Below are 72089 nucleotides of genomic sequence, written 5' to 3' on the forward strand. Positions count from 1 at the left end.
TCTCTCATAGCAAATCGCAAGAGATGATGAAAGTCGCTTACAGCTAATCAGTGGAAATAATTCATTATTGCAGTGGGTGGCCTGCACCTGAAGCCTAAACCCCAGTATGATCATTGCCTACTGGGATTATTCCCCACCGGAGCTTAGCACTAAACTTTATCGCCCACTCAACTTTAATTTTCATAACAGAGCTCTACTTTTATTTCACAAACTAGAAGTACACAAAGAACAAACCAGCTTGCTAAAGGCCATGAATTAGGAAAAAGAATCCAAGCTGGGACTAGAAAACTATGGAGAAAGGCAGGAAGAATTATCACAGAATGGAAGACGTTTTGTTTGAAGAGAAGCTAAAAAACTAGAACTCTGACTTGGAGAAAAAACGCTGCCATTTATAAAAAAAAAAACCTCAAGAGTAGTAAAAAGCAGATGAACAGGAAAAAGCCTGTTCATAAATTTCTCGGAATATAAGAACTAGGAGTCACCAAATGAAATAAGGTGTTGTGATTTGAAACAAACAAAAGGAAGTACTTTTTCACCCAGCACATAATTATATTGTAGAATTATTAGATGCAGGATGTTGCAGAGGCCAGAAATACAAATACATTTAGAATTAAAAAAAAATAAAGGACAGACTTTCTTCTATGAATTTGCCTAATCTATCAATGGCTACTAAATACAGTGATGCAGATGCCGTTTTCTTTTCGCAAGCCCTTGAGGCTGTGGTTAGTGAGCTCTGGAGCTGTATGCCAGAGGAACTGCACGTCCCCATTATGTTCCCTACACATCTGCCACTCAGCCCTGTCCGACAGGGGAGGGACAGCACGTGGTCCAACATCACAGCACGGGACAGCCACTCTTGTTGACGAGACTGGCCAGTCCCTTCGCTTGTGTTCAGACTGCTGGATCACTTATAGTAACAGAGATCGACTCGACTCAAAGACAGACCTTTAGGCAGTTTGATCAGACCCTCTGCTGATTTTAATCAGCAGAGATCTGACGTTAAGGACAGGTACTCAGATTACTGCAGGAGTGCCTGCTGCACACTGCAAGAACCCATACCATTTTTTTAAAGCCATCAGCTACAGCCAGTACACCAGTGCCGTCATCACCATCGCACCTGAACTGCTCAGGCCTTTCTATTCTAACCTCAAAGGATACTAGCATTTTTGTTTTGTTTGTAAGCGTGACCTTCTTGAAACAGTGTCAGTCATAATGAGCTTGACAGAGTTAAAAGGCACCAGTTTAGAGCTGTATCATGTCAGCTTGGCAATATTGTCTTTTATTAAACCAGAAGTTTAAATACCGGTGTCTGTCTTTTCGGCACCAGAATTCTATACCTAATTTAATTTTGTTGCTGTTGAAATGCATTTTGCACTAAAATCCAAGCTTTATTTTTCCTTTCAGAGAGAAAGGTGGTTTTGGTTTTTTTTTTTTTTTTTACTACATGTACTACCGTACTATAACAAAGTGAAAGTAAAAAAAATTACCAACATTTGCTTTATAAAAGGTGTCCAGTCTACATGACTGTGAGTAAAGCAGTTACTGTCATGCAACTTTTGAAGTCTCCTGTAATTGCTCTACATGAAAATCTGTACTTTACTTGAGGTCTTCTGAAGAGTGATGAGTATATACTGAGAAAGCAGCTCTTGATAGTTTGGGGCATTTCAAAAGTATGACTTACACCCAAGTTCATGTTAGACTAGAAATACTAGAAAACTTTCAAAAGACTCAGTGGCAGCTTATTTACAAATATACTATTTATAATGAATGCATTGATACAGAATGACTCTTATAAAAAAGCAAGGCAATCTTTTATATAGACATAACAATCAACATTACAATAATTCAGATTAAAAGTACATTTTTGTAGACTGTTTACACTCTTATTTAGCTTTTAACCACAAAATTAGTGTGGTCCGGTATTTTTCCACAGCAAAAGTCCTGTGCAGTCCTGGTTAAGACCTAAACATCAGAATAATAAACATAATTTTCTGATCTTTGCTAACGTAAAAACAAAAACCATTTGCAGATACTATCATTTGGTTGTAATTGTCCTTACTGTGCCTTGGAAGTTCGTGTTGTGCAAATTACTGCCAACTGCACATTTCTAATTTCTAATTAGAAGCTATTCTGGCATGCCGATTTCATACAACTGAGGTGTGATACTGACTACATGAAAATTGTTAGGTGCATCCAGATATGAAGACTTCCCTGATATGGGTTTGTATTGATTCAGAAATTTAATTTATTTTGAGGTTTAAGGAAAAAAAATAGGAAGAAAAACCAACTTCTCAAAGTTTTCTAGTTGTTAAATAAAAGATATTTAAAAGTATTTTTCAAACTCCCAGGATTAAAGATGATATTTGAATTCCAGGTGACACAATGGGTTAAGCACTAACCAGCTAGACAGTTTGAGTACTAATTTACTAAATCATGTACATGAGCAAACACGACCTTCAAAAAGTCTGAACATGCACTTTCTCACACATTAGCAAAAGATGGACAAAACTGCAGAGAAAATCTTAAATCCAAGAGAGGCACTGAAGCAAATATTCTACAACCCAAAACTCTTTTTAAAAAGGGTGTATGAATTTCAAAGTTTGCAATAGTATCTGGCAAATGGAAAAGTGCCAATTACACAACTGTATGAGCCAAATTTACATGCAGCATTTCCACTGCATTTATACTAGACAGATTTGGTGATGAACCTATGAGACAGTCAGGGACAGAACTTTAATGGGTTTATACTAAAAGAAAACATTTTGGCAAGGAATTACCAAACAGCTTTCTATTTAGTAAATTTAAATGCAATATGTGACCAACATGAGTCACAACAGCAATTATTCCTTCTTTTCATTATTTAACACATCCCTAATCTGCTTTACACTTTACCAGACTTCCATAATACCTTATAGTCTATAGTACAGTAATTTAGCTTGATGAATCAAGGCATCATTCAGGATAGACTATTTATGGGGCACGTGTGTATGTACATACTCTTACGTACATAGGCATAGACAAATGCAAAATTGATATTTTGCCTATGGGCAAGCAATCAAGGTCATGATTTTCACCCACAATAAAGATTGTCACACTTTTCAATAACCCTTCTAAATTATTTCCTCCAGTATGGCAAGAGGGATAAAGATTTAATGCAAGTTATCTGGGAATCACCCGTTTCTCCATCTTGTTTTCAAAGATTTCGCCACCTTGTCTATGCTTTCCTATATATATAGATACACATATACATACATATATATATGTATGTATACATACACTTGTCGGGATGAAGTTCTTTCCATTCATACTTTAACTGATTAGGCCAAACAAAATTCTTAAACATGCGTAAGCCAGCATGTGTGCCCAACTGAATGTCATAAGGCATTAAATACAATTTAAAAAAACCGCACCAGTTAACAATCCAGCATGCTGGGAAATGCGAAAGTCTCTTATGTCAGGATGTAAGACTGTTTTGAATGATCAAAACAGCTGGATTTATATGGATCCGTGCATAGATTTGAATTTAAATCCATGTGTGTACTTATATGGATTTTTATGTATCTATTCCCAATCCATGCCACAGATTTAATACTTAAACTTTCAGATAATTTTAAAGAACTTTTCAAATTCTTCTGAGTTGATTTTTCCTGTACCAGAACTTCTCTCACACTGTTTTTATTCAAATCTCTTGAGACACTGAGAAAATCAGCGTGCACCTCAGAATGTATAAAAACTCCTAAAACAAGGCTCAGGATTATCTGGCATTGCAACGACCATACTAGTACAAAGATAGTTTGAAAAATATCCTGGTTTTAATATAGTAATGAATTAAAACATAGCTTTATTTATTCCTATAAGTGTAATGAGAATACTTTGTTTTTAAGCGAGTGTAACGAGCACTACTTTGGTAGCCAACTTCTCCACAAGAATTTAGGTGAGAGGGGGTCAACTCCAATCATACAGTCATTAACCATGTACCTTAACAAGGTGAATAATCAACATATTTACAAACTAAAATTCAATCCCATCAACTCTTATAAAAATGGGACTGTGGAGCAGACAGGGAATTGAGACCAAGATGCTTGAAAAGACAAGGGGTCACCACTTTTGGTTTAAGGAACCATATTAATCAAACCAGTTTCCCCTAGTGACCTGAGGGCACAAATATGGATTTAGCAGTATATTCAGAAGTTAGATTATAGTCTTGATACTAAGCATTTCAGCATCTTCATATTTTAACACCTTAATGCTGAGAAAGATTAACTTCAGGCAGAACTGTAAGGAACTAACCTTTTATAAACTAAAGTCTAAACTGAAAAGCTACAGTAGATGTAAAAAAAAAAAAAAAAACAAGGGGGGGGGGAAACAGAGAGACAGAGTGTGTGAGAAAAGAACATTACTTAGTAAAATCCAGTGACATCTACAATAGTTTTACAGCATGTTTAAGCCCTCTAAGGTTTTATATCTCCACCTGCCTTCCATTTAAACTTACTCCTTGTTAATGAAAAGACGTACGACAAAACAGAATGCAAACAGATCAAGGCAATACATCTAAGTAAGCATGCCTGAAAGCCAGAAATAATATTCCCTAAACTTCTACATGTGAAACAGATTTCCCATGACATCGGTTGATTTGATTTTGTTCAAAAGGTACAGTCCTTTACGTCACACTACCCCAGCAGCAATTCCAATGAGTATAAACTAGACAGTTCTTGAGTAACCGTGGAATGCAACCGCCTCGAGTTCTACCCTCCTGAAAAAGGACAACTGGCCCTACAAATGCAGCAATAGTGTAAATCTCCCTGAAGCATCTTCTGCCTTTTAAACAACCAAGGAAGTCATGATAAAACTGAACGTCCACTATTTACAGTGTTTCTCTTGAGCTACCGACATCTATGCACAAATGAAAAAGGTGCCTCTTTTTTAATAGATCGGTTTAATACTGAAACAGATAGGATGAAGTTAAAAAAGAATAATCAAGATACTGAACTGAATATTTTGAAGCAAGTGCCCCAGCTGTGGGGAAAAGTGCATTTAGTTCAGCAGCAAAACAGCACAGTGTGAAGATATTGTGCTTGGACACAGAAGTTCCATAATGGAAGGAGGTACAAGGCAAGTCAAGATATAAAACCATAGTACATTGTTAACCAACCTTAAAACTTACATATATTGCAGTGTTTAAAAGTAAGACACATTCATTTATTGTACAAGGACTATAAGGAATCCTTAAAATTGCCTGTTGTAGTTTATGACTCAACATTGTAATAAAAATGTACATATATATATTATTTCCTTGCCACTTAACTGTACTGTTAGACCTCATGGAATTGTTACTTCACAAAATGAAAACCGCTCTTCACTGAGTTTACTCAACGTTGTTACCAATCTGAAAAGGTTTACTTGTGCTAGAAAAGACCAACCGCAAAAGGCTCAGTTCAGATATGTTATGCCTGCAACTGATAACTCAGGGAAGCAAGACTTAAAGGAATTCAAGCTCTTTTTCCTTTTCTTTTTCCTTTGTTTTGACTGCATCCTTTTCACCTGCCAGTTGTTCTGATGAGTATATGTTTTTAGTATACAAACCGGTTGATAAAAATTCATCAGCAGAGGCATATAAATTCTAGATATGATTGATTAAAACAGAGCAAATCAGAATAAAACAAAATCCAGTGATTTACTCTGACTGTAAACAATATAAAAACACCATTTGCTTCAAATCTCAAAATAAGTTAAAAGAAATTCCCAACCTCAGGAAACATGACCCTTTCACGTTTTGACAAAAAAAAAAAAGGGGGGCGGGGGGGGGGGGGTGGGTGGGAGAAAAACAGAAAAGTTCATTATATAAAGGTTATACATTTCTCTTAAGTGAAAGTAAATCTAAGCAAAACTGGTTTTGTCCCTTAAATTTAAACTTTGAGTTCATTGGCAATTGCTTTAAATGAACTGGCATTTCCAGATTATTCTGACAACTCCCATCAAATTCAGCAAAGAAAACTTAGACAAGCATTTTTACAGAATAAAAAAATCTAAATGGCTATGATTCCTCTATTAGCAGAAACACATAATGCAGTCTTAAATTTGCCTTTTTATATTATTTATATATTTATATATATATAATATAATATAAACCACATATATTATATTATATATACATATACAGACAATTACAACATTAATGCAGTTTGTATTTTGTACAGTGTATTGGACAATCCGATTAGCATCAGACCATGGCACGATATGGTCCCTGCATTTTTAGGAACTGAATGATGAAGGAGGGTCCTCCTGCAACAATCTGAGGTGGAAGGTGGCTGAGCGGGCAGTTCTCAATACTCATTATTGACAGTTTGCTGCAAAGAGCCAGCTCAAAGGGAAGGCTGTGCAGGTTGGGGTTGTCATTCAAATACAGTTCTTCCAGATTCTCCAGTGTACCTGGTTAAAATAAAATAACACAAAGTAGTATTGTTGTGGTTCATACAGTTCATAAATTTTAGACAGGAGCTCTAAGTCCACCTGAAGATTCTTTACTATGTAGAATCTAGAATCACCTAAACTCCCATTTTCAAGCACCAGAACCTAAGCAAGAACCAATTTGTTTTAGTTTCCCTTTAAAAATATCCATTATCACATCTCCTTTAGATAACAACTGAACTGAGAATATGCAGAATAAGAGAACTGGAAGGGATTTCACCAGAACTGTTAAGGCAAGTGCTTTGCAATTGCAGGCAACATTGAATAGCTATCTAGTTAGAAGGGTATAGAAAATATTTATCCTGTACAGTACGTATTACCTTTATAAAAATACCTATGCCATACCTTTTATTTAATTAGAACCCATACATTAAAGACCTGAAGCTGTAACTGTAATGCACCACAGGAAGAAAGCAGGAGAGAGATCTCTGCACAGCAGTGAACTTATTAAATGGAACTAACCCATGTGAAAAATTCCTCCTGAATTCAAATTTTACACCCTGCTTCCACTATCGATATTGCAATATAGATTAAGGAGAAGATGGAAAATGGACTAATTTCTTCTTTCTTAAGACTTGCATTCCTCCACAGCAATCAAATATCAAAGTTAATCCATAACTTTGAAATATACTCCAAACGTACACGTCCTCCTCAAAATATTCCCCATTTTCCAACCTTATATACCATAAACATCTCCTATAACCTAAAAAAACAGGACAGTCTTGCACAAGAGAAAGCAGTAGCGAGGGCTCAAGGCATGGAAAACCAACAAAAAGAAAAGGCTAAGAAATAATGGGAAATAGCTGATAATTTTAGATGACGCAGTCACATCTGAAAATAGTTAACTATTCTCTAATTTGTTAAGACAACCAGCTTTAATAACCAAATTCTACTCCTACAATAGTATTTTGAGTTTCCTTACATACTTTAATTCCATAGCTCATTTCTATAGCATCCAAACTCTCTCCACTAACTTATGAACTAAATTACAAAGCTCCAGATTTAGATTGTTTTAGGCCCTTCTCACACTGAGGCATACACAAGATAACACAAGCTGTAACGGCTCTTCACTAAAGATGCTGGGGGAAACAGACCGTGACCCAGCCTTCTCCATCTGCGCATCACTGTTTCTGACCATATTTTGCTTTGTGTAGCTTCTCCCATTATTTTTTCCTCCATAATGAGCTCTAACCTGAAGATTTTAACTTTAAGTGCTCAGAATCATGCTCTGGAGGTACTTGTCACCCACTATAAAAGAAACAGGGGCTCTCAGTTTCAGATGCTCCGAATCTCATTTACTCCAGATGTCTCAAGTAGACAAAAAGAATCTTATTCCTCCCTCTCCTTCTGAAGATTTCCTCTTCACTTCCTTTTCATATCTCATCAAGGTGAATAATAATATGGTGGCCTACAAACAGGAGTGCGTGTAGAGGGGCTATCAGCAGAAACGTTTGCTTCAGCTGTCTATGCCTTACACAAGGTGTTGTCTACACCATAGAATTACAGTAGGACCAGTGCATTTCCTTTCTGACACAGACCTCTCTCCAAGAATAGGTTTATGAAGTTGAGTGACAGATAATACTCAGCTTGTGGGAGAATTTGGAGAGAAAAGGAATCTCACTATTCCAGGTTAGTGTGTGTTTGGCAGCTTTCTGCAGAAGAACTGAAAAAAGCCAGACCATTTGTTTTGCTACAGTTCAGCAAGCTAAAGATCATACCCTGTATCGTTCCTGTGGCACATGCTTCACTTCAGGTTGTGTATATCTAGAAGTTTCACGTGAATTCTGTGGCCTCTACTTAAGAGTACAGTAGATGCTCATCTTCTGTGTCATCAACTGCTTTGGCTCAGGCACGTTGCATAAAACCAGAAAAAGGGATCTTACCAATTTCCTCAGGAAGGTGTGTGAGAAGATTCTCTCCAAGCCCAAGGTGCGTCAGGTTGGTAAGGTGACCGATACCTCTGGGAAGGGTGGTCAACTGATTATTAGTCAGAACCAATTTCTAAGGGAAAAGCACATTTTTAAAAATTAACTTAATGACTTTTGCTTTGAATGACAGCAAATAACAAGAAATATAGCTGATAAATTGATGGGTTCTACTGTCCAGCATTTGAACAAAAAAAAACGTCTACCCTTCAACAACATTTCAGACCTCTATTAAGCACTGCTAAACATAAAAATAAAATAGTGCATAGTAAAATAGGTGCCTAAATATAAAAGCTTTCATGAACACGACTGAAATCAGAGGCTAGTCCTGTGGCAGTACTGTACTCATGGCACAACAGTTACACTCTTCAAAATTTGTTTGTTCAATATTTACTGATAAATCTAGGGAAGAATTAGCGAGGACAGATTGTGGATTAAGTTGCGCAAGACTCTTAACATTTGGTTCTATGTCCAGTCCCAAACAGTTTCCCTCATCAAACTAGCTGCAATTAAATCAGCATGGTGTAAATAAAGGACATAAGATGTTTATCTCAGCCCATTATTGTTTCACCTGCAGATCCTTGAGGTAAGCTATTTCATTTGGCAAGGATTCCAGTTTGTTTTCCTCTAGATCTAGCTCTCGGAGTTTCCGTAGGTTTCCAATTCCATGGGGAAGTTTCTTTAGTAGATTGTTTGACAAGATAAGAACCTCAAAGAAAAAACACCAAACATACAGAATTTCAGCAACACAATCCATAAATAATGATTAACATAGGATCTTGCTATATTTTCAAGTAATGAAGTCCAAGATTAGCCTACAATCAAATTATGGAAGCAAACTGCAAAGATTAAAAAAAAAAATTAGTGATAAACATTTTTTTTTCAAAGTCTTTAATAATAACAAATATATAGATTTATGACAGAATTCTTTCAAATATTATTTCGTACACTAATAAAACACAGAGCAAAAACAAAGAACACCTTATTTCCTCAAATGACCAAAGAAAAAAAAATTCCTCCTGGGGTGCCCTATCATTTTGTTATCCTTCCTTATAGCTATCTCATAACCATGTTTTACATTATTTGCTGTGCTTGCCGAGTCCTCCTTAAAAAGCTGAATACCTCCTCTTCTCCCTGTGTCCCTTTGGTTAGGAGCAGCAGCAAGTAAACACACAGATCACAGCACCTAAGCAGAACACTGCAGAGATATCCACTGGCTTTTCAACACGGTCTCCTATCACACGCTGTCGTGTTACCCTCTTGTTTTCTCCTCCTTTCTAAGTTGAATTATAAATATCCTAGGTTCAAGAAACGTATCCTTATTTGCAACGTCATTTAGCGGAGTTATTCATTATACCACAAGCAAGTTAAGAGGGGTTACACTAGCATACCATTTTCCTCTGGAGAAGTCTAACAGTCCTTAGAAGTCATCGAGCCTCATAACAACACAGCAAGCAGTAAGGTAATTAATTATCGATTCAACAATGCTATTATGTAGTTATTTAACAAGGCACATTGAAACACAAGGATGGACCCTCATGCTAGCCACGCACAGGTCCCTGCTAAGCCAGCCAAGGTTGCAAATGCCTGACTTCTACCACCCCCAGCTCTCACTAGCTTCATGTAACGTGGAAACACCAAAGGCAGGAACAGAATAGAAAACACGGCTAAAAATCAAAGCGAGAATTAAAATGAATAAAAGCCAAAATCTTAGCATTAGCACAAGCAGTATTTTGGTGGCCTTCCTTTATACACATACACAGAATGATAAGAATAGTAACATTTTAATTGCGTATCAAGAAACAAAGGCAGGAACAGAAAATATTACCTACACGCAATGCAGCTGACTTAGCACTGCTGTGGGAACCTTCACTTTTGTGTAAACACTGCCCAAATAGTTCTTTGTATTTGACTCTTTAATTACAGAGGAAAACAGCGCTAACGGGTCTGCGGACTGTGCGGCCCTCCAGCTTCGGCAGCTGGCAGACCACCGGCAAATCCAGTCATTTGAGGTTACGAACTTCCCAATCACATCAATCACAGCCTTAACTTAAAGGGAACCGGGCTACTAAATAGCTATTACTCTCTGCCATATCACTTTTGACCCAAACTACAGGAATTAGTAATTATTCAGAGCAGCGGTCACACTGGGAATTTGCAATTTCAATATGCCATTTGCTATTGCACTTTAACAGATTTTTCCCAGCAGCTCACAGAGGCTACAAAGTCCCCTCAACTGCCCAAACTAGCACTTCTACCTTTATGTCCCTCCAAGGCAATTAAGTTTGTCTCTCGTTATGGTACTTTAGGAAACAGGACTAGGGGACACAACAGGTTTAGTTCACGGTTTCAAAGTATGATTTCTTCCCTCTCAAAGGCTGAGAATTCCCACCTGGCTGCCTACCAAGGTTCACAGCGCTACATTCAATCCACCTCCAGCCGTAGACCATTTCATTACATTTTTCTGATCCCTGCAGTATCCATGCTGGTCTCTCCAGGAATCAAAGCGAGTTCAGTGCCATTTCATTTACAACAGTAACTTTCTGTTGAGAAAAATTTGCTTTCTGTGTAGTTAAAAATATATACGTACTTATCCTTTTGTGCACAGATACTCATCTAGAGCCTAAAGAACAACATTCAAAAAGCTGTTGACAAGAACCATAAACAGATGCAACACATCTATTTAAACAGCATACAGACACATATTTATTTGGCTTTATTTGACCCAAAAGTAGTATTAGTTAAACCTGCAGTACAGAACGCCTGTTTGCAAGGATTCACTTAGCTGTTCATTTATACTCTTCTCACCTCAAGAGAAACAAGCCCAGATACATCCTCAGGGATTTTTGTGAGCTGATTAGTCGCTAAGTTCAGTTCTACCATACTAGTCCAAGTCCCGAAGTCCAAGGGGAGAGAGGTCAGCTGATTGTCCTGTGATTTAACATATCAAATATTTAGGGTCTGCGCTTGCAAGAAGTCTGCAAGGCATCTGAGAGATTAAACAAACTGCTTACAAATAGTCGATAATTAAATCAGAAGAGTAAAGTGTTGATAATTGGCCAAGTTTTTTTAAAATTCCTCCAAACATAATAAGCAGTCCCAGCCTAGAGTTACAGAATTGACTCTGCCTTACTAATAAGAACTGAAGTGGAAAAATTAAAAGTACATTATTATGAAGATTTCACACGTCCCAGTAGTTAAAACATATTTTTGTTCTTTCTTTGATGAAGGGGGGGGGGGGGGGGGAAGAAAATTCACCATAACTTACAAAGGTGCTATCAGCAACACTGGAATCATAAAAATATATGGAGTTTGATAATAATAATAATAATAAAAAAACAACAACCAAACCACACACACCAAAAAAAAAAAAAAAGAAAAAAAAAAAAAACCCCAAACATAAAAAAAAGACACAGGGGAAAATAAAAAAAAAACCCACCAAACATACCACAAAGGAAATATACCTTAATGGTTTAGAGTAAAAGCATCTGAAATTAATCCAAATATCTCAATGTTGTTACAAAATTTGATCTAGACTAGACAATAAAAAAAAAAAATCTAAATAACCAGGTCATACAAAGTCCTGGTGAACATGCAGAGTTACAAATGGGTATATGACAAAAAATGGTCTTAATGTAAACTGAGAATCCATATGTGCCAAATGACATTCTAAACCAGTAGCTGAGCTTAGCTACTGCTCAAACATTTTTGTATTTTTTTATATAATTTAAAAACTTGAAACAAACCCATTCACAGAAAAACATCACCTCTTTAAAAGACAAAGTTTTTTCTGTGCTCCACAACTACTGCCAAGTCTCCAAACTTAGGTTTTGAAAGAACATATTCAAAAACGATATTTTACATAATTTTGTTTATAATTTAAACTGTAACAGTAGAGGGGGGAAAGAAATAAGCTACTCTACGTGCTCGTGTCTCATGTGAATATTCAAGAACTTTGCAACCAACTTTCTTATTTTCATTGTTCAAACTCGAGAAAATGTGACAAAAGCTTAACTAACAAAAATAAAGACAAATCCGTAACATCTTGATAGTACATTTTTAAATATAGAATATATGTGACAGCAGCAGTATCCACTTCAGTGTGATCAATTCATTCTTTATATCATTAAGTTTGCCAGAATTCACGGAGCAGCAAACAGTACTCCTCATTGATTTTATACACAGTAGCATGTTTCTGTGCCTCACCTTCATGTTCAGCTTACTTAATACTTTAGCTCTAGAAAAAATTCCAAAGGGGATTTTATTGATGCGGTTGTGCTCCATATTGAGAGAGTAGATTGTGGAGAACTGGGACGGGCCACCCACAGGATAGGACTGGAAGCAGTTCCTGGCCAGTGTTAAACTAGTCAGTTTGACAAGGCTGGATAAAAGACCCTGTAGAGAGAAGAAAACCACCCAGGAACTTAGGACAGATTTATTTGAATGCATCTCTTTTCCCTCTTGGGTCTAATTAGAAATGTTTTCCCACCCAAGTCCATCCCCTGAATAAGTGTTGCAACACATAAACCAGTGTTAAATTTGATAAAACTTCCATCAGCAACAATCTCCGCTCACAGTCGTCAGCCTTTACCTTATTTCCCCCTTTCTCCTTACATACTGCCAGACACACAAAAAAGCAAACATATCACATTTAAAAGCATAAGTTTAGGAGGTTTTGTAACTCTCTTCTCCTCCAAAAGGAAATTTTTTAATAACACATTGCTACATCTTGGGCAGCTCTGAGGAGGGCAGGGGCAGCAGCTGGCAGGCACAGTCAGCAGCACGTCCATCCTGAACAATGGTCCCAGCGCCACCCAACTGCAGCTCACTCAATTTTGATGCCTGCCGACAGTTGAGCGCAGGACCCTGAGAAGTATCAACTGCATGAACAGTTTTTCAAACTGGGGTTTGATACTTCCAGTACAAATCTTTGTTGATATAATAACAATCCATAATGTGAACACTCCTGGTAGTTTCCTTTTAGGCTGTAACAGTGTCAGATAACCAAGTAGGACAGACAAAAAGAAAATTTCCAGTTTTGGAAATTCCATTTTTTTTTTCCTGTTTTCAAAATATTCCCAAATAGCTATTACTGTACGTCTTCCCCCCCAAGAAATAAAAAGCTTGGAGTTAAACTGGGTAGCAATGGTTATCCATTGAATCCAGAGTCTCATTTCACTTTGCAAGCTAATTAGATTCTACAATCTCAGCAGCACAGATCTCAGAGTTTATCTGTTAGTTACGTGCCAAGCACGTTCCTGGAACTGTGGGGATGAATAATGAGATCTAAATGACTCCTGAAGTGTCACCTTTGCTTATCACTATGCCAACTTGAATTCAGCCCTATTTGCTTAAATATTACAGAAATTTGAGATTTATGCGTGGCATTACATACCATAAATAATGCAACATCTGCAATCAGGAATGAGCAGTAACAAGATAATGATTCCAACCATATTCCTAATGTCAGTATTTCTGGATTGCATTTTCAGTGCTATATTCACTGTAAAAGCCTTAAGAATATGTCTTTGCTGTTTCACCAGGAAAGTTCTGTCTACTTCTCTAAATAGTTTATTAACATTATTGTAAATAAAACAGTATTAAATAGAGACTTGTCTACATGTCATGGCTAAAACTTTAAGCACTGAAATACAATTCCTGGGGCATCTCAGCAAATATCAGTGAAGCAATTTCCCCCCCAAGAACAAAATAATGGTTCTTCAAATCAGTATTAATCTAAGCTAATCATTAACTAGTATAATCTTTGATTAGGAAATACTGCTTCTAGCTATACTTTAATTAACAGATATTCTTTGTCCTAGGGTTAGACAGTCCCTGAGCTCTGTTACAAACACATTTTATTGCTTCAAACGGATCTTGGCATTTCAAAAAGCCATTTTTGAAGTCTGCTTCTATACAAAAAAATATTGAAAATATGTTAGCTAATACACTCTAATAGCCTAGAGTAATTAAACACATTTGAAGGGAAGCAAGAGAGCTTTGGCAGTACAAAGACAACAATGCTCTTATATCTATGAGAGCTGTGGCAGTGCTGCCTTCTCCCAGCCCATCCTTTTAAGATAAAATATTTATTAGGCATTGTGTCAGCAGCTTCAACTATGTTTTGAAATTCATAAGTTTATTCTACAGATACAGCTCTTTGTATTATAGCACAGAATGTTTTACTTTAAACAGATTACAGTATAAACTATACAATTCTGCAAGGTAGCAGCTTAAGTGTATATTTGCCAACAATATGTTAACATGAAGAAGGCAGCACAGTCAAAGAGTTTTGTATTAAGATTGAACATATTTCATCCCTCACATTAGCTTTTTGTAATAATACTGTAGTTGCCTTTTGTAATATGTCTGGGTGGGGTCGGCTAGCTTAGCTCTCATCTTAAAAGCAGCCTGGTGGCTTTCAGTCAGTAGCATTTTCTTAAATGATAGTTTTACCCAAACATTTATTAAATTCTCTGTTTTTCAGTTTATCATTGCTGAGTTCAGAAATTTATCTGAAAGAAAGTACTTACTGCACTTTGTTACTTTGAATACTTTGCCTAAATCCAAATGCATTTGGGGTTTTTTTCTTCTGTGTATAGTTTCCTATATAAGTCTTTAGATACATTTTGAATTATTTGATACTAATAATTTATACTTAAAAAAAACCCAAACACCAGCTTAGAAAGCAGTTTGGACCATCATTAAAACAGAACAGAGTATATACTCTATGTTGTGCCCTGAAACCTTCATCTCCAAACAGTTCTAAAGCAATGGATCCAAAACAAGAATCAATCACATCAGGTTTTTTTCTGTCATTTAAGCATTACTATCTGGGCAGAATTGCTGCAAAGTCAAACATTTTCCCTAAATATTTACTAGCACCAAAAGTATGCAGCTGAGCATCTCACACTCCACTGCCCTGATGAAACAGTCTCAAGAAACTAAGAAAAGGAAAATCAGGATGAAAGGTATAACCAACAGCTTAAATAGTTTCAAAGTCTGCAGACATCAAAGCTGTTATTTAAAAAATGGTCTGCAATCAACTACAGCAGCTATCCAGGACTGTGAAACTGGAGCCCACAGGGGCACCTTTCAGAGAACTCTAGGGAAGGAGTATAGAAAAACTTACAGATGCACTAGGGAATGGGACTTTCTGCCTCTCCACCCCACAGCTACCAAAGCACTTTGTTACGGGAACATGTTTCTTGAAGAGACTGACAAGGTGGCTCCAGAACTAACTATGGACATTTTCCTTGGTCCCACACTAAGCTTGAAGCAAGAGAGACCAAGGTAAGACAATCAAGTGCTGCAGCTATGAAAAGAAAAGCAAGAAAACAGATTCTCTTCCCCTTTCTCCTGTGATCCTCGCAGAGTCACTGGAAACTGAAAAACGATGTAAATTTTTATTTTTCATAATGGATGGAAGGTGTGTCAATGAGTTGCCAGATGATATTGCATTGATGCCAACAGCACACGTTTCCACATTAAAATGAGAAAATGTAGCTGTGGCAAGCTTTACCCACTCCCTTAAAGGTCATTCTTGCCTCAATTAGATGGGTAGAGATATCCCATTTTTCATTTTTCTACTTCTTCCTTACCTCCATGAAACACAAACACTGAGAAGTTCTTATCTAGCTTTAACAGTGGGAACCTGGACTCCTTATTTCAGGTTTTCTAAAGAGACAAGAGAGCAAACACAACCACATATATTGCTCCCACTCTTGACTGAAGTTGTATGACATCAGTTCTTCTGCATTGTTAGACACACCTAATATGTACAGAATTGCAATATTTCACATTACACACATGTAGACTAAAACAAAGAGTATTTCTCAGAGTTGTAATAAAAGATGAAGTAATTTCACATGTTTCAGTCCCTCTACAAAACACCAATGTCTTACAACAACATTCCTCCCAAATCCACTCCCTCTAATTCTCACCTCTGGTAAAGTAGAAATGTTGTTGTTCTCCAGGTTCAGCTCATCAAGTTCACTGCATTTCGCTAAAGACTTCGGAATTGCTGACAGCCTATTGTACCTCAGGCCAAGACGACTTAGACTGGACAGATTTCCTACAGGTAGGAAACAGTTATTAATATATCGTTAGATTAACAAAAAGGCACAGAACAAGCTTTGACTTCTGATTCTTCTGTTGTCTCACAATCCACACTTCAAAAGCAAAATAGAGCTATCATCCTAAAATAGGAGATTCACAGACTACAGTGCATTCCAATGCTGAAGTTGACCATGCAGAAGTACATCGCGCATATTACACATTCTTCTTAAATTATGCATAACACAGTAAGCCAGCAAGGCCTGTGTCCTATTGTAGATGTCCTTCTATCCTGATCTTTCTACCAACAAACAACTCTATCATTTTCCAAATGTCCCCAAAATAACTTTTTTAAATTACAGATAGAATCATTCAAGGCCATGACTCATATTACCAGAACTTAGGCATACATCACACAGCTCCAGTCCTGGAAAACCCATTTTCTCTACAGGGAAAAAAAACCCTTTACCATACTGCAAAAGCAATGAAGTCTTTAAGAAGTGATAGAAAAAAAAAAAAAAACTTCCAAGTTTTCTGAATGATACTAAAGGAAAAGTCTGGAGGAAGTCCACAAAATCCAGACATGTAAAAATCTTACTGAATATTGCCAGATCAACAGTCCCAGTTGATATGTATTTCTCTCAGGAAAAAAAATCTTGAGAAACTTGAAAATTTCCCATCTGAAGTTCCTTTTAGCTCCAACCTCTAACATCTAAAAAGTACTGAAGACCAAAATCAACTTCTTAAGGATGTCTTCAAACTATGTGGTACCATGGCACTTAAGACCCTCCTGAAGTAAGACCTTGAACTTCACTGAAAAGTCAGCTGGGAAGTAGTATGAAAAACAGTGCTTAGTCTTATGGCGTACCCGTACAATTAGAAAACATGGAAGCTTATGCGCAGATTCAGTCTATCAGTCCCTTGCAAAACATTCACTATTTTACACTGATTTTTACAACCACTTGTGGCACGTTTGTTCTGCAAATTGAAGAAACAGGAAGACACATTAGAAAAGGGACACAATATTTAATGAACAGCAGCAAGAATAACCAGAAATAATTTAAAAATATGAAGGGAGCTTAATATGTATGGTCTAACTACTCATTAGATGAAGGATATATTAATGTCTAGATATATGTACTTATACAAAGGCTACTGGAACACAGCAAAGGAAGAAGCAAATGTAGTGTATGAAATATGCTTGGAAGCAAAGGATGAAACAAAATGAAAAGAAATGGAAAATCAAAATTAATAGAAATGTTACAATGGGATCTGCTAGATGGAGAAAAAGTCTCAACAAAGCAAGTGGCAAAGTACCTCTTTCTTGAACTTCTCCAGCCTAGTCAAAATACACTAAGAATGACTGAGTAGCTGGGAGTGTAGCTAATAAAAACTGGAAATTGGGAATGTTGTGTGATTCGCTGTAGTTACTAAAACGGAGATTGACAAGAGCAGTGAAAGTAAAAACAAACAAAACACACACACATCAAAAAAAAACCCACACAAACATAACCAAACCAAAACCCTATCTATAGCAAAAATTATACAGGTCTTATAAATCAAGATACTAATCAAAGAGCTGCGGTCAACGGCTCAATGTCCAAGTGGAGAGCAGTGACGAGTGGCGTTCCTCAGGGATTGGTACTGGGGCCTCTACTGTTCAACATCTTTGTCGGCGACATGGACAATGGGGTCAAGTGCACCCTCAGCAAGTTTGCCAATGACACCAAGCTGTTTGGCGAGGCAGACATGCTAGAGGGGAGGGATACCATCCAGAGGGACCTGGACAGGCTGGAGAGGTGGGCCCAAGCCAACCTCATGCAGTTCAACAAGGCCAAGTGCAAGGTCTTACAGTCTGGGTTGGGGCAATCCCAAGCACAAATACAGGCTCAGTGGGGAATGGCTGTAGAGCAGCCCTGAGGAGAAGGACCTGGGGGCGCTGATTGACAAGAAGCTCAACATGAGCCAGCAATGTGCGATCGCAGCCCAGAAGGCCAACCGTATCCTGGGCTGCATCAAAAGAAGTGTGGCCAGCAGGTCAAAGGAGGTGATTCTGCCCCTCTACTCCACTCTTGTGAGACCCCACCCGGAGTACTGCATCCAGCTCTGGAGGCCCCAACATAAGAAGGACATGGACCTGACGGAGAGTGTCCAGAGGAGAGCCACGAGGATGATCCAAGGGCTAGAGCACCTCTCCTATGATGAGAGGCTGAGAGAGTTGGGGCTGTTCAGCCTGGAGAAGAGAAGGCTCCAGGGAGATCTTATTGCAGGCGTCCAGCACCTAAAGGGGGCCTACAGGAGAGCTGGGGAAGGGCTTTTTACTAGGGCATGTAGCAACAGGATGAGGGGGAATGGCTTTAAACTGGAAGAGGGCAGGTTCAGATTGAACATTAGGAAGAAATTCTTTACTTTGAGGGTTGTAAGGCACTGGAACAGGTTGCCCAGAGAGGTTGTTGAGGCCCCACCCCTGGAGGTGTTCAAGGCCAGGCTGGACGTGGCCTTGGGCAACCTGGTCTAGTGGGAGGTGTCCCTGTCTATGGCAGGGGGGTTGGAACTCGATGATCTTCAAGGTCCATTCCAACTCTAAACCATTCTATAGTTCTGTGATCTGATAAATATCAGATATTTAGCTAACAAGCTTAGCAACAAATTTCACTTGGTATTGTCAATAACAAAACAAAATTTAAACAACAGGTAGGCACCCTGAGCTGCTTAACTAGTAGTACTCTCCATCAGGATTTTTATTTATATTAAGTGCTTTCTTTCTAAGCAAGTATACAATTAGCTTTTGCAGAAGCAGGAAAGTCAGTCTTCCTTCAACCAAAAAAGGCATTTAAAATTGAGCGCTATCAACATTGCTTGCTCTCTCATCTTTTGAGGTTAAATCCTATAGTGCATATACACACTAAAGTGAATAATTAAGACCTATTTTGATCCTACAATCCATTAGTATAAAAATGCACATTTGTAGATAACGTAGCTATTTCATGCTGTATTTGGTGAGATCTGGCATTGCTGGCTGTATAGGAAACTGGCCTCACTTCACACAATACACTTCCTATTGCAAGGTACCAAGATCGTTAAGGATTCACCATTCCAGGAATTAATAAAGCACATCCTGACCGCATTTCTCTGAATTGGTATATAACACTTTACTTACAAAACTAATGACAAACTTTAAACAAAATAAGATACCAATCTACTGTTCTTTTTCATTACTTAAACTTTGAGCTAGATGCTGATCTTGATTTTCCAGGCACTGTCAAAGAGGATGAAGGGGGAACGGCTCTAGCAGACAGCATGATGCCAACTGTTGCTTAGCAATATGATGTCGCTATGCCAATGCCCAGATTGCAAGCACAGGTTGTATGTATATGGCTCTCTTCCTACCAGCAACGTGGCATTTCAGAAAAATGAAACAAGGCAGCCATTAGAGAGAGTCAAACTGTACCATAATTTTCCAGGAGAGAATGACACACGTTGGCTATCCTCATGGCATTATCAGGGAGGAGGCACAAATAGCAGCTCTTAGTGTTTTTTTCTTATCGTAAATAGCATTTCTCAATAGAAGTTTATCACTTTTTCTCCACTAGTTATCTTTCTCCTCCATGGGAAAGACATGCCACAGGCACAACAGAAGACGTGTCCTGTGTGTACCACGCTCTTTGTGAGTTTTTTTTTTTTACACACCACAGCATGAAATACAGTTATTCCTGAGAACTGCAATAAAAGCAGCAAGATTTCAGCTGGAGTTTCAGCAGTTGCACCTCTTCAACTGCTCCTGAAAAGGCTGTCCTGCACCCAGCTGATGCAGGCAGTATGGGTCACCTTCTCATTTCAAGCCAGAATTTATTTACAGCCAGTTTATTGCCATTTAGTCTTGTGTCAACAAGGCTTGGATATCTTTTCATCCTCAGAGTTCATATTCGCACCTCATTGTGAATGTATCACAGTGAGAAACCCTTTTCAGCTTTCAACTTCACATGCTGGACAAGCCAGATCTTAGTCTCCTCTTCACAAAACAGGATGATCCCTAGAGGCTCAGCACGTTAAAACTCCTCCCCCCCCCCCCCCTTTTTTTTTTTTTAAATGCCTAGAGTTTTAAACATGAGGAGCGTCAGATTTGATGTCCAGTACAATGATGTTAATATTTGTCCCCCCAGTCCATGGGCCAGTCACCAGGCAGCTGGCTAACACACTCAGGCCTCACCTGCTCTCCAACCGTTTGGAGAGCAACCGGAGTGACAAACTCCGTTTTAAACCAGAAATTGTTAAAAGTTCCTTAACAGCAGATGTTGCACATTGCACAAAACAAAAATGATCCCATTTACAGCTCCCCAAGCCCATTGTTACCTAGCTGATACTCATATTCTGAGCCACTTTACAGTGCCTTCACTTATCTCCATCTTTTCCAGTTCACCTACTGTTTTCTGAGCTGGTACCATATTAGGTACTATGCTGACATAGACAAGATGCGATGAGCTCAGAGGGTTGTGATTAGCGGCACAGTCGAGTCAAAGACTTGTAGCTAGTGGTGTTCCCCAGGGGTCAGTACTGGGTCCAGTCTTGTTCAACATATTCATCAATGACAAGGATGAGGGGACAGAGTGTACCTTCAGCGAGTTTGCTGATGACACAAAACTGGGAGGAGTGGCTGACACACCACAGCAAGACCTGGGCAGGGTAGAAAGTTGGAGGGTAGAAAGAGAGGAACTTAATGTTCAACAAAGGCAAGTGTAGGGTCCTGCACCTAGGGAGGAATAACGCCATGCACCAGTACAGGTTAGTGGCTGACCTGCTGGACAGCAGCTCTGTGGAGAAGGACCTAGGAGTTCTGGTCAACAACAAGTTGACCATGAGCCAGCAATGCGCCCTTGTGGCCAAGAAGGCCAATGGTCTCCTGGGGTGCATTAAAAAGAGCATGGCCAGAAGGTCAAGGGAGGTTATCCTCCCCCTCTACTCTGCCCTGATGAGGTCATAGCTGGAGTACAGTCTCCAGTTCTGGGCTCCCCAGTTCAAGACGGACAAGGAATTACTGGAGAGAGTCCAGCATATGGCTACAAACATGATCAGGGGACTGGAACATCTCTCTTATGAGGAAAGGCTGAGAGAACATGGGTCTGTTTAGCCTGGAGAAGAGAAGACAGAGGTGATTTTATCAACGCTTATAAATATCTAAAAGGCGGGTGTCAAGAGGATGGGGTCAGGCTCTTTTCAGTGGTGCCCAGCGACAGGACAAGGGGCAAAGGGCACAAACTAGAACACAGGAAGTTCCATCTGAACAGAAAGAAAAACTTCCTTACTTTAAGGGTGACAGAGCACTGGATCAGGCTGCCCAGAGAGGCATCTCCTTCTCTGGAGATACTCAAAACCCAGCTGGACGTGATCCTGTGCAACCTGTTCTAGGTGAACCTGCTTTAGCAGAGGGGTTGTACTAGATGATCTCTAGTGGTCCCTTCTAACCCCTACCATTCTATGATTCTGTGACGTGGTTAAGTCTAAGAAATAAGGCAAGGAATGTAACAACTGATCATGATCAACTCAGTCAGACAGTCATCAGGATCATTTGCAGTTGTACTTTTGTCACTGAAACCATACTTCAGCGGTTCCTCTAAAACAGCCCCTCGCAGGTAGAGTGACTCAGAAAATGCAGCACTAGATGTTCACAAATGTGAACGGTTTGGTAATCACAACTGAAGAGCAACTACTAGCAGAAAAAGCAACAAATAAAAATTTTTCTGATTTGTTTTCTTACAAGGCCCATTACAAAAAACCTTGTAAACTCAACTGCCCCATCCATCGGTACTTCTAAAAATACAATACTACAGCCTGACTAAGCCCTAAACTTATGCCAGGCCTAAGAAAGTCACTGAAAAATTGTTTTAGTTCAGCTTTTGGTGTGAACAGCCACTCTTGGGAATCAGGTTTCACACAGGCACCTTGTTTCAGGTCCATTTTCTCACCAGCAAAGCATACGAATGCCCATCAGTGGGCTCCCCTTTGCCCAGCTCTCAGGTTTGAAGCAATGTAAGTGCAGAATTCATAATCACTTCACTGGACTGACTGCATGTCTCTCTCAGGGTTGGCTGTTTAATTTACACAGAAATGAATTAAAAATTACTTGAGAGCATGCAAATCCAGAAACATGAAATTAAACTCGGTTACTATAAAAGGGACTCTAAACAGAGGGTTTAAATTAAATTCTTTATTAAAGGTATCTCAAAAATACTAGTCAAAGAAAAAACAGGTGTTTGTGAATCCCAGAATGAAGGGAAGACTGGAAATAGAGCAGAAAACCATGCTTACAAAACCACACTTTTTACAAAGACCACCTGAAGTGCTTCTCCAAGTAGAAGCAATACATCACTTTCTTGAATATTTCAAAATTAAGAGAAACAAGATCTGATATTTTGAATAATATAAAGAAATTCAAATTCCTAATTCAAAGTCCTACCAGTGCTTTCTAAAAGGAGTGGCAAATGCTCTCTTCTTCTGAGATTTACCACGCCTCTTCCTTTCCCTCCCTTAGTTAAAATAATCCTTCAAATTCCCTATCCTTAGATGAAGGGTCAATTACTTAGTGCAAAATATTACTGCATCACTACTAAAAAATAGAATAATTAGTCTGTTTTATGTAACTTAGTTCATCAAGCTAGTTTGCTACCAGGATCAGTTGATTTCTCCTAAATAAACCAGAAGCATCAGATCAATTTAAAATCTGTTCACTAGAGAAAACTCTTCTGCAGATAACGTTAAAAACACAAATTGCATGTATGAGAGCTGTGCACATCAAAACCCCCTAAGATTACAATCAAAAGCATACGTGAACCTCAGCATGCAACAGATCGTTGCAAGAACTTCCTACAAACAACACAGCACTAGTATTTCTGATGGTCTAACTTGTATAAATATGCTTAGATTTGATTTGACTAAACTTTGCACACAATGAGTAGGCACCTATTAAAGCACATGTTTTGCATGACCACACAGAGTGCAGTGCACTGAATTCAGTAAGGGATCTTCTTTTAAGGAAGATAAATTGCTGGTTTGCATACAAAACATACCAGATGTCTTTTTCTAACAAATAGAAAGCAGGAGGTATATCCAAAATTAATTTTAAAAGTTTTTTTTTTTTTAAAAAAAATCTAACTTGATGTCACTTTTTTAAAAAACATACATGAATTAAGCTTAATGCAACACATCGCATTAATCTTGTAGTGAGAATAACAAAGATGACAATATGGAAGAAAAAGTCAAGAGGTTCAATGAGTATCTTACAAAGCAGGTGGGACCTAAGGGCCTTAAAAGAGTTGAAAACTGTACAGGACAGACTAGACAAGCTAGAGATGGCCTGCCATGGATAGAGGACAAACATTGTGTTCAAATATTTCAACAGTGCTCCTAGCCTAAAATAGCCATAAGTCAGAAGATGCCTATACCAAACTTTGTACATACTATATATTAGTTTTTCCAGATGTCGGCCATAGTCCATAACAATTGTTGAACAGTTTCACAGATTTTTAGGTGAAAGGAGCTGTTGACATGTTTAATCTAATCTCTTGTCAGAAAACAAACCATTTCCCCAGTAGCCGTAGACTAAAATGAAAGGCTTCAGATAAACCATTTTAACCTTCAATTGCATTCCACGAGCAAAGACGATGTCTGCCAATGTCCAGCACAGTGGCAGTGCGAAGTGACTGGTCCAGCAAGACATCCTGAAGATGATCTCAGTGAGCACATTGCAAAGGAAAGCAGAACAAAATCCCATAGTCATTACTCATCTGAGCTGGAGGCAATTGCTTCCTAAACCAAAGCCTATAGATTTGTATGAACGTAAACTTGTGTCACAAATCAATCATCCGAGAGAGGTCAAATCCTTTCTTTAACCTGCAGGCATGGAACATCCCTAATGTTTAAGATGCTCTGGCCAAAGGCTGATGGTTTAGGAAAAGTGGGAATGGGAATAGAAAGATGACGGGGGTAAAAGGGCAACGACTCAGGAAAACTGTAGAAGAGAAGAGAATCCCTCATGATCATTGCTACCAACTACCAAAGCCAAAGCATGAAATGTAATTTTACTCTTCCAAATACAAAGATATAGTTGAACACAACCCAAAGCTTGACTTAGGAACTCTGGATTTTACTGGTTTAACAGTAAGCGGTTTTTAGTGTATTTTAATTTTTCTTTCCAGCCACCAATACCTCCTGATGCATCAGGCCACTGTAGGAGACAGATTCAGACTCACAAATTATAAGGTCAGCAGGCTCCATCATTTTTTGTCCTGCTCAAACCAAAGAGTATTAACCTCCATACACAAAGTCTAGGAATTTTCCTAAAAGATGTTATCTGTTAGAAAGCTATTTAACATAAAATTAAAATTAATCTCTGCCACCCTGACTGCTTTAAATGCCATTTGAGGAGAGTAAAGAGATTCCTCTCTCTTTTCAGTCTAACAGTATCAACCAAAGACAAGTTTTCCCCTCATTATTTCAAAATTAAGGCTAAAGCATGACCATGTCAGCAGTTACTTGTTTTTGAACTCTGATTCAAGACCATACTCATTGCTGACAGCAAATGTGTGAAAGATGCATGCAAGATGCTGGCAAAACGCGAGTGACAGAGGCTCAAGTATCTGACATGCACCACACACAACTGCTCCCTAAGTCTAGGGAGCATAAACTCTAACTGACATGTTTCTGAAACTGTCTAAGCTATGAAAATTCAACTTAATTTAACACGCGTTCATCAAAATGCCTGGAACTAATAGAACTGCTTGTCTCAATTCTGATGTTTTCCTTTGAATCACCCTTCCCTTGTGCATGCTTCTTACATAAAGAAAATATGATTACGGGCTTTTTCTTTCTGCAGTATATAAATCACTCCAGAAATGCTGCGCTGGTGTTATAATATATGTGTACATATTGGTCTCCACATCTAATTAGTGTGTGATGGTATGTACATTCACTAAAAGAAACCATCCCCATCCTAGTCTTACCAGGAAGAATATCCAACCAAAATACAAAATAAAAAATATTTTCCTAAATACACATCAAATCAATAAACTCAGAATTAATAAGCCAATAGAAGCTACAGAAAAACAGTACATATATATTTAACTATATCCAGCTTGCATTGAAGATTTATTTTGTAAAAAAAAAAAAAAAAAAAAAAAAAAGGGAAGTTACAATTAGCTGAAAATAATACAAAAATACAAAAACACTTCACATTGCAACAGAGTCAAAAGCAACAATTGGGACTTATTTTGGGCAATCAATGAAAGTGTTGCATTTTATTCAAGTCATACTTCATGCAGTATCACAAAGCAAATGAAATTTCATTTAATTTTTCATTGGTAATCTTATTTTCCTTTTCAATTCACTATCTAAAACCTTTCTGTGAAATTAAAGACTTATATAAATGTAAATCACACTGTAAGAAGAGTTTATACCTAACTGGCAATGCAGAAAAAAACATTAATCTTTCCTGAGTGATAGATGTGTTTAATTTTTTCAGTCTACCCCACTATTTAGAGTAAACATACACAATGTATAACACATGAATATACATTTATAATTTTGGCTAATTAAGCAATGTGACAATTATTGCACTCAGACCAGAGATCCACCTAGTATCTCCTCTTTGGAAAAAAAAGCCCAACAGCAGATATCAAGAGAAGAACCTAAGAAAAGGAACACAAGAAAAGCACACCCTGAAACTTCCCCAATAGCCGGGGGAAGATTCAACAGCCTGTGGCTCAGCGACTTCCTGAATTTAGCAGAAACTGATACATTTTTCTTCTGCATAATTGTCATGTTGCCTCGTGAGCTTTTAGCATCTACCAGCAACCTGCGTGAACACCAAGACCCAAGTGTTCCCTACCCGTCGCATGCAGTACAGTCTGCTTTTAACTCATTTGAGGTCGACACCTCACAGCTTTGCTTCATCCCTCCCGTTCTGCCATTGGAAGAGGCAGCAAAAGCAGTCACTTCCCACTTACCCTCTACTGCTACTCACTATTTTCTGCCCAGTTTCACTGCTTTACATTTACTAAGTCTAGAATTGAAGCCAACAAGAAGCAGAAGCTTTATTCCCTTTATGAGACCACCATAAGAACTAACAAAGGCTTATAATACCCTGAAAATAAGAATAAAAGATTGGGAGCCACTGCTTTCCACCAGATAAAGAAAAGGCTGAGCTTATTGTGACTGCCCAAATTAGCAAAATCTAATTAAAAATTTTTCATTAAGAGCACAGTCCAAGAATGAAACCTTAGACAAAGCATTGAACACTGATCAGATCTGCCAATGTGAGCCTATGGAAATGGGCTTGATCCTCCTAAGTAGTGAATGCTCACAGACCAAAGCACTAGGTCACGTGCTTAAATCTTAAGAACATGAATATTGCCATCAAAGCTGGAGCAAGAACCTATGCACTTTGCCTCATCAGAGTGGCGAGTAATTAGTAACATCAAACCCATCAGTCACATATGAACATCACCCCTGAGCACCAAGGGAGCTGCAGGTCCTCTGCTGAGTCTCATCAGGACCAGCGCATTAGTCAAATATTTCAGAACAAGACTTCTCTAGTTTTTGCTAAGCCTACAAAACTTAAAATGCTATTTTAAAGTAATTCCACTTTTTTACAGAAATGGTTTTACTAGGACTTCTAGGAACCACAATTTGTATAACCTGAGCTGTACCAATTACATACGCCCAGTTCTGGTCACAAGGCGTCACATTTTATCAACTATATATTTTAAAAGTACAACAGTGCTCTCAGAGGTACCGTAGGGCTAAACAGGTTAGAAGCCTAGTTTGTAGCACAATTTCAACCAGCAAAAGTGGCAAAACTACTCCACATAATATTTGCTTTCATGTTAGTTGTGCTTTCAGCTTCTCAGCTAATGTGCTCCAGCGAAGGGCAGGAATATAGCGCAAGGCTCAATCTGCCTCTCATTTTCCTAACCATCTTTTAGGAACAGTGCCATGTCAGACACTGGAAAGCGTGTCCAGTGACAGAATTTTTTGTGCTTTTAAAGCATCAGTTTGGAACATTTACAACTGACTATTCTTTTTCTTATTAAAATGTCTGTTGCCTTAAATGTCCATGAGTATGGCACACTCGACTATAATCAAATTGCACATGTAAACACACAAAACTAGAAAATTACAAAACACACGAAGAATCTGAGTTTTTTCAAAAGCTGTAATTCTGTTTCTGTTGAATTTCTCTCTCAAATAAATGTTTCTGTGCTTTTAAGTAAGAAATTGTGAACACATTTGTCCAGAATGATAAAATTAAAAGTTCAAAGAGGGAACACTTACAATGTGGTATTTGCAGCACAAAATTTTCTAAGCTAGCTTGTAATCCAAAGAAACTCTTTACTCCACCCAAAATTTGCTTTCTCTCCGTCTCAAAAGTCCAATTACTATTTTTAACATAAATGTTATGTTCTTCATCTTCTTTTATATATCTTTTGGATATTAGTGAGCAAGCTAAGTATACAGAGATAAGATATTGTGTAAATAAGAGTAGATAATAATTCACCACCCCCCCCCAAAAAATAAAAAAAAAAAAACCCAAACATGGGGGTAGGGGGGAAAATCTGCAATTAAAACACTAAGCAGTTAAGATCCCACTATGATTTTGATTCTAGACTTGAGACTCTTGGAATGTGCTAAGCTGTTCCACAAAGCTCATTTTTCTTACAGGAAGTGATCTAATATACAAAGTACTTTACAATTTTCAATCAACAGAAATACAGATATGAATGTATTAAGCCAATATCTATGAAGCAAGACATTAGGTCACTTCCTGACAACTAATATCTAAAATCGACATTTGTTACTGCATGAAAGCGTGCTTATAAAGCGATAGTTGAAACAAGAACTTTGTATTTTTACAGACTGGGTATATTGGCTCTGCTACCTCTGTAATCACTGCTGATGCATAATCCCTTCCCTGCCACTCCCCTGCGTGTCACCCTCCAACATCCCTTCCTCACAGCTCCGCTGCATTTCAGTACAGTACTGTTAGTTAGAAAACAAGCCTTTTCCCCTTTTTTTTTTTTTTATTGGCAGGTCCAGAAATCTGTGGTAAAAGCAAAACTTGGTTAGATAGTCCAGCACTCAATTTAAGAAGCATTTTGCAAGAATTTTGGCTGGGGGAAGGAGGGCAAGGGGTCCTTTTTGAGGTGAGGAAGAAATAGAAAAGGAAGGGGGCTGTTTGTTTTTCAAAGCAGCTTGACAAAAACATCCCTCTGAAGAAAAAAAACAGGCCTCCATTAAAAGGGTGTTGGTGGGGGAGGAGGGGACAGGCCTGGCAGTAATGGAAAGTCTGTTCCATAACAGGAGGCTCATAGTACATTAAATATTTATAATGAGCAAATGTGCTTGGCCTTTTTTAACACTGGTCTGCGACCCCCCACCTCAGTTTGACTGAACTTGGGAAATGTTAACAGCACTTATATATTAAGCATAGTGAAACCTGGCAGCACGTAAGCGTTGCAAGAAAAGCCAGTTGTGCCAAATACCATGTAGATGTCCATAGGTAGGGGAAGAGAGAGAGGAGCGAGAGCTGGGGGGGCTGGAACGGCCATGCCACAGTCCTGCCAGGCCGCCACGCACCATTTACTCGCCGGGCTTTTCTCAGTACTCAAAGTCTCTCGCTGAACAACCCTAACCACAAAGCAAGCTGTAATCTCAAAATCAAGCCGCAACTTGCTTTAATGTTGAACCAAAACTGCGATGACTAAGAAATAAAGCCAGTGTTGCTGAACTGGCTATGGCTGCCTTTTCTGTAACATGCATAAATGTAGGTTGATCATTATCATTTAAGATGGAGTTTAAAAATTTTCCCTTCAGTATTCGGTTCTGGCTGTTTGTGAACTGTATGTGGCACAATTTTCTGATTTTAAGTTTTTGCTTTACACAGAAATGCTCAGCTACTACAGGCTGGTCAATACAAACAACAGGTATTTTCCAGTGAAGCAAAAACTGAACCAGTGTAGGGGTAACGATGTGACGGCACACTGCTGCCTCTTACCATTATACATCTGTCTTTGGTGGCTTGTTGAGCTTTAGAGCATTGATATTCAGCTCAGATAAGCATGTAAAGAGACAGCTATATACATTTAAAAATAAGTAACTTCAAAAAACTATGAAGACGCTGCAACAGAAAAACAAACCAAAGCAAACAGGCAGAAATCCAGTCCAACCAGGTATGAACCTGACTCAGTACAAGCCACCTAAGCTTACAATAACTTTCTGAAGAAATAGGTGAGTCCAAACTCATCATAGTCAGCAATTTCCTATCTATCAGAAATGACTTAACTGCCTAAGTAACATTGCGCCTCACCTACTCAAAGACCTTTCCCTGTAAGCACAGTCTTGCAGCATATTATAAGTGAGATTTTTGTGGTCCTCCGAGAAGCTCAGCGGCTGCCAGTCAATAAACAACTCAGTAAATCATACTACTTTTCTGCACAAGAATCAACAATAGTAGTCCATAAGCCCTGACAATGGAAATTTCACACTTGCTTAGAGAATTTCTCCCATAATTAGCAGTTCATCCAGAAAACTCACTTCCTAAATACAACATGTATACTACACATAAAATTTAAAACAACTTTCAATAAGATTTACAAAATAGCTACAAAAATAAAGGGTGTGCTTATGAATTGTGTAAGTTAGATGCAAATTCCAGCTGGAACGGGATCTCCAGAGTTTAAAAATATCATCAATCCAGGAAGGAAGTTTAGCTCCAGTGGATACTTCATCAATGTAAACTCTGTTCAGGTCAAACTTTCTAAACAAAAAGCCACAGTAGCTCTACACTCAACAATTTACTGCTAGAAGAAAAGCTGGGGTGTTGTTAAGTAGTTCCTCACTCTTCTGCTCGTTCACTTTGCTATGCGTTAAAGTACATTAACGAAATGTTCAATATAGATATTGTTTAAGTGATAATGTTCATTCTTCCCAGTATGTTCTGGTGACAAGTAAGAGCTTAAAATCATGATGGCTTTGTTTTTTGTCTTTTTTTTTTTTAAATCACAGCATGCATCTTTCTCTGCCATCTGTTTAAAACTGATTTAATTAACTAGGAAAAGTCATGTTTTGTTGTTTCAACGTGTATGAGATTCTCAAACCAACCAGGACGGACAGTGTTTATTTCATTCTTATTTCCAATCTAAGTTGCAAATCCACCGTATTTTAAGTCCACAAAGTCCATGTTCTAATGCAATAAAAGTTTTAGTTGTTCTGTGCAAAACCATAAAATATAAAGCGTTCATTTAAAATAGTTATCTTTTTAGTTTTATTTTTCTTTAACCAAAGACAGAAGTCAAAACTATCTGCCAAAGTATTACAATTCAACTAGGAGTCTTTTAGCCTTTTATTCCTTTATATGCTCAGTTTCATTACAGAATAGACAGCCAAGCTATAGATACTTATTTATAACCACAGAACACCTTAAATCAGAGTCAGAAGTGATGGCTTTTTTTCCTTTATAACTCTCATTCTTAGACAACGCTACACTCTGCAGCACAGCTAGATATAATAACGTAATTCAGAAATCTAGAAACTACATTTAAGGTAACACACATATCCCTTGTTTTTGATCTCAAGCGCGAAGCTGCCTTGAGCTGAACACCAGTCATTCTACAGTCACCAACCGAATACTCCCCCTTAAATTTGTTCCTTTTACTGAACATTTTGAAATAGTGATTTATTTTCTCTTCTCTAGCCTCTTCACATACCTATGGTTTCTGGCAGGTCCAAGAGCTCATTGTGCTGCAAGTCCAGGTTGGTGATCTGCGTGCAGCTTCCAATCTCTTCTGGAAGATGTTCAAGCTGATTGTGCGCTACATCCAGCGTTATGAGGTTACACAACTCACCTAAAAAGCACACAAGAAAACCAAAACATCAAGTTCTTTAATGTACAGCTCTAGACACTGACTTCCACACAGAAATTAATAGAATCAGAACGGTTTGGGGACAATCTGAAAAAAGCTATTGTTACCATAAAGTTATACATATAAACTAAGGCATTACAGGATCATAATTTCATCAATCAGATCTAAAACCTGATCAACGATTTTTAAAAACTCAGGTAAAGCTTTTCTAGATTCTCTGAAGATATCTTATTTATTGATTTTCTTCTGACAGTTCAAGCTGTGGAATGAGAGTACAAAACCTATACCTCATACTTGTTTCAGGCTGACCGGAAGTTTAAAACATCATGGAGTAAGTGGTTTGTATTGCATTTTGAGAAATTGAGATGTGGTTTTGTACCATGAATTGCTTTCAGGCACAAAATCAACAATTAAGAGACAGAAAAATTATTTGGTTGACAACCTACGTAATCCACCCAAAGTCCTGAGTGCTATTTTGAATCATTTTTTGTCATCACAAAAAAGGCAGCATATGATAAGTAAACTGTAAACCTATTTACACATATTTTTATATTTTATATATGCAAGCAGAGCTATAGCAAATAAGCGTTTGAAAGAAAAGGTTTATCTGTTAAGCCTTAAAAAAAGATTAGACTTGCTTAATGTTTAGAGCTACTTTACATTGAACTACTTAATTCCTGACATTTACACATTAATTTAAAAGTACAGGTAGGGACAACTCTCTACATACAGCAGTTTCACCTGTTTTAATGACAAACATACTATGTCCTGAGTAATAGCTTGTTGGGTTTTAAAAAAAAAAAAAGTGTGTGCATGAATACAGGTGTATGTGTTCACATTTTTTGCATCTGATGGAGGTGAAATTAATGCAAATGATTTGAACAGTTTCAACTCTATCCAGTAAAGATGAGGTCACTGGATTTGTGTATAAGAGCATGACTCAGTGAGTTACAAATTTGGAAGAGTAGCAAATTCCTTTTGAGGAGTGAATTTCTATTTTTAAGCTTCAGTGTTTTATCTCTGACACAATCCTTAAAGGATTTTCCCACAGGCCTGCAGGACAAGCTTGAGCAAGTTCAGACGTGTAGAACTGTCTACCTATTAGATCAGCAGATAATCACAAACAGCAATTTAATAAATTGTAAAATATTTATGAATTCAGACTCTGTATTGAGTTGCAGGTGTTACTTAGCCACATACTTACTATGTATCCTGAAACAGTTGTGAAAGGCCAACAAAAAAAAAGCCAACCCCAACAGCTTCATTGTTCCGTTTTTCTTAGATTGTTAACATATAACTGATCTTATTTCCTGCATTTATTAACCCAAATTGGGATGTTTTTCTAGAAACTAGGTGGCTGGAAATGTAAAGGTGGTGCTTAAGCAGCTCCTTCATCACTGTGTATATGTCCCCTCTCTTAAGTCAGCATTCAAATGTATTCCAGGCAACCAGAGTCATAGTCAAACACACTGTATCCAGCACCACATAAACTACACGTTTCAATTCCATTAATATGCAGAACAAAGCAAACTCAAGAAAAATTGAGCAAGGGTTAATGTTCTATGGTAGAAGCATCTTTTTGCTATTCATGAAAACAAGTGGGCAAAGTGTAGAAGGCAATAGAAGGAGGAAAAGCTTAAGGAAGACATCAAAAAACCTCCCTCTAAACAAACAAAAAGAGAACCACACAAATCTTTAATAAGACAACTCAAGAACCTTCGCACACTTTGGGGCAGTAGTTTTCACTTCACGACTGCTGTTTTCATTTGTTTTCACTTCAGACCTAAACCAATGATGTCAAATTTGAAATGTGGCATAAATTTCATTTCATCACGCTGATTTCTCATTTACTTGACTCTTCCCACTCTACATCTGCTGAAGTCGAAGAAAGACTTGGGTTTTTCCAGCAACATTTGCTGCACTTCATTTTTGCACCTGCTGAAAACTTTGACAACAGCAAGCTACGTGTTTGAAACAAACATCTCACTAGCTAATTCTGGAGCGGGGAAAAAAAAAAAAAAAAGAAGAGAGATACCCATGTTTATTTAGTCAATTAAGGGCAAGTTAACACTTTGGTTTCATTTGGATAGCCATGCTTAATATTGTTATATAAAGCAACACTGGTAAACATTTAATAAAAATTTTGAATGTTAAAACAGATTGAGGCCTGCCCAAAAAATTTTAGACTTAGAGCAGAAATCAAGTGAAAGTGACTTAAGGAAAGCAATTTCAAGAGATTATAATATAATATAAGAGATATTATAATATTCAGCTTTCAGTTCACATTGGTCAGTAAGGTATCTTGCTCTTGGATGTAGTAATACTTATGGTTTGACAGCATCTCACCAAAATGTTCTTTCCCCTCCTCTAAGGACAGAAGGAGAGGGGGAGGCGAAGTGCTGTTGGCACTGAAATTCTTTCAATACTTTAACTTGCATTGTTAAGACACAACACAGAGAGCGTGCAAGTCAACAAAAACCACTCAAGATACATTTCTCCTGTTGTTCTCCATGACATATGGAAAAAATCCTAACATCCAATATGCTTAACAAGGTGAAAAAAGTTTAGGTGATGCAGTAGAGGCTCATCTTCACATGCACAGAGGACCAGCAGTAGCTGGGAGAACCCAAATACTTGCTAGGCTGTCCCAGGAGAGCCATCAACCCCCTGGCCAGTGTGAGACCCATCCCAGTGAGCAAATGGAAAGGCTCTCCAGACCGAGGGCTGTTACTGCATATGGGGCTTGAACACCTCCTATGAGGTGCAAGGAGAGCAACTTGGGATGGTGAGAGTTGCTATGGGATCTTTAGGGAAGGGCAAAGGGAGCAATCAATACAGTTTAGGAAGGACGAGTGTGGGAAAACAGCGGGATAAGTAAATAGAAGGGTCCAGTCCTTTACAAACCAATGCTGGTCATGCCCTGTGCCCGATCAACACCATCTGCCCTATCTTCTCCTTAATTTCTAACTATTTTCCTGGATGAGGGGCTGTCTCTTCTGAGTGCATGGAGATCCGAGTACCAGCAATACTGCAGTTAACGTGACCAATGCTACTGGAAACATCTCAGTACCTGGGACCAGAACTACTCTGGGCACATAGAGCGCACTGCCGCTAGGCCAGCAGCTAAAGAACAGGGGCAGCTTTCACCAGCCAAGTGACAGCAGTGATTTACCCCATGAATGGATCCACTGTGCATTGCACTGCTGTACAACTGCAGCTCTTTCAAAAATTATGCCAGGATAAACACATGGCATAAACAATCGATACAACAAATAATGATCTGCAAGAACAAAGAGGCGCTGAACTTCAGGCCATCTGCACAATGCTGTCCATAGGAGCAGACGTAAAGCCAACTTGTTTCAGTGATGGAAAGTGTCCTTATTGTCTGAACAGTGGCAACTGTATTGAAGGAAATGCTTCTCAAAAAAGGTGAAAATAAGTTTCCGCAAGATACAACTGAAGTCTGGCGTTTTTGCTTGGCAAGGGTAAGAAGCATATGTCAAAATAAAAAAGAAAGTTTTCCTAAAAGAAAGATTTGCTCAAGTACAAAGAGAAAAACCAGCTAATGAGTGAGGAGCTCACAATCTCATTCATATTAAAAGAATAAACATTTACTCTTTTCTGGTGTACTACATATACTTTGCTGAAATAGGTTCATATCTTAATCAATTTAACACAAATATGCCAGCTAGAAATGCACTGCAGCTTGGAATCAGCCTTACCCAGAAAGTTTACTAAGGAAAAACCCACTCCAGTTCACTACATGGACAACTCCAGCATCACTTCAGCAAAGGACAGTTTGAACACCTGAAAACACTGGAGCAAGACAAGCACTACTTTAGGGAAATACTAATCACAGGTAAAATGAACTAACTCTTTTTGCCCCAAGTAATGTCCAAAATAGACAAATTTTACTCTCACAGTAGTGAATAAATAATTCTCTATGGACTACTTGCAACTGCATTGACGGGACAAGGATCCTCAGGACAATTAAAAAGTAAACCAGAAAGATGCTGGGGTTTGGGATTAGTTGGTTGGGTTTTGAGGGGGGAGGGGGGTGTGCTTTTTTTTTTTTTAAATAATATATTGCACTATAATTGCAAAGGAAAAAAAAAAAAAAATGAAGCTCAAAGTCTGCCAAGAAAGCAGACAGAAATTGCATGTACTAGCTGGCTTGACAATAAAAGATTTTAAAGTAGAAGTAATGCCCATATGAAAAACATAAAACAGTTTCTCTATAAAGAACCTTCACAAAATGGTAAGTAACACCCTAGTATGTAGGTTTTAAAGAATTGTATTTTAAAAGGTTCTAAAAGATAAAAATTTCAGGCGATTCACACATTTTTCAGATAAAATTGTTTGTGAAGACTCCCAACTACCTTCCAGTTTAAAACAATTTTAAAAATATAGCTAAGTATACATCTCAGCAATCCTTAAAAAGGTGGGGTGAGCAATCACCTCTCTGTTGTTCTCATATGCAGGGAGATTAAATGTTATAGTATGACAAAGCTAAATATACCTGCTGAAAAACCCCAGCATTATGAAATGACTAATATTTTCTGCATAATGAGGCAGAATTATAGTCCCATTACACGGCCAACCTTGAAAGCCTGTTATGACAAGAGGACCAAGTTACATGCCCTGACTTACATAACTTTGAAAATTCTTCTTGGCTATTTAAAAAACAAAATATGGCTTCATTAAAAAAATATAAAAGTACACACAAATTAACAGTCGTATAGGGAGAGAGTGTAGGTCAATAGCAAAGAGGCTTCAGTGTCTCCTACCACTAATTCACTCAGTGGGCAACACTCTTGGACAGCAAACACAATTTGTAATATAGCCTGTTTTCCAGTGGATTAACTCCATGCCTGCCCATGCTTAAGCAGATTGAAAATTATGAAATCCTTCACGACATGATAAATCCTGGGCCAGATGACACAGCAAGAGGATCAAGACTCTTATGGAAAGTACAAGGAAGAAGAAAATGCAAATATTAGTGGGACTTCAGGCTGGTGTGTCAGAACACTGGTGGTAAAATGATTTCTAAAGAATAATTACCTGAAATCAGCAATACTGGGAACAATTACAAATAGTTCCCATAACTTTGGTAGTTATTCATGTCTCACTAGGTTCTCTGCTGGCAAAAAAAAAGAATTAAAAAAAAAAGGCAAAATAATTTTTAGTCTGTCTATAAAACTCTTTGGGATATGTCCTGATTTTAGGAAAAATTTCAAAACACTTTTACAGTTTCAGAACCTTCTCCCTCTCTATAAGATTTGAGAACATCACTGTAACAGACAGCCTGAACTTTTTGCCGTGCATTACCAACTGCCCAAAAGAACAGTTAAGCAGTCAGAGCTATTTTGAATTATTACAGCACAACTAACTTACACAGAAGAGTTATTGAGTAGAAAGAATGCAATTTTAATATGGTCACGAGTGACTTATGTACCAAAGTTAAAATATTCATGTAAGTAAGAAATAAGCAGAGCTAAATATTTAGAATTTGCAACAGGATCTAGTTACGGGAACCACTCAAAAACACAGCAGCTAAGCTCAACTGAAAAGAAAGAATCAAAATCTGGTCTCAAACAAGCTTGAACAAGACACGACAACAAAACACTTTTTATTTATTGTTTATAACTGAAAGTAACAAAATAAATAAAATTAAAAACATGTTCAAACAACATTTTAAACATGTGAAACGTAGAAGAAACTGTCTTAGCAAGGGCTCAAGGCAGGATTTAAGCTGGGCAGTAGAATAAACCAACAGGAACCTCATGAACTGCCAAGACAAAGGCGAAGTCTTGCACTGAGCACAGAATAACCCTGTAAAGCGGTACAGTCTCGCACCAACCTGTGAGGAAACAGCTCTGCAGGAAAGGATCAGGCGATCCTGGTGAAGCTGAACCTGGGGTCACATCTTGGATCCTGTCCATTTTGAGTGTGGAACAAGTGTGCTCGCTCTCAAATAATAAAGGCTGCATTCGCCAGGACAGTCTGAGAGAAGTGATTATTTCCCTCTGCTCAGCACTCACAAAAGTATTCAAACAGTTAAAATAGATGCAGCATTGATATTAAAAAAAAAAAAAAATCTGGACTTCTAACAAGCTGTCAGTATTTACTGGAATTACATTTGGGGAATCATCCCAGTAAAAAGGATCAAAAAGGCAGGACTACTTAATCATTATCCTAAAGCCGGTCTGCAGAAAATGTAATCGGGAGGAATTTGACTAGCTGACAAGACGAAACTGCATCCCCACAAGAGCTTTCACAGGAATCAGAACCCAGACACCAAAGTTGAAGCCAGCCAAAATCTAGTTCTTCACCCATCCTGCGGCTCCAGAAAGCAACCAGAACTGCATCAAATAAGCAGTCATTTTCTCTGACTTCTAGGGAGCAGGACGCAGGTATCAGCGCCTACATTTATGCCACTTCTGTTCACAACTTCATGCTTTTATCATATTAGAATACAAAAATATTCTCAACTGCTGTGTTTGCAGACATCAGCATGCCAGCTAAGCCCAGGAACACAATTTGGTTCCTTCAAACTGCTGAAACAGAAGAAGAGGTTCTTAGATACAAATAATGTAAAGAAATATTTCCCTATATTGTCAGGTCTGCTAAAAAAGGGGAAATGAAATTCAGAGCATCACTGAAAAGCTTTGCAACTAACAAGTCATTTAATAAGGAGGCACCATATTCAGCATGGGGCGAGTAGACATGAAATGATGCAGCTGCACACATCTGGTTTGCTGCCTATGCTACTGCAAACCAAACAGGTGCAAGTGTTATGAAAAAGAGTTTCAAAGTAGTGAAGAAACCACAAATGATCTAAATATTGGGTAGATGGGGGAAGGGAAGAACAGAAGAGAGTCTCAGAGACATTCCAATTCTGGTGTAGGCAGATTCCCTGAATTACAATCTAAAAATATTTCCCTTGCAGAACAGCCCTGACCAGATTCTCCATAGAATAAGAGTTGCATTCACAGGCAGAAAACACAATATTTGGAGTCTTAAGAAACTTGCAGAAACTATGCAAATGTAATTTCAACCATGTTGACAATATTATTTCCATTTGAGCTGTGTGTGCTGAGAAGACAAAGACATCCAAAACTGGTGTAAGATGCAACCTTGCAACCTTGTCTTCACAAAGAAAACATTATCAACTTGATTGTGCAAAACAATTCCTTCAACACAACATGGAGGAACTCTCGATATAAGAAATGCAAAAGGCTTGCTTAAGTAGCAGCCTGCAAATTGAAGCATTTGCTTGGCCTCATCCCAAGACGGTTCCTCTGGTTTTCATCCTTCTCGTGCTGACTCTCTGACTCACCGAAGCATTCGCATTCTTCCATTCTAATCTTCAACTTTTTGATCTCATTGGAATGGACAATTTACCAGATATGGAGATGAAGCTGGAGTCCACCTTGTGAACTCATCTCCACAGTTATCCCTCCAGGTTCTGTTTTGGCAAAGCTTCCACAAGGAAACCTTTCTGTTAAGGTTTTATTTCACGGATGCCACCAGAGATTCAACAGCCAAGCGGACAGGTAAATTCTGTTTTTGGACTCGGTATTTGTATATATTGAACATCTGCATAACAGTGATCTTTTGGTCAAGAGCAACATTCAAAGCAAACTTGTGGACCTTGCTAAGGATGCAAAGCATTTATAGGAGTTTAAAGGAAAAAAAAAAAAAAAATGGTCAAGTCCTTGGAAGAGGAGTCTACTGAGAATTAGTAAAGAGACAAACTGCACCAGACCCAGGAAATCCCTGATATGAAAATAGCTAGATCTGGGAAAGGAGTCAGGTTAAGCCTTATATATACACTTACCCCATTTTTATGCAGACTTTGCTTAGGGCTCAGTCAGAAGCAAGATAGTGAGAAAGATGCACTCTGAAAATTTATCATCGCTGTTAGGTAGGATGCAATTTATAAGACAGACTAGGTTCACAGGCAGCAACATAACATAGCTTTGCTGTAAAGAAACTTCCATCAATGAATTCTCACCACTATACCTAAAAACATAACAAAAAATTGCTTCAGAAAGGTGGGGCTGAGCTGATGCTACTAGGACTCCAATAAATTACCCAGGGTTTTGTGGAACAAGACATGGAAAGCAGGGGAGGAAAGGAAGAAAAATTCTGAAAATACAATCAGATGCATTTTAAATGGCTCTCTGCAGACAGTAATACATCCTTCTTCAAACCACTTACAGTGCACTTCACATGTTTTAATACAACACAAGCAATCCTACCTGTGAGGTTTCACAAGTGAGCTGCAGCGAGCCAAGCTGATTGAACAGCTCAGTGTGGGCATGAGTAGTGGTCCTGCTCTCCCAGTTCATGCTCTCCCACTCCTCCCTCCTACACCAGTTCCAGTCTCATCTGAAACTTCACTGATTTCAGCTAATTAAAGTGATAGACAACAAAAGTAGCAAAACGACAAATATTATTCTGTTAGTTTAGTGAGATAAATCAGCTCACCAAGGAACAGCTCAGATGAAGGAGGCAGGAGGACTGAGCAGCTGGGAAGCTCTGGGGAGGGTAACGGATACTGCCTCTTTCAGCATCATGAAGCTGTTACACATCAGCACAGCCATTTCACAGAATCACAGAATGGTCAGGGTTGGAAGGGACCTCTGGAGATCATCTAGTCCAACCTCCCTGACAGAGCAGGGTCACCTACAGCAGGTTTTCACAAAAACGCACTCTAATTCAGCTACTCTTGAACAGAGTTTTTGGCTAAACAAGAAAAAAAAAAGGATTAAAAAAAAAAAAAAAAACACTTCGGAATATGTTTTCAGTTAAATGGATTTTTAAGTATTTTTGATGTTTTTCAAACAAATCTATTTATATTTGAAAATGCAACAATGCATATCAAGACCTCAACTTACCATGCAGTCTATTAAAATAATTTCAGTTGCATTAAAACTGTAGAAGCAATATATATGTTGCTGGAAGAGTGCTAAGAGAAGTCCAAAAAAGGACTAGTAGCAATAACTTGCTTGGTGCCTAGAACCTGAATTTGCTGAGTTACTAAAAGATTATCTTTTTCCAAAGAACAGATAATATATTCATTTTTTGGTTTACTGAGTGAGTTTAGTTGAGTAAACTACTATTTAAAATTAAGAAGCCTTCTGAATATTGAAAAGACAGAAAACCTTATCACCATCATCCTACCTATAATAAAGCAACTGGATGCAAGGGAATGAGAGGTACTGCGTTCTGGAGAAAAAAAAAGACCAGAAACACACATATCTCTTTACTAACTATAGATAATAACACTTCCTCTTTCTCACTAAAATGTTTGTTTTAAATGCAAAGCAGCTTTTTCCCCAGTGTAGTCACCTCATTAAGTTTGTGTTGTTTAACTATTAAAGACAGTTTAATGCCCAAAATAGAACCAAATTTTAGATTATATCCCAGTAGCTCAGTGCTGGTAGGTTCACCTCTTCCAGGTTTTCCTCAAGACAATACACACCGTAACAGGTCAGTTGTTTTAAAGCAGTTTCCAGGACCACTTAAAATCTGATCAACTATGTGTTCTGCAAACAACATTTTGTTAAGTGTTTTACCTTCACTCAGGCTTTTAAGAAATGTTTTAGAGTTAGTTTCAGGTTTCCCTAAAAGAAATTTATTTCTGACAAGTATTAATGCTGTACGCTTGTACACTGAGCAGCAGATGCTCTAGATAAGCATATCTCGAAAGTTATTCTGAAATCTCATGACCAGGAGTATAGTTTCTACGCGTCCTCTATCAAACAAGGAACACTACCACAGGATTGGAGACTATCAATTCAAGACAAGACAGGAAAAATAACAAGGGGAGATTCTGACAACCTCACAGTCATCTAACCACTACGCCGATCAACAGAATTTGCAGGAAACATTAACAAAAGGCACGAAAGTAAGAGGCATGAAAACAGAGACAAATAAAAAGTGATTTGAAAATATTAAACTTGCTTGGCACAGATTTAACAGTTTTCTACAAAAATATGGAAGATCTAGTTTATTCAGTCTAGTCAACCTACAGTCCACAAAGATGTCTGATATAGCAGCAAGCAGAAAATAACTAGGAGACTTGGGGGACTAGGAGAAGATGTCAAGATACCTGAGGAATTGACTACAACTTGCTATGGATATAACAGGACTGAAAGTAAAATATCAGCTTGGATGGAAGTTATCTCTCCAGGACTCTGAAGAATCCACCTCAAGACCAATCTAGTACAGTGTCTTCAGCAATGACTTAGTCAGAAAGCAAGAGTTTTCCAGCAAGCTTAGAGGCATGGGAAGAAACAGGTAACTAAAAATAATGGAAACTGTATGAAATTTAGTAGTGTAAAAAAAGAGTATGTTTCTACCAGGATCTCAGGATTGACCTCTAGCGGAGAGGGAGAACAGAGAAGGCAAAGAGTGCAGGTGTCTTAGGTGGTCACGAGAGCGTTTGTATCGTAAGTCTAGCACAGTCACAGTATGATCCAGATGCATTGACAGAGTTATCTCCAGCATAAAGAGCAAAACTCTCATCTGGAATGTTATATTCAAACTTATCAAGCACGCTCAGCATTCAAAACATAAGACCACGCAGAAAGTGGATAGCAGGGTGACAGAAGGAATGGAGGTTTTACGCAAGACTAAAAATTGTGGTTTGAGTAATAGCTGGGAAAAGATATGACTGCTGTGAGCACATACAGTGGGAGAGCAAATGTAAGCAACAGAGGAAACCTGCTGCATCTAGGAACAGTGAAACGTCACTGGCACAAAAATCAACTAGTCATGGATATACTGGGTGTTGGAAGAAAGGTCTCAAGGATCAGAGCACCGAAGACTCCAGGTGCTACTTTCAATTTCTTTGAATGATAGTAGAAGGAAAATAAACTTTATTTTATAAGGCTGAAGACTAAAGATGCCTAGAAAAGTAATTAAATGGGATGAGTGCTTACAAATCAGGTGACCCTTTATTTTAAAGCAGCAAGGTCCTAAAGTTGGAAAGCCTTTTATAAGTATATGGAAATGATATTTTGTGTTCAGTGGTAGTAAAAGCCATCACAAGCCTCTAGCACCAGGTTAAGACTTTAATTTCATTACACTCAACGCTCTCTGAGGGAACAGTAGCAACATCCTATCTTTCACGCTGAAGTCTTGGCTTTGGGGTTTTTTTTGGTCCAGGGCAACCTTTTGTAGCACATCTACGTCCAAAAGACAAAGTAAAGAAAACTCAGGATTCTTCACATAGTTGCGTACTAGATGAGCAACACGAACACAGCGTAATTAACTGCTGCAAGACTCTTCCTTGCTGGACAAGTAAGTGGGTTACATAAGCTTTGAATTTTTAAAAATATGAACAAACACACTATCTTACCATCAGATATGTGAGCCTTAGGCCTTAGAACAATGGGGTATTTTTAAAAAGAATTTCAAATGCTCCGCATGATATTGCTTTATAAAAGATAATGCCCTCATTTTACTTCCTGCTTTGCAGCAACAAAAATTTCTGTGTTATTTACAAGCTGATAATATAAGAGTGGTTGCTTGTATATAGTATTTAGGAACTGTTTTTATAAAAATACAAGGGATTAAAAAGGCAAGTTGGTATTTTTTTTTTTAAAGTGCACATGTAAAATGTAGAGAAATAACAAGTATTTAAAGAAACAGAGGTATTCCATTAGAAAGTAAGAAATACTTTTCTCAGCAGTTTCATTTTTCAGCTCTGTTTCCAACTCAAACATTACATCTTCATACTACAACAAAGACACATGGAAGTGAGTGAGTAGAAATCCATTTCAAAAGTGAAACTATCTTGGCTGTTTTTACTATTTGAGGAAAAAGGTTTTCAAATGCCTGTTCTGTACGTCTTGGCAGTTAAAATTATTTGTTAAACTTTGAAATCCTGTAATTAATTTATTTTTCAACTGAGTCAATTACAGGCAACCTAGTCAGAGAAATTTACTTTGAATAAAAAAGGATGCTGTCGAACATAGCAATTTCCCTTCAGAATTCTCCATAAGGGTGACAGTTGTCTTACGTTTGTGCTTCTAAAATGCCTTCCACAATGGGGTGCTGACCCATAACAAGGAACACGGGCATTATCACAATACAAATAAAGGCATGACTAACTGCTGGGTACAAAGACAGAAGTAAAGTAGTTAATGTTCTCAAGCTAGGGTTTGATATGGAACCGAGAACACTGCCTGTATGCGTATCAAGACAAGAATAAAAAACATACAAAAGAAAGAAGCAACTCACATATATTCCTTCATGATACATATATCTACTAAATTTCTCCACGAAACTGTTACACATGATCTCTTTCAAGACTGTTGTGAACAAACACATACAGAAATTACATACATTGTAGACTTAACTATAAGAATTCAATAAACAAAACAGTTAAGAAACAAAGAGGTTCCAGCAGCAATGTCTGCAGTATCAAACACACCTACAAAAAGTTTCTAAAGGGCAACATCAAACACCAGAATGCAACATCTCACGGAAGTTTTTTCTTCACGCACTAGTATTAACTTAAATTTATGCAGCACTATCCCCAGTTGAACCGTAGAAGCTGACTCTTTTCTAGATTACATTTAATAACTGAGCCTCAGACCGACCCAGGTGAAGTACTGACAATCGTGTAATACAGCTCAACCAGCTAACTCAGCCACAATTTCTTCAATGTATGTAGAAACATATGGTATGTTGGTTGGTTTTTTGCAAGCATCAGCCCCATGATTTCCAGCATGATTCTTTGATTAGTAAAAAACTTAAAGAAGCTGTTGGATTGAAACTGAAGTGTCAAAATAGGTCAAAATTATAATTCCTTAGTTCTCCATGGGGAAATTCCCAGGATTGCTAGGATGCTCATGCCAACTCAAAAATCACATTGATCAGAAAACATACAACATTAACCATTCAATTTTTGCCTAGGAAAAAACTCTTTCTGTGGCTACAGTAGAATTCATTCCAGTAGCTGCAACAGGAAGCCAAAGACCCAGACCAAGAGCTGACAGCCTCACTACATTTCTTCTCTCCTGTTATCACGTACAGGAGCTGCCTGTACTGGACATTGGTGGTAACATGGTTAGAAGTTTCAGATGTGCCCAGGAGTTTCTGCCATTAAGAACATATTATCTTATGTATCTTTCATATCAAGGCGCAGGAGAAAGAGGCAAACACTGCTGGTTTGAAAAAAAGATCTATTAGGGATCCAAACAAGAGCACTTCCCAAGCTTTGCAAAATTAGCGAGCATAGGGGCCAACTTCAGTAACACTTAACTTACTCATGCACTGGCTTGGTTAACAGGAAAATGTCCCATATCAGCTTTTAAAAACAGGGCACAGGAATTATTACTCACAGTGTTATAAGGGCTTTTACAAGTTTTTCTTCACACTTGAAGAAAGTCGAAGCAGTTTAACTGCCTGAAGTTTATGTTCCCCTCCCCCTAAAGGGACTAAACTACGCTCGCATTTTAAAAAATGGTGATACACAGGAGAAAAAAAAAAAAAACAAAACACAGATGATAGAATCTCCCTTTTATGAGGCACATACATTGTTCAAATATTGCCTGAGAACAGTGTGATAGAGATGTTTTCTATGAAGCAGAACCTATTAGCAACAACTTAAGAGTTGTTGATATATAGTTATTCCAGCACATTTTTTTGTAATAAACTATTTAAATTAATAAGCCACTTTCATACTATTTCACCATCTTTCAAACTTTTGTAACAATGTTTGGAAAAACAAATATTATTCATTGAAAAGTCATAAGAATCATCAGCCATGCATACAACATTTGGTCACTTTATATTAAGAGTCCATGTATTAATGTATTCATGACTTATAAAAGGTAGAGGCTTTCACAAATCATTAACCTACATTATTAACTGTTACAGCATCCAACAGCTTGTTCATGGTAATAGCATGTACCTACCTATTCTACCTTGTATTACCATGGTCACACCCCTCTGTAACATGCCCATAATGCATTTCTAACTTGCAACAGTTCATAAATGATTTATAAAGAAATCTTAAAATGAAATACGCCCCTGTACCCCTGTATCTTTTTTTAAGAAAAAAAACATCTGGGCTCTTAAGACACAATATGCGAAAGCACAAGGCAAAGATGAAAACAAGATACATCCAATTTTAAGATGATAGATGAAGAAAAAGGGCTTGTGTTCTTTTTAAAAATATATATACACAAAGTATTGATTACTCTCAATATAACCTAACATTGCAACAGTATGATCAAGAGCATAATTTTATGTAGTTTTAAATAAAGAAGGGCACCTGGAAAAGTGGCAGTTTATGTATACTTAACTGAATTGCAAAATGAACGTAAGCATAGAATTAACCTTTCAATCAGTGTAATCGCTTACCAATTTCAGCAGGTAGTTGCTTGATTTTGTTCTCTCGTATGCTAAGCATGGTGAGTTTTGACAAGTTTTTGATATCCTTTTCCACAGTAGTTATACGATTAAAGCGTAGGTACAGAGTGGCGAGAGAGCTTAGCCTATACACCACCGAAGGGATTTCTCTAAGTTTGTTATGCCGCAGGTCAAGCATGCGCAGTTTCTTCAAGTTATCAAGAGAGTCAGGCAAACTGGTAAGAGAGTTTTCACTCAGGGCCAGTGTCATCAGGTTCACAAGACAGCCCACCTCTGCTGGTAGGGACTGCAGTTTGTTACTGTATAAATAAAGTTCTGTTAACTGTGTTAGCTCTTTGATAGCTGATGGAAGCATGTGTATAGACCTCTTGGACAAGTCCAAGCGCATTGAATTCTCTTCCCGGCATTTATTTAGCTCTTTGATCACTTCAGCATTGCTGGATTTTTTGCGGGTACCTGTGGCTGGATTAGGTCTTTTTATAGTATTGTCCACTGAAAAAGCTACCCCAGGCTGCGTGCTACTGGAGTCCTTCTTTCCATCTTTGGCATCTTTCCCTTTGGTCTTAGGCTCCTTTTCTTTGCTCTCTTTCCCAAATCCTCCAGAGGCTTTGGCCTCCTTCTCCCTTTCTTTTGACGATGGGACTTTTGGATCCTTCTCTTTACAGTCCTTTTCTTTTCCTAGATTACTACTCATGGTGACTCAACGTTTCGCAAGCACCACATGAAATCCGTTTCTGAAGTTCACAAGAGCAATTCACTGCTGAGGCAACAAGGATCCTTAAAACATGCAAGCGTTGAACCAAGGGAGAAGCTTCAGAGGTGTGATACCCATTTGCTACATATTGGTTCTGAAGGCACTCTTTCCTAATCCTGGTATCAAGAGATTGAGCTGTAGAGATTAGAAGGTCAAATGCTCCGTATTAGTATTTCTGTAACAGAGAGAAGAGAAGCCAAAGTTAGCGTAAATATAAAACTTAACTTCCAGTTAAATGTTGAAGCCTGCGCTCACTAATTCAGGTTAATGATTTGTCCTTCTCTTCAAATGTCAATGAAAAACCCACTGCTAAAACAGAAATACTACACATATTGCTCAGAAGAGCCACTGTGGTAGAAGAGCTATACTAATTAGCATACATGAGGAAAGAAAAATTACAATTCTTAAACATAATACTGCCTTCAGTACTACATTTGAGTCACCATCTTACTTCTTAGATAGTTCTTAGCATAACACTGGTCATCAACATGAATATTCTCTCTCTCCTCCATGCCCAATCAGTCAATAAAGATCTGCTACAATTTTATGTGCCTGCCTCTTCAAACAAATCTGTACAGACTTATTCTTTCAGCACATGAGTCTCAATTCAATCTACAGTGAAAATTAATACACTACTGTAACACGAACATTTCGCCTCGAGATCTCCTTTCTGACCAGCTCTGAACCGCACGTCTCTGCTTTTAACATGAAACAGAATGTTGTCAGCAGCTTCACATGCTTTGAAGATGCAAACACGAGAATTTTTAAAATAAACCTATCAAAAAGTCAACTGAAAGCCCAGAAGAAATAATAAATTAAGCTTCAAGACAAGGAAAATTATGAAGGGATTTCTCATGAGAGTAGGATATAACATATCTTTAGATAGTATCTTGAATTTCCCCCCCTCAACGACTATAATGCAGCCTAATAAGTGAACAGATGTCTGAAACCTAAAGAGCCCCATTTACATTTTTACAAAATCATCACGCATCATAGAAAATAGCTTTGCTTCATGTTTCAATTCAAAACACATGACATCCCTCAAAACTTCATGATTCTGAATACTCTGGAGAGATTTTTGAATGTATCTTTATGGAAGAAAATAAACAGTCAATGGCAACAACAATTTCGTGTCTCCGTGTTAGTCCACCTTTTAGCCTAGAATCAACTTCCTCTTGTTATGCAGCATTCACCGATGAAGACAGTTTGTATCTCAGAAGAGTACCTTATTTCCCCAACCACCTGACCTACACTTAAAACCTCCATGGAAGCTGCGTCACTGTCCCAGCATTCTATCTTCTGCACAAGTTCATAAAGCTCATAATCAAAATCAATTAAATAATATTTTGCATACTTAAGCCATCAACGAGTACTAAAAATACAAACATTTTTTGCAAAGCTCAAGTAACTATTTTTATTTGCACATTTATGCTATGTATGCTTGCCTTCAAGTATAAACATGTGCTCAGAGAACACAAAGGAGCACACTTTGCTCAATATATTAATTCACATTAAAAAAAAAAAAAAAACAAACAGTAAAGAAAACTCTATTAAAAGGACAGCAAGAAGGGCAAGCCACCTTACCTCGGCTGCAAATCAAGCTGTTTAGTAACAAAGCTCAAAAGAGAACCTCTCCCAGGAGGTGGCTTCCAGTCCTTCACTCTGATTCATTACTGCTGCAGTATCACAAAATGTGTTCTACAAGCCCCATAATATCAAAAAACCCTATTGCCTCCAGTTACCGTGTTCTGGACAACTCTGTTGCAAAGGACCATGGCCATTTGCTAGCAGCAGCAAGTAACAACAGCTTTTAACTTGGAAATTTTCTCCAACACAGAGTTCTCTAAAGCAGCACAAGGCAGTTCCTTACTGCATCCTGAAGATTTCCACACAGCTTTTACACCATCCATTAACCTGACCTATCCTCAAGATTACCAACCTCACTACATTATATTTTAAAGCTTGCGCTCAGCACTGTATAATCTACACGCTTGTAAAACTCTAACAATAGGAAATGTAATGACTCCAAATGCAAAAATGCAGCTGACTAAAGGGTGGGAGCCTGAAATGCCTGACAACTTGTTTTCAGTATAAAAAGTAACACAAAGAATCAAGTACTAACACAGTTTCTAAATTCTGATAAAACCCAAAAAACCCAGCCATGCAGCAGTGCCAGACAGCTACTGCTCCACGTGAAGCCCCCGAAGTGCAAAATACTCAAAGGGCTGCTGCTCTCATGAGCTTTCAACTTAATCAAATTTAGGACCTGCCAAGAGATTTGTTTCATGCACTGCAGCTGAAGGAGGTTTTGAAAGAGCCTCAGAAAGGAAAGACGGCTAGAGATTAGTACTGCTGAAAGCAGCTCGGTAGTGCAAATGCTCCAAATAATCTGCACGCATTTCACTGTCTTCGTTAGCAATTACTTTAATTGTACCTAAAAAAAAAAAGGGGGGGGGGGGACACCACAAAAAGAAAGGGGAAACGGGGATGACCTCCCTGTTTCAATATGGCAGTTTAACATTTCGTTTTCTCTTAAGGAACAAGAATCTTTTGCCTATACAAAAGGATAAAAATTGAAAAGTCATTAAAAACGTCATCTGAAACACACAAAGAAAATTCAGAGCAATACAATGGGTCATGAACAAGGACTTCAACATCGCCTCACAGTTGAAGATGTTAAGAGGCAGTCAACTCGCAGGCGAGCCACAGGCAGCCGTGGGTTTCTAACACATGGGAACCGGAGCCAAGCTCGCAGCGCAGCGGGCCTTCAAAATATACTCCCTGCTCAGAGTGACAAAAGGCTAGCAGTTAAATATACTGCACCTATGTCATTTTTATCTCTTTACTGAGGATTTTAATTACTGCCTGAAACTGCAAAATGCATTTAAAATAGTTTGAAAAGGTTTAGCCTCTTTCTTTCCAAATAGAGTAACTCTCCAATACCTAGAACAACTACAAGTAGCACTTTTATGAAGAAAAAGCTTATGATGAGACATTTACCAGCTGAAACAACAAAAGCCAATGCAGGAGGATTCACATCAAAGAAAATGCCTCGACTGGAACAGCCTCACTTCTTCAGAGTCCGAGATACCCCTAAGACACCAGTATCTCCCTTTTCCCCTGCCCGCTCACCAGGGCTGGGATTCCTGACAGCAGAAGGTCCCGCCACCCTGCAGAGTGGTGATGCACAGCAGGTACCAGCCAGGTCTCACCCAGTTACTCCGTGAAGCAGTAAACTCCTCTGCCACAAGGCAACACTTGTGTCCTGATGATTCCCATTGCTCTTGACATCCCTGCAACCTTTCTTCCCCTCTTTTTATTTCAGGGGGTAAAGTCCCAGTGAGTACAAGAGCCAGAGCAGAACTGTAATTCATGGCACAACCCCGTCTCTTCTTAAAATCCTCAGTCATCATACATCACTAACTTCCACAAGTGAAAGATGTCCAAGCAAGAAGTCTTCCTAGCTAACTAATGCTGACTTACCCACCAAATTGGCCAAATCTGTGAACAACTGTTCTAGGCTGTCCTGTAAGTACAGTATGACAGTCTTGTATCATAACGCAGAAGCAGCATAGGACCTAAACTCATTTCTAGCATTTTATAACTTTTAATACTTACCGCTGCAACCTATCTAAAATTATTTTTAGCATTTTTGCATGCAATATAAACAAGAATACATATTCGATGCTGTATGCTTTCAGTTAGTAGAACTAAAATCTTGCCATTTCATACATTGATGACTGAGTTGAGACGAAACTCAAAATGCAACTACAGTCAGAAGTCCTTAATCCTACCAACATGTATACAAATGAAATGCTCAACTTCACATAAGCAGCTCTACAGAACCTTGTTTTCTACTGCAGATCGTTCAAGCTGATGGGTTTACTCACATACATCAAGTTAAGCATGTATGTAAACTTTTGGTGGACATGAGCATAATTATATATACTACAGAGGAAGCTAAATATGTTTCAAAAGGTTATTCATATTTGTCAAGCCCTTTTGGTTAAAGGACAAGAGTCACCATCAATTCTAAACTACAGTCAAACAAGCATTCATTGTATCTCAAAAGGAGCGCTTCTTTTACAGATATTTTTAGCAAAAGGAAACTCAGTGAAATTAGCCAGTTCTGCCAACTGCTTCCATTTTCCAATGCTGTTCAGACTGGCTTCCTGTCAATATTAATTGACATAAAACCATTTAACTATTATGTGCTGGTGAATTTGGAAAATCAAATAAGGCTCTTGCTTGGTGCAGCATATGAAGGAAAATAAACTTCTAGCAAAGTTAAGGAAAATAATCTCTTCCCTGTTCTGAATATGTTTTGGGGTGTTTTTTTTGTTTTGGTTTGGTGGTTTTTTTTTTTTTTTTTTTTAAGTAAAATATTTGTAAATAGCTATAAATAACCAGCAGAGGTTTTTTTCACTCCTCCTGATGTCTGGTGAACATAATCCAGATGTATTTACTTTTTTCTGCTCACTGTAACTAACAAAACATAAACAACTTCAGCCTAAACTGTATCACCTTCCTTAGCTGCCTGAAAAAGAATGACATCAACCTTGTGTATTTTACTGGTTTTTTTTTTTAATATGTACAAGTAATTGAAAAGAGATTTCAGTTACTCTGAACAACATAACCCAAAACATTTATGCAATAAATGTTTTATAAAAAACGTGGTAATGTAGGAATAGTCATATCTGCGTTTCTAGGAATAATACTAAACTAATCACCTGCAACTTGGTAATATAAATACTGATGCTTCCTGGTCATTATCTAATACAATATGAGGCTTGAGATAAAGGATTTCACCCAGCTGCCATTCAAAGAAGGCTGTAAAAGACTTAACTGTCTCCTACCCACTACTGCAGAGCAACTTTACTACGCCCCCCCAAAAAATAATCCACTTCCAATATTACTTCACGGCTTAGTAAAGGTTTCCCCCAATTACACCTTTTAATCTGATTTTATATGAATAAACTCTCGAGCAGTTTGCATGCAGCTCCCTAATGAAATGCCACATCAGGCGACTGGCAGCAGGGCTGCACTGGTGCCAGGGTGACCAAACCCCAGGTGCCAGAGGGGGCCAGCTAGCAGGAATGGCCAAAGCTCACCTTGCTGATGGCACCAAGGTCCCACTACAAGTCTCACTGCTCCCGCCCCGGGGCGGTGGGACCACTCCAGAAGAGGCTATCCCTGCAAGAGAGTTACTCTCAGCAGTCCCTCAGTTCTCAAAGGTTGCATTACGTGTCTTGTGACTTGCAAGTATATGAAAGTTTCCTGTATGTTCAGAGATGGCTTGAAGAAAACTCATTAATTGAAATACTTCTCCCACTGCTGAAATATTTCCCTCTCAAGTGATGAGGCTAACTAACCGCAGTCATTTCTGCCAAAGGAGCATCATCATGGCACATCATCTTACAAAATGGTCACTTCACAGCTTCGCTTAAACTCTTACGGGTTCCTGTTCTGTGTTTCAGTAGACAAAACAGGCACTTTAAATCATAAACATTTCTAATACTCTGAGCATGTGCTATCTAAGGCATCATTTTCACTGAAGCCTAATACATTACACTCAAATAAAACAGAATTTTACCTCTTCTGTAATGTAGCAGGAAACCTACGGGCCTGCATTTGAAAGGAAAATTCCTTACTACAAGTATAATTTTATATCATGGAATAGGAATGTTTTTTCTCTTCGTTCTGTGTTTGTACTAAACAACCCAAAGGGCACACACCATGGCTTGGGCTTTTCAACCCAAGTAACAGAAAAGGATCATTCCAAATATTAAACACACCGAAGAAATAAGGAATCAGCTCATACTTGACACTCCGGAGTAAGCAGACAATGATTCCACTACATAATAAAATGTTTTGAGCAATTCTGATCTAGGAAATTCAGATTAGTCGGACCTAAGTGGCTTTTAACAACAAGGCAGAGTTCAAATGCCATCTAATAATTGTAGCAACATTTGTTCACAAACAAACAGAAAAAAAATCTACCTTCTTAAAAGTATTTACCTTTTACTTAGAATAGCATGGGATATTATCAAAAACATTTCATATTCCACTACACCACAAATACGAACAAATCAATAAGCAATGGATGAAATTTAAAGTTTAGCCCAAACAGCTACAACAACTTTCCACTCTCAATACCACATATGCAAAAAAAACAGTCACCACTTTCATTTCAAAACCCAAATAGCTGAAGCCAACGAGTCGCTTGCAAACAAAGCACATTCTCTCCTACAATTTACTAGCTTCAAACATCTGACCTACAGAGTTTTCATCTGCGTAAGTGCATTTGAGCTTCTGCCGCTGCAGCCACCACAGACCAGCTGGGAGCAAAGTGCTGAATCAGTCAGCAGGCGGTTGCACGACTCCTCTGAACACAAAACCTCATTCAGAGGTATGGAGACAGCACGGGAACAACCAGCACCACCATAGATCAAAAACACCACCTAATTTATCTCGACAAAAGTAGTGCTCCTGAAACACGCCAGCTAGACAACTTTCCCTTCTTTGGGAAGAAAACTCCTTTATTTCAGAGTACAGGACAGTCGATGGCAGCAGCATAGTACTGTAATGGTTCTTAGTGCCAGCTGTGATGGCTGGCTTGTTCAACAGAGAAGACTGACCATTAAATTCATCTCGGTCCTGTAAATGAACGGCCAGCAGATGGTAGTTTACAGACTACCAACCTAGCCTGATTTCCATATGTCTGGATGTGACCCCACTTTCCCCCCTAATCCGCTCTCGCACTGAGCGAGCAGCTTGTGTCCTCCCTGCACACACAGCCCAAGGTGGTGGACAGCGAGGAGGCCTGGACCCTGACAGCACACTAAGCCCTTTAGGATATCTTCATCTGCCAAAGGACAGCAGCCAAGACCATTCCTTGCCTGCTTGCTGCTTCCACGGCTGCAGAACAGCTCAGCATAAGCCAGTCTCCCATTTGAGCAGAACCTGTAGGTTGAGGGAACAATTGAACAAACATCAGACCAAGGAGGCAACAACTAGACCATTTTTGAAGGCTTGCTTATGCTTTACTTGTGGTTCCTTAAATCTTCAGACATATCTGTAACTGTAGGCACCTAATTACAAACGTAGGTGCAATTCAAGCTGAAGTTACTATAAATAAGCAAATCAGTTTCAAGAGGTGTTTGGAGGTTGATCACTTTGTGCTTGCAGAAACAAGCATATCTCCCAGGACATCCCATCCCGGCATCTGACACAAACCTGCCCTTCCATGGCAAACACAGGAGCACGTGGACGTTGCTGCCAGTTTCGAAGTTTTCGAATCCATCTTTTCATTCACTGGTCACCAGATCTGCTGCTCTCTGGAAGTCCTTCATTGCACTAAATGCCAGGTCGCATACCAAAGTTCAGATCTACCATGACAAAAAGGCTCCATGCTAGCAGACAGAAAGTCACCTACGCTGTAAGTTCCTAGGAGGTAGAAATCTTTTGTGCCCTGCCTTTGAACTCATCTAGCGAGTACAAAAATATACATACTGTGATTCATTCTATGCACTCCAACATTATTTTTATAAAACATTTTCTCTTTTTCTCCTTTACTGGAAAAAAAAACACTAGTTTTTGGCCAAGTTATAAAATACCATTTCATGTTTTTGTAGAAATAGACTCTAAGAGCAAGTACAAAGAATTCTGCTAACTCCATGCGGCAGCTTATTTTAATATGTTAAAAGATACTTTCTGCATGTGTGGTCCCCCAGCATGTACCTTTTGGGCTGCATGTCTCCGTTTCCATGGTAACTCGTTGTATCAGCAGGCTGTGTAATCCTGCATAATACATGAAATTTGAAAATCGTAACTTGCTAGATGAAACAAGTTTCCCAGTCTTAGTACATGTTCTAATAACTAGATAAGCCTAAAAAAGGGTTATTCTAAATGGACATTAGTCTAGCAAAATCCAGTTAGCTCATTTTTGTGATTATACAAATTCTGCATCTATAGTGGCATCCAACCTTCCACCAGAGCAAGTGTTCCCAATCTACCTGGTACCCTTCTTTGAATAAAGATCATCCTGCTGTAGCAAAAACTTACTTTTCACTATAAAAAAAAACTTCACTATTACCACTCCGCAGAGCAGCCAGGCGCTACCATTCAGATCCCTCAACAGTTCCTATAAACAAAGGAAACAGCCTGCCACACACAGCTTTGTTACAAATTTGATAGATAATGTCATTGGTCCCACCAAAAGTGATGATGCAAACTTTAAACCAGCATCAAATATTTTTCTTTTATTCATCATTTCCTCCGACCAAGAAAAACGACATATGAAAACAAAACCAACCAAACAGGAGACTAAAAAAGAATGATGCAAAGGAGAGAAAGTAAACACACAAAGCAACAATACAGTAATATATTACCTACCAATTATCTATATTATCAAAAACTTAAGTTATGTTGATCCTAAAGAAACTGGGACAAACCACATGCTAAATCCCATCTCAGCTAAATAAAACATTGCTCTATTACTATCTAGGGTAGCATCCAACCCTGGCTGCTACCAGCAACACAGAATTATTTGGCAAAAAAGCAAAAATAGTTTATTGTAGCATTTCCCTTTGTTTCTTTGTCTCCGAATTTGATGCAGTAAGTTTGCTTGTCTTCTTCAACATACTTTTATGTAATAATTATGACCATTTCATGAAGTTCAGTGCTCGATGACTCTCAGTCCCTTGAATTTTCTGACCATAATTAGTAACTGTGTAAGTCACAAGATCCCTTTGCAGTGGGTTACTATGCTAGGAAAAAAGCCTATCTAAAAATCAACTTAAAATGCACTTAAAACACAATTCTGAACATGAAAAAGAGCGATGACTCTTTACCTTCTATATTCTAACAGACAAAGCCACAATAACTACATATGGCAGCTTGGCACTGCACAGTATCTGGTCCCTGCTAAATGTTTTTTCTAGCTAAGATTATTTGCAGTTCTTGATCTTCAGCTGAGAAAAGCCTGGATATATTTGTTTTATTGAACACCTAGTTTAAATATAACAAACGCATAGAAAAGGATATATGCTATAACATTTACTTTCCAGTTAACATGGATGAGTTTGGAAGATACACAAGTCTCTGGTAAAAGTAAAAAAAAAAAAAACACACACACACATATTTACCCACAAGTTTCCAATTATAAATCTCCTCACTTTTAGAAGTCATTAACATATTTTGCATCTGACCTGATCTCAGAAAATAAATATCTCCTTGAACAGATCACCATTCTTCACAGAGAAAAGATAACCATAATCAGAATCAAATTTGCTCCAATTTAAGTGTATATTTCCGCTTCATTACAACTAAATTAAATAAAAAGAAAGTTTATTTGAAAACTGCACAATGATCAGCCGGAGTTGTTTTCTTCAGGATGGCATATTTTTCCAAAAGTTTACATTATATACTTAAATATTACAGGAAACCAAAACAAGTTTAGAATATTCTGAATGAAAAAAAAAAAAAAAAAAACCTACACATCTTCCCCCATTACTGCTTAACCAATGTTCTTCCACTGCGTTTTTTTGTTTGGTTTTGTAATCTGACCCTTTCAGATAAATGCATTTTACCTGGCAAAAGAGAAATTATTCAGGCCAGGTTAGTATATCGATAGAACAAGAGTACAAAGAAAGGGCTACATTTCAGATAACTGGATTTAAGTCAAAATACTCTCATCTCTTTTTCCCAGCAAACGTTTGCCTAAACATAATGTGATGGATCACTTCGGCCCTCCAAGTATTCTTATCCAGATGCAAGAACTACAAACTGCCAAAGATAAATGGCATTTTTTCCCCACAGTATGTGTGTCCAGCCCAGCTAAATTCTCATTATTAACCGCTACATGTTTTTCTAAGGTTAATTGCATTCTGCTTACCCAGATTCTCCCTGCAGTTTCAACTGGATTTTGCGTTATTCCCTCCCTGTCCTTGCCCTCTTGTGCCGCATTACTGTATGTGGTTAAACAGCTTCCACGTTCCAATGGACAGACCACCGTTCTGCACTGCTGCTTGAACTGATGCTCAACCACAGCTGGATAAGACGAAGCAGCTTAGAAACACCTTGGGGAACTTTGTAAATTAATGACACCATAGAAATGTTGGCTCGTTATACACCCTGCTAAGGTGATGAAGAGTAAGATTGCTCCCAAGCCTTTTTCAGAGCTTCCAGCTGTTTTCCCCCATCAGCAAAACAGAATTGAACACAGTGACAAAGCAAGGAAATACTATTTAAGCAAACAGATGCATATTCTAGGTGACTCAGGTAGCACTGTACACAGCTCTATACAGCCACCACTGTGTGGCAAAGGCTTCCTCAATCATGTTGAACGTTTTAAGATGTTAGTCCTCAAAGCTAATGTATACCAGCGCTTAGGGTTTTGGGGGGTTGCTTTGGGACTGGGGAGAGGGGCCTTGAGGGGACATGAGAATAGAGGAGAAAGGTATGATAATTTATTGGGTTCAGCTGTTTATAAGACAGAGCTGGTAAAAGCACGTTACTTCGTTCATGTCAAAGGTAATCCAAACACTGATTTTGGAAAAACCATGCTGTTTTTCTTTTAGATTAGGGACTTGAAATCTATTATGATGATGTCTGGTGCCACAGTGAATTTCACTCCTAGCCACTTTGAAATCTCGAGTAAGAAAACTGCAAGGAATTCCTCTGGCAACAAAGAGTCAAGTATTTCATAAACCCTGAGCCTGTTTCACCTCCTCAACTCCTACATGCCGACTTCCTTTGCTATAAGGCATTCCCACAGAGCAAGTCGAACCCACAGTGGCCGAACAGGCCTTTCCTATCTGGCTGAGACACCCTCCTACCGTCCTCCCCCTACCTTCCATGGGGTCACAGCGGCCACACAGAGGAGAAAAGCTCTTGCCTGAAGCACCAGCAAGATGAGAAATATGGGGAAGGGAGAAACGGGCAGGAGCTGGAAGAAGAACGGGGACGGGAGGCTGGCTGACATGGGTGGTGGGCAAGAGGCAGCTGGTAACAAACTCCACATGAGAGAATATCACAGATATAAAAATATTGAGACAGTTATCAGTCAAACACCACTCCTGCTCCTACACATTGCATGGAGAAGGGGTCTTAAAGGCGGCCAAGTATGTAGTAATTGGAGATTTATTAAACACAGCCTAACAAGCATAGTCACCTAAAACACTAGAAGCCATCTCATTCACACCTAATTTTGACTGCTTTATATTGCAAACTTAAAAATACTCTAAGAAGTTATGAAAATTATTTAGTTTTTACGTGTTTTTCCCCCAATCAACATTTAATGCATTAGCATTACAAAAAAAACCAAAGCTGACAACATTTGAATTTCTGGCAAATCATCCACGTTCTTAAAGCTCTGGGATTGTCACTAGAATCTGTCTTTCCCAGGATAGAAGATAAAGCTGAAATAAACACAGAAGAGAACTCAAGCTCTGTTTGCCTTCCTATGAAGAACCACCTAAAGTCCAGACCTGCCACAAATACTCCTTATGTTCATTCCTGCTGCCGAGGAGTCATAACCACACAACATCTTAAGCTCCAGCCTGACACCCAAAAGACTCCAAACAGCACTGAATACTATGCTGCTCATAACTAGGAGCCTGATTAAAAGACTATTTCACATATACTAACAATTCTGGAAAATGCATGATAAATTGGGTATCTTCACAGGAACAAGATGTTTTCCTTCAAAAGAAAGAAAAAAAAAAAAAAAAGAAAAGAGAAAACCACTGTGATCCACTCCAAGCAGATTCTTCAAAATCTGTTCGATGAGGCATCCTTTTTTTTTTTTTTCTAACAAACCAAAAGGTCTTCAGTGACATTTTTACTAGAAATAGTGAAAAACATGATTTCTGCTTGCCAAAAACCAACTGGATGATATGCTCTTTAGCATGTTTGAAAGGTTTGTGTATTGTAAAAGTAGAAGCTAGCAGCAATGTAAACCTGAAAAAAGTCATGGAAAAAACGTAAACACACAAATCGAATTAAACAATACTGTACAAGTATCATACAATAAGCCTTTTCCCTCATCCCTTTCTAACAAATGAAAAAATGAAATGAGATAATGGAAATCTCAAAAAATTGATGAAAAAGGAGGCTAGTTTAAAGCTACATGGAAGTTCATACCACCACCCTAGCAAAATAAAAAAAAAAACATTGTACTGTATGCCCATTTATAACAAATGACATTCTTGCACCTTATTGCCCTTCATTTTAGGCAAAAAACAGATGTCATTTATAAATGTCCAAGTAACTCAGCAAGGAATCATCCGATCTATTTGTGAACATTTAAAAGTTCTGGTAAGACAAATGACTAAGCAAAATGCAACCTTTACACTAGCTCAGGCACAAACAACATAGTGCCTCACCAGACCTGCTGGTCTCCAGATACTTGTACCTTGCAAAATCTGTACGTGTTAAATAAACGGACCAGAGGATTGCACTAGACAGTGCATGCTGAGAAGAGGTGATTCACTGCACTCTGATTGCCCGCATTGGCTCCTTTCTGACTTACACAGGGGTGAGGACTGCTCTCAGCTCCTTGCAGTGCGTCCCTATACCGCACCCAACCTCCACTGCACAGCTCCCCAAAGTGATGGAGCATGGATTTTCACTTTGATGCCCAGGGCAGGACATAGGTATTTCAACCGCCTGACACTTGCATGAGTAGTACAGGTTGAAGTAATTCAGATTAAAAGAGAATGAGCCCTTTTTCAAAACACGTGTAATCCAAAAAGTGTTAGACATATGCAGAAAGCATTCAGAAAAGGTATACAGACTCAGGAACCAACTAGAAGGACTAAAGAAATTTTAGTATTACAATATGCTGCAGAACAATGTGTTCAAAATCAGGGTACTATATTTATATACTAACAGTATGAGGATACAAGGAGAATATCTGAGAAAGTGACAAAAAAGCTCTTGAACAGAAGGAAAAAAAAGAAGAAACTGACACATTGAAGAGGTATCTGAACCTCTAAAAATAAATAAATAAAACTTAGTTTAACAAGGAAGTTGATTAACTAATTTTAACAAAGACTTGCTACCTATTTGTTCCTTTTTCACTCGACCCTCCTCAAAATAATGGGAAGGGAAGAAAAACCACAGAATGACACTTCCAAGGAAAACAGAAAGGATCAGAGAGAACAAATACAGTTACAGGTAAAAGACAGATGACAACCACCAGCATTTACCTGAAGCGAGACAGGAGTACTGGGTACAGACAGCAAGGAACTGCAAGTATGACAATGTGTCAGAGCAACAACCAAAGAGCAGCAGCAGACAGACAGGCAGGACAACAGAACTAGAGAAGGCATGGGGAGTGGGACCTGAACTGGTGTGTCCCCTACAATGGGGGGTGCACCAACACCACCTTCTCAGCATACATTCCCTATGCAGCAAGGCACAACATGCCAGCGCTGTATTCCACCACCCTGTCCCCAGCCTTTCTCCATCCCTCCCTTTGATGTGAGGCAAGAAACAAATTACATCAAGTCTTTTATTCCTATGCAGGGCTGAAGGATTAGCATGTGTCTGATGAAATCTTCTCCTCCCTACCAGCCTCCAGCTCCTGTGATTCTTGGACATAAGGTTGTGCAAACGGGGGCAGCTTCTCTCCCCCCATGATTCCTCCTTCTTCCTCTTCTTCTATTCTCTGACAATAATTCTTCAAACAGAAGGTGGAAAAGAAGCTGCGATCTGAAGCACTGTTCGCTTGTTCGTATTATGTGAATTCCTACCAAATCAAAAGCTTCCGTAATTCTTACACGGACAGTAACATAACTGGTCTGACAATTGTCAGTATTGGCTTAGTATTAAAGTATAATTAAATGCTACAAACGTATTTAAAATTTCTTTTTTTTTTTTAAAAAAATGAAGGTACACAAAATCATTTTATATTAAATTAGTATCTTATGGGGATCAAATTCAGACATGATGCAAACAAGGGAATTTTAACTTAAAATTATTCTTGCTTGCTAAGGCTAAATTTGACCTGTGGTTGTAAGGACTACCAGTTGGAAGCATGACTGAGAAAAAGAAGTTTTAATTGTGGCCTCTGTCATTTGACACATTGTACGCTCTCCTCTAACTCCTAAAATCTTCCTGTCAGATCTGTGCAGATGATACTATTTCACTGCTCACTTCTCTCACAACCAACCTCTAGCTTATTTTACAGAGCAAATAACATAACATTACCACTAAATCCAGGCCAGATGATCCCCACCATTATCAGGCTCATTACTGCAGGCTGTATTAGGCACACTTGATCTTAAGCAGTACCATCTCTTTCCTACTTCTAGCATTTATTAACACACTATCATTTTAATTCAAGAGCTCTTCATCTCTCCCCAGAAGAATGCGATATCTTCAAGGGATCCTTTTGTGGGTCCACTTCCTTTCTTGTATTTACAATCATACCATAATTCCGCAGGAATCTGCTAGAAAATTGCCGATCCCCTCCACCTTTTGGCCATGGTGCTAGTATGTCCAGCAAGCTGGATGAGGCTACAAAGTGGTAGCTAAGAAAAAGTTCCGTGCTTTAAGTATTCGATGCCCAAATAGCCCTTCCACCCCTCCTTCAGAAAAAGGATGCAAATCATTGCACTGCAAGGCAATTCTGGCCTGTGGACTGCTACCAAGCTATGCTGCCCTGCATGCTCCCTCATAATATTCATGCTGGCATATACAATATATGAAGCTGCTAATAAAGATACAAAAGCTTGAACATTAAATAGAGACAAAAATCTCTAGACTGCAACAGAATTTACTAAAGTTCACCACTTAGTAGATGGCACTTTTTGATGTGAATGAGAGCAAGACACAGAAATGCAAGATAGCCATAAAAACTTCAGCAGAAATGAAAACAAAAACCTATCAGTTTTAAAACCAAGCTTAAAAGGCTTAGGGTTTTGTCTTATAGACAAAAGACAAGTCTTACAGACTTCATGTGACCATAAATCAGACCAGATATCTGCACATGGCACCACAAATGCAGTATTTTCAATGTTTGAGAGAGACCTGAAAAAGCAAGTAAATGGCTGTTTCCACACTACATTAGATCAGCAAAAAGAAAACCTAGCATCTATGAAAAACAAAAGCATCAGTTAGTGTTTGATCTTTCCCTGAATTTGGGATTCAGCTATCAACTATCAGCAAACAGTTTAAATACTACTACAAATCCGGTATACTGCAAAATTGGAATTGTTACAGACCCCTAGGGCAAAGGAAGATCCCTAGAGGCTGCACTTATTTGGCTTTCCCCTGGGGGATCAGAAATAATTGCAAATAGTAATTGCATTTGATCACTATTTTGATCTGTATTCATATACCTATAAACAGTTCTCAAACACAGGCACAGAGCCAAGGAGCAACTCCAGGAAAAAAAAAAAGGCACTAAAGTAAAATGAGAATGTAAAATTTTACTATTTCAGGTAAGCAATGCAGTGCTCTTCTTGCATCTTTTATGATAAGATTAAAAATTTTGCAATGTCCTTACACTCAAAGAGCAAGCATGAAGCCAACAGAGGACACCTGAATCTTTCCACTAAAGAAACTACGGTAGGAAGACCAGCTATTCATCCTAGTCTCTCAAGAAAAACATTAAAGCTTGAGACTATTGCAAGAAAATACAATCATGTTTGACTGAGCAGGTTTTTTGAGCCATTGAAATCTGTGCTTTCACTAAAATTTAACAATTAGGAATCTAGCAACTAAAATGTATTCTTCGGAAAACTAACACAAATACTTCAACAAGAAGCAGAAGCTACAGCCGTATCCCAACACCAACCCAGAATCTCCTGGATTTTCCTTTTAAATAATTTTCCAAACACTGAATGAACAAAATACTGCTTAGCTTAAGGGATACATCAAGCCCAAAGAAAATAATTTCCTTAAACACAGGGAAAAAAAATCAGGTATTTCTAGACAGCAATACAATTACAATGAGTGTGCTTAAGTCTTGAAGTCTTACTTAAAATAAATAAAAAAGACAGATAAAACAGCAAATCTAAATTAAGCTGATAAAAATACCATCTGTTCCAGTTAAAATTTGTCATCTATATTATCATCAGAAGCTCTCAATTTGTTACTTATTATTTCTAGATATTGTTTCAAATATTAAAAGATTTGCATAAAAGCCACATTACTTCTTCAAGAACCACTAAATGTCATCAAAAGTACCAAAATAAAGCTGAGAGTGATCCACAAGTGAATTGGTGAACTTCACAAACAGTGCAAAGTAATCCCCCCCCTTTTTTCTTTTTTTAATATATATATAGCTTACTTATAATGGTATAATTACAACAGTGTCCAAATATCAGAACACCTCGTACCACAAAGTGAACCTTACAGGCAAATGAAAAGCTTGACTTAAAAGAACCAAATTCCTTGCACTGGCCAATTAGTCTACTCTGTGATCAAATGTTTAAGCTTTCATATCAGAAAAACTCATTTCGCTTTGTCACTACTTTTCAAGCTGGGATATTTTATTTACATTAAGCTGCAAGAACTAGGCAGTGCTAAAAGCTGCATATTAATAATAAACAAACAGTACGCTAAGATGTAAAGTGCCCGTGGTCACATTAGATGAAGAAAAAGAACCACACAACCAGCCCCCCCCCCATCTGACTGTTAACTACAGTGCTCGCTAGCTGGTAATTCGAGTTTTGGCAGCAAGGAAAATCCTAAGTGTTGGGGTTCTAGAATTATCATTTGTGTAAGGGATCAATGTAAACCTCGTATTAGAGCAGCCACCTGAAAAGTTGTCAAAAACTAGGCAAAAGGTAACATTCCCAGCATCTATTCTATTCTATTCATCAAGTTCTGTCCATTTACTTTTGGTAACCAAAAAGTAGCATGCATTTGTACTGGATGACTATATACGTGCACCTGCAGTACATATGGAACAGCCATCAAAGTACAACCCCACAAATGTAAACTTGTTAACTAGTTCTTTAGTTCTCTCATTCAGTTCATAAACCAGGTTATACAACACTGAATTTATATAAAAATCATAAATAAAATAGATATCCAAGGCTGTTGCCCATCTCACCCTCTGCTGCTTGAGAAAGTCAGAATCATAGAATCATTTGGGTTGGAAAAGAAAAGACCTTTAACATCGTAAAGTCCAACCATTTACCTAGCACTGCCAAGTCCACCACTAAACCATGTCTACCTATCTTTTAAATACCCCCAGGGATGGTGACTCAACCACTTCCCTGGACAGCCTCTTCCAATGCTTGACAACCCTTTTAGTCAAGATTTTTTTCCTAATATCCAATCTAAACCTCCCCTGCTGCATCATGAGGCCATTTCCTCTTGCCCCATCACATGCTATTTGGGAGAACAACCCCCACCTCACCACAACCTCCTTTCAGGTAGTTGTGAAGAGCAATAAGGTGTCCCCTGAGCCTCCTTTTCTGCAGGCTAAACAACCCCAGTTCCCTCAGCCGCTCCTCGTAAGACTCATGCTCTAGACCCCTCACCAGCTTTGTTGCCCTTTGGACACACTTAGAGGAAAGACAACCTACTCTTGATAGGGAGACAGGGGGCTGAGCAGTCATTTTACACTCTGCACTTAAACATACAACTTGAAATTCAGTCCATGAGCTTTTACAGCCACACACAACCCATGCAGAACTCTCTCTGCAGCTCATCATTCTTTGCTCACCATCTCCAAACATGACAAACAAGTTATGGCTTTGTCGTTGAAAAAGTGCAACAGAAAAGTTCAACCCATTATTAGATTCCTATTTAGAAAAAAGCATTAGATAACAATCAGCAGCATTTTGAAAGTAGCACTCACATACAAACCTTCCATGCTCCCTCCCTCCCTCTACTTTTGTTTGAAAACTTTATATCTCTAGATAGATTCACGAACAGGATAACTCAATAGTCAAACGCTCCAGCATACCAGTTACTTGGCAGTATAACTCACATTACCCTGGGATAACGGAACACAGACAAGCAGTAGCAATGAATACCTTTTTTGTCCACACGCCATTTTACCTTGTGTTAACTTGTTTCTGTGTCACAAAATAAGAAATTTACAGCAAAGACTACAGAAGCTTATTCTGGAACTTTTCTTTTTTGTTGGAACTCTGTGTAGTGTATTTACACTGTTAATTAAGGGGCTTCGTAGGTGAAGTAGGACCAAAAATGACATTGTGAAAGTACAAAAAGATATGGAAAAATCAGTAATTGCAGCTCTAAAGCATACTTTTAGATTACCATGGTATACAACTGATAGGTTTATATTAAATATTTTTTAAAGACAGCCAACAAGCTGGCCCAAAGAACCAATGGTGTGCAAACTGTGACAGTCTCCCTGCTGACATGTAGCATGTTTAAGCAGGAAAAAAAGAAAGTTTCAGCAGACACTAGAAGTCACAGGAGTGAAAGCTCTGACAAACACAGATTTCTCATTCCAAGACTTTAACATGTTGAGAATAACACATAAATATTTGCTTAAAGAGACTGAAGTTGTATGTCCACAGTTTATATACACCATTAACTTTGAAACCAAGCTGAGAGCATCCTTCTTTTAGTATTATTAACACAGAAGATCGTTAAAGAAACAAGAGGTCACATACACGCTACAGACACTTCAGGATCCTTTCAGGAAACATGACTACTTGTTACCATACCACATCTTCAGAGATTTAACACGCTACCTTGCGTGGCGTGCATTACCCGTAAAAATTTCACAGCAGTGACCCTTTTTGCACCCATTTGCCTCGGTCGACCTTTCGCTTGTCTGGAAGGAGAAGTGATCCACCTCCAGCCATTACTCGTGGTGTGCTTGGCGTGGCTGACCCAACCAGGCAGGCTCTCCAAGGCACTTGTGGGAACTGGGCTTCAGCTCCCACTGGCTCACAGCAGGGAAGGCAGAGCAATCCCACTGCCGCTGCTGCTGTTAAAAATCTTCCCTGTAATTTTCATCCCTTAGTTTCTCTAGTCTAATGCAAAAGGGATACTGCATATGACGTAAAAAGGCCAGAAGGTTAATTCAAAGCTATAAAAGCCTACAAGGTCTTTTTGATACTGTAACAGCAAGTTTAGAAATTACTTTGATTTTCTCAGGGCTTCTGAAGCAGAACACTTCACCAAAAGAGTACGTACATCTTGAGAGATGCTCCAGAAAAGAAAAATTAGTTCCTTATTCTCCTCTCTTTCTCTTTTATTTTTACACAACCTGATTTTGAGAAAAACGTTTAGGTTTTCGTTACCACAGGAGGGCAGGAGCATGTAATGCTAGTGCCGATTTCTTCTTAGAGAGAGTGGAACGAACAGTGGGAGCTGGAACACAGAAAGAGCCAAGTCAGAGACCCAGAGCGTGATAAAAATTCAGTCGTACCAGCGGAGTTAACTGCTTGTTAATGAAGGCGTATGCATCCCATCTGCTGGCTACGGAAGAGTTGGAATGGTTTCAAAAACATTCCAAGACAGACATACCATCAAATACATGATGTGAACGTGTGATCCATACTTATCAGTTTACCCCACTGATTTCGGCAGGACCGAGTATAGGCACAGACACACACGGACTCTGAGAATGCAGGATATGAACCACATCCTTGTCACACATTAACTGTCACTGCCCGTTGAGAACAGAAACCCTTCCAGTCTAATTTGTTTATTCATTAATTCTGATTTCAGGAGAAAGTTCTGGCTTGCACCCAACAGCTAATTGGTTCAATAAACAGCATCTCGGTTTAGAAGAAGAAAACATGATACTACAGCGAGAGCATGTAACTGAAACCTCGATATCTGTTTGGGTATGACTTCGGGCTTCTCAAAAGAGCTGGATTGCAAAGAGACACTTTTAAAAGACATGACAGTATACAGTTTAAATGCAAAAAATAACTACCAACATTTATTTGAAGACTTCTCACAGGGAAGAGAGAAGAAGAATTACTACTATAAAAACATGCCTAATGATGACCTAAAACACAGAAAATAAATTTGTGGATGAAGTCATGGGAAAAAAAAAATCCAGGTTGTTGTATTTATTATGTGAATTACAGCTCATGGCTATAATATTTAAACTTTTGTTTCCTTCCTAACTAGGCCTGCCACACACAATATGCTACCAAGAAAGCTGCCAAACAATTGTTTGAATATTCCAAAAAGCAGATATGCAGCTTAACATGAAAAACAAATATGATAACCTGAAACTGCCATCATCAGCACATTGTCCAAGAGTTCAAATGAGCTAGAGGGACTTACCAGAACAAAATTTGCTGCACAAAGACAAGTTCCCAGGTGACTTAATTCATGTTATTTACTAACATAAATTTCCCTTTTCATGAAAAGGGATCACCTAGAATCTTAAATTCAATATAACTCATGTAACTGCCAGTATTATAAAATTCTCTTTAATAAGATATATTTTAGGTTTTGCAAGTACTATACAATAGCCATTAGATTTTAAAATCTATTAGAAAAGTAATTGTCGCAGATTTAGCATGTTAACAAGAACATTTGAACTGAGACTTCATTTAACCCATCCACCCCTTCAATAAGAAAATTGTGCAAACCACTCCAAATTATGCATATTTAAAGATTTTTATTGGCTTTAAACCCTTTGATTGTACAATCATTTCTCTACAAGAAACGTTTTTAAAAGTTATGTACTCCAAGTGTTACGTCAGACAACAGCAAAATGGGTTTTCATGATAAGTCCTTCATATCCCGCTATGATCAGCATTTTACAGGACTACATAGATGGATTCTCTGGTAGCCCTTCACTTCCTCATTTAGGAGGTCACTTTTTTGCACTATTTCTTTTTATAAAGATCTATTTTTGACTGCTATGGACTTTTGTTTACACATTAAGCCACCTGATGCCTCCAGGAGCCATATAGTTTGCTAGTGAAGTCATTTTCTCTCTGCTACACATAGTGACTCCATGTAACTAAATGCTTCTAAACAGGACTTGGCATTTACAGAAATCTGAAGACAACTACTCTCTGCACAGTTATCCCTTAGAATTAAAAGAAATGCATAGTTCTGCTTTTCTGCTGAGGCTGAGTCAAGGAGGAGGGGGAAGTGGAATATAAAAGCACAAAATTCTACCATCACAATTTCAGAAATACAACAGTTCATCTAATAAAGAGAGTAAGGATTACTCAATTATCTCCTTGCCTCGGACAGCTGAGGGTTGATTTGGGGTTTTTTTGTTGAGTTGGGGAGAGGCACTGAGAGAGATTATAGGATTTTTTTTTATCTTTTTTCTTTTTAAATGAGGACGGAATAAACTCCAGTATTTTGCTGGATTAGATATGACACAAAGCAAAAATAAGACTGAAGCTAAGAACCTGAACTCTTCCATGCAACAAAGCACTTTACTCAGCACCTGCAGTTGCACTGTATGTATAGCTTTAGCCATTTATCTACAAATTTACTAGGACTTTCATTGTTGTGCTATACAAGCTTTAAGTTACAGTGGCATACTAAATTGCTTTCTTTTGTTTGTTTTTGTTGGTTTGTTGGTTTTTTTTGTTGTTTTGTTTTGTTTTTTTAAATCTATGCAACAGTTAAAAGAGTGAAAAAGAGTATTTTTTTGCTTTAAGTATTTTGACACAATGTGAGTATTTGCTCCCAGGACAATTATCAATAAACATGATTAATGCTGTGTATTACAAAACAGATAATAACCTAACTTTCAGCATAAAAAATAAAATATATCAGTGAGAAATCCCATTATACAGAAGTCTGGACAGCTCACGTGCTACAATTACACAGGTTACCACTACTACCAGTCACAGGAGAGAAGTCTCATACTGAAGAGAGAGCAAAATCCTCCGTTTGCCAAGATTTAGATGACTGGGACACAGGCAAGAGGAAGGAAAAAGAAAAGAGAGAAGTCTGACTCCCCACAATCATGGCTGCACCTCAGCTACAAATAAATATCAGGCCCTGATTGTCTTGGCTGCCAGTCAGGTATTTCTTCATAAAAGTAATAAATATGTTTATTTTTCTTCCCAGTCAACACAATATGCCAGACCAATGGATCATTCTGACCGTTCAAACTGCCATGAAACACGTCTTCAATTTCTGATTTAATACTAATTCCCATTAGGATGGAAACACTGAAAACACAGATCTAAATACAATGGCAAATCCTAAGGTGGTTTTGCCATATTCTTTGAGGTACTGAACTAACATTATCTGTAATATCTAATGGATAATTAAAATCCAAGTACACGTAAAGTATAAATATACTACAGCTTAAGGTTCTCAGGTGTCAGGGTTTCAAGATTATTTTTATTCTTTCACTTAACATTACTTAACCTTGTATTTTCTTGCCCATCACTATACTTATTCTAAACTTCTAACAGACACAAGGTTTTGACAGTGTTAAAAATACTGTATGATAGTAACATGTACGTTGCTTGCAGCACTATGCAGAATACTTCATATAAAAGTGAATCATCGATCATCATACAGAAGTTCTAAGTAAATGTACGGTTTCTTGCAATACTATCACTTACTGCTTCAGAAAACTGTTTTTGTAACTTTCGTTCCAACAACAGGGTCATTCATCATATCCTTAACCTGAACAACTACTACCGCTTTAATATGTGCAAACAAGCGAAAGAGTGACAAGCTACTAATATTAGATACATAAAACAAAAATGAACATTTGATTTAAATGTACCTTTCTTGCTGCAGTTTTCACAAACTAAACCATGTAAGACAGAACAGACCCTAGGGTTACACTTGATTAGCCAAAAATATAAGTAATAGTTTAACATATTACCCTTCCCAAAATTTGGCACAATACTTTAACAAGACTGTAGCTACAAGAAATGAATTCAAATCTTTAAAAGATGGCATTCTGTGATTATTTTAAAAAGTCTCTATGCCTCTACTAATCACCAAGAGTCAAGTAAGTGATACTAATTGCTGTGCTGTTTAACAACTTTGTAAAGCAAACTTTTGACAGATAGGTGATGGCAATCTGCCACCAGTTCCCAAAAAGGAGTGTCTTCCTTCGGTCACATCACTGCATTGACATTTTCAAAAGAAATTTGGGGTGCTTCTGGTAAAGTTAGTCATAAGTTACCAAATATTTCAGCACTAAAACAATGGTAGCAGAATACTTTGCATTCCTTATGCATAAAATATTCCCACAGACATCTATAGGATTTCTGGAAATAAATGCAAAACCAAGTCTCAAGCAAACACGTTTTGCAACCCCAAATATAGTGAGTTTAGAAATAGTCGGTGAAAAACTGCTCAAGCTTTATTTTTTTTTTTCCTCCAAGCTCCTCTATCAACCTGTGGGCTGAAAGGAGTGGGAGACTAGAACATGGATAAGTTAAAACTGCACCTCATCGAAAACAGTCTTCACTATTTAATAAAGATGCACTGCAGAACCCCTCTCGAAAGCAATACCAACCGTGAACAAGATCTATGCTAGAGAAAGAACCTATTTTAAACCCCAGCAGTCAAAGCATGGAGAGAGTGAACTGAGATGTGCTGCAATATTTATGCAGCCATTATAATGCAAATGCATAAGGTATTAGAAAGGCTATTTGCATCGGTGCACAGCCCCTTCAGTCTGCATACAATGCCAACAGAAACAACAATTAGGATGCATGCATAACAAAAAGCCTCCGACCACAGGTCCACTGCACCGGATACACTATCTAGGGGTTCACCCGTGGAAATACTGTCTGCTGGATCACTCCATACATCTTGCTCATACCTAGAACGTGAGGCATTTTAAGACACAAAAGCACACAGAGGGTTAGCATGGCAAAAGGTAAGAGCAAGCTATAACCAATTTACTGCCAGCACCAGTCACATGTTTCTCCAGATGAACAACCGGGCCGGAGCACGGCTCACCTCCCCAGGGCTGCTCCTCTCCACAAAATACCAACACCACTAACAGACAAGCAGCAAACTTTCAACTATGCTCAAAAATAAAAAAATAAAGAAACAGCTACATACTTTCCTGGGGAAGAAAATACTCTCCAGCACTTCTTGTAACAAACAGGGAGGCAGGCGAGCACATTAGCATCTAACGTACATCTACTCTGAGAATACAGACCACACTTCTGTAGAAAAATCAAAAAGCAAATACGTTCAAGTATCTCCTATTTTTTTTTTTTTTTTTTGACATGTACACCTCAAAAGAACCAAGTATACTGGCATGCCAGATTGCTTTAAGAAGTTTTTTGACCGTGCATCCTAGTATTTATCTACACCAATTCACAGCCTCTTAACATATTCTCACGCTAATCAGCATGTCTACAATTATATGATAGGCTCTGTTCTCTCATGTGTTTCTCCTGTACAGCAATACAGACAAAGTACTTCTTAAACTGCAATGATCTTAAAACAGGCAGAAATTAACTACGCGGTGTAAAAATGCTTTTTTAAAAGAAATTATAAACACTGCGTAATTTTTGTACAAAATATATCCATTACCTAGAAGTTAATGATTGAAAAATTCTTAGTAATTAAAAATTCCTTTCTATCCAGACCACTGTTTTGCTGTACTGAAAATGCCTTTATTGAACCAAATTTAGCCCAGAGAAAGACCAGATTTAATAGTACGTTATGTCTATTTCACAACACAGTCAAGCCCAAGCAATGCAGCAAAATACAAGCAAATTAAGGTCAATGGCTAATACTGCAAATATTACCTGCTTATTATACAACCTGTTACATTTTATCCCAGTGCGTTTTGTAACATCGCAAGAGTACTGTATCAAACAGACTAGGCTGTGTTAGCCAGTACAGTTTTAATGTAAACAAGAGTTCTTTTTACCTCTACAATCTAGTTACAACTGGCTGTTTAATCTTTACTACTGTGTCCTCCCCAGCCCTCTCTCACACACACAGACAAACCCACCAGAAAAAAAGACAGAAATATCTCCTCCGAGATGCAGCTGCATGCAGTGAAAATAAATACAAGGTATTACAACGACAGAGAGGAAAGCAAGCCCCGCTTCAATTATAACAGCATCCACAAAGCTACAGTAAAAGAAAAAATAAATAAAAAGCAACGATCCTCGAAGCATTTTGGGAGGGAAATCCCTCTAGCCAAGCTAAGCGAGAGGGTACGGCGGGCTGGACGTGGGTACACATTACCGACTGCAGACTGGGAGGTGCCCTGCATCCAGGCAAAGCACCCAAAACCCAGCCGCAGCGGGTCAGGGGAGAGGTGGGCATTGGGGCTGAGCCGTCCCAGGGGCTGCGGCAGGCCAGAAGGGGCGAGTGCTGCCTTCCCCTCCCTCTGGGCACACAAGTTTTCATGTTTCTTCAGACACCAAGGAGAACCTGCTGCCAGAGAGAAACGGCTCCTTTTTAGAACCCACCCTAATTCTCCTCGATGGTATTTTGGAACATCTGAGATCTCTTAACACAGTTTTATTTCCTTATCATCACACTAAACCTTCCTGAAAGGGAGCTCGGTTATTTGCAGGGCTTCCTCAGCCTTGTCAAGAAGGGATCACAAAACCTGATCCTTCTCATTTGTAACAAGCAGATGACACTTTTACAGCCTTAATTCAATTAACATGCATGAGCACCATGCACACACACAAGCAT

General features: G+C 38.4%; 1 protein-coding gene across 1 annotated transcript; it reads right to left on the bottom strand.

Annotated features, from left to right (window-relative positions):
• Positions 1–6072: 6072 nt before the first annotated feature.
• SHOC2 (SHOC2 leucine rich repeat scaffold protein) lies at positions 6073–46567 on the bottom strand. Its single transcript, XM_082486233.1, has 8 exons — positions 45746–46567; positions 31205–31342; positions 16337–16467; positions 12600–12788; positions 11202–11324; positions 8965–9102; positions 8352–8469; positions 6073–6429 (listed from the first exon to the last, which is right to left on the bottom strand). Exons 1-8 carry the CDS (start codon positions 46446–46448, stop codon positions 6221–6223), a joined length of 1749 nt encoding a protein of 582 aa, XP_082342359.1. The 5' UTR covers positions 46449–46567; the 3' UTR covers positions 6073–6220.
• Positions 46568–72089: the final 25522 nt, after the last annotated feature.

The sequence above is a fragment of the Vanellus vanellus genome, assembly GCF_965231255.1.
Source record: "Vanellus vanellus genome assembly, chromosome: 7".
NCBI lineage: Eukaryota > Metazoa > Chordata > Aves > Charadriiformes > Charadriidae > Vanellus > Vanellus vanellus.

Excerpts from the sequence above, each read along its gene's own strand:
- SHOC2 (XM_082486233.1), bottom strand. The coding sequence starts at position 46,448 with ATGAGTAGTAATCTAGGAAAAGAAAAGGACTGTAAAGAGAAGGATCCA. Across the intron at positions 16,468-31,204 it reads GGACCTGCCAGAAACCATAG|GAAATCTGTCCAGTCTAAGT; the intron begins GTATGTGAAGAG and ends TCCTACCTGTAG. Across the intron at positions 8,470-8,964 it reads CTTACCTCAAGGATCTGCAG|AAATTGGTTCTGACTAATAA; the intron begins GTGAAACAATAA and ends CTTTTCCCTTAG.